General features: G+C 37.9%; 1 protein-coding gene and 1 long non-coding RNA gene across 2 annotated transcripts; both read left to right on the forward strand.

Moving 5' to 3' along the window:
- Window positions 1-5,196: 5,196 nt before the first annotated feature.
- Window positions 5,197-18,932, forward strand: dusp7 (dual specificity phosphatase 7). The gene is made up of 3 exons (XM_056734869.1): window positions 5,197-5,929; window positions 7,422-7,850; window positions 16,370-18,932. The coding sequence occupies exons 1-3, from the start codon at window positions 5,542-5,544 to the stop codon at window positions 16,675-16,677; spliced, it is 1,125 nt and encodes a 374-aa protein (XP_056590847.1). The 5' UTR covers window positions 5,197-5,541; the 3' UTR covers window positions 16,678-18,932.
- Window positions 18,933-32,334: 13,402 nt separating this feature from the next.
- LOC130409957 (uncharacterized) lies at window positions 32,335-39,279 on the forward strand. Its single transcript, XR_008904958.1, has 3 exons — window positions 32,335-32,454; window positions 36,307-38,014; window positions 38,140-39,279. It is a non-coding gene; the product is annotated as an uncharacterized LOC130409957 (long non-coding RNA).
- Window positions 39,280-69,299: the final 30,020 nt, after the last annotated feature.

Here is a 69,299-nt window from a genome sequence, read left to right on the forward strand (position 1 = left end):
TGCAGGCCACACACCCCGGGCAAACTGAACTAGACAGCCGACGTGCTTTCTCGCCAGTTTATGCCTCGTGGAGAGTGGCGACTCCACCCCCGTGCAGTCCAGCTCATTTGGAGGCTGTTCGGGTAGGCCCAGGTAAAACCTGTTCACCTCCCGTAACACCACCATTTGCCCGCTTGATAGTCCCTGCCCTCGGCACGGATATCCTTGCGCACAGCTGGCCGCGGGATGGGCGGAAGCACACCTTCCCCCCCCAGGAGCCTTCTTGTACAGACTCTGTGCAAGGTCAGGGAGCAGGAGCACCAAGTGTTCTTGGTTACACCACACCGGTCTAACCGCACTTGGCCTCAGAGCCGATGCTCTGGACAGCGACTCCCCCTGAACCATTCCCCTGACAGAGGACCTGCTCTCTCAGGGGAAGGACACGTTCTGGCATCCCAGATCAGACCTCTGGAACACCCATGTCTGGTCTCTAGACGGGACGAGAAGATCCTAAGATGGCTACTCCCCCTATACGGCTGAGACCATCACCCAGGCTAGGGCCCCATCTACTAGGCGGTTACACGCCTCTAGACGGTGCCTCTTCTCGTCCTGGTGTCTTTCTCAACGAGAAAGACCCACTGAGGTGCTTGATCAGGATTGTGTTCCCCTCCTCACGAGACTGGAGACTAACATCTCCCTTCCACACTGAAAGTGTATGTAGTCGCTATTGCCACTCATCACGACTCAGTCGGTGGAAAGTTTCTAGGGCAACACGACCTGGTCACCAGGTTCCTAAGCAGCGAGAGGGCGGAATCCGCCTCATCTCCGCTCCATACCCTCTTGGGACCCTAAGTGGTCCTGGGGAGCCTCAGGGCCCCCCAAAGAGCCCCTCGGAGGTTCCGATCTTCCTCATAGAGTAAGACGGCCCTCCTGACGGCGCTCACTTCCTTCAAGAGGGTAGGGGACCACCGAGCATCCTCCGTGTCCCTGGATTGCCTTAAACTCGGCCCTGGAAACTCTCACGTTATCTTGAGACCCAGGCCCGGATGCGTGCCCAAGAAGTTCCCACTACTCCCTCCGGGGCCAAGTGTTGAACTTGCAGGCGCTCCCCATAGGGGAGGAAGACCCAACCCGATTAGTGTTGTGTCCAGTACGTACTGGACCGCACGCAGAGCTCTGAAGCTCTGACCAGCTCCGTGTCTGTTGGAGGACAGCAGAAGGGGAAGGCTGTCTCCAAACAGAGGCTGGCGCACTGGGTCGTGGACGCCGTTACGACGGCATTCCGATCTCAGAATCTCCCATGCCCATTGGCAGTGAGGGCTCACTCCACACGGAGTTTAGCCACCTCCTGGACACTGGCAGAAGCGCCTCTCTAGCAGACATCTGTAGAGCTGCGGGTTGGGCTATGCCCAAACACCTTCGCAAGGGTTAACAACCTTTGCGTAAACCCGGTGTCAGCCCACGTCCTGCGTGGCGACATGTAGGACTTGCATCCGGGGGGGCGTATGCCTGCGAAAGCACCTTTCCACCCTCTAACAGGTTGGGTCAGTGTGCTATTTACCTTTTCTTCTTACCCGAACACATCGCTAAGAAACTGGTACCTCACCAGCCTCCCTTCTTACCCAGACACTGGTTAAGAATAGGCATTCCATCCATCACCAAACAAGCACCCCCTGGGGGCTGGCTGGGCAGAGCAGCCTTCCCCCTTAGGCCGGGATACCATGTGAGCTATCACAGATAGCTCTAACCGGACTAGTGCTACCGGACGTCTGTAACACCCCCTCCGTGGGCTGTTCCGTCTGATGTATCCTCATGAGAATGGTTCCCACTCCTGGTAACCCATGAGCTTCCCCAGGTGGGCCTCCACCTCGCGGTTAACTACTCAGTCCGCACGTTCCATGCGTTCTCCTCCAAGGACGAGACCATACCTATATCCACCATATTCCTCCCCACGGGTAGGAGGTGGCCTCTGTAGCGCTTCTCTGATTAAGAGTCGCGCTTACCCGGTGTAAACTGATCTGGACGGCCTCTCGCCTATAGAGAGCTAAGGCCCCGTCCGTGAAAGTTACCGGTCAGGGCTGTACCCATCTTTCTCCAAGAAAGCTCTGGAACCCCCCGACCACCACACTGGAAGGTTACAGTCTCACGAAAGCTTCGAGATGACACGCCCAGGCTTGTTACCGTCGCTTCGCTAGAGATTGTGACGCGATACAGCGTTGTGGCGTTTTCCATAGGCAACCCCATCTGTCGTTCTCGACACAACGTCGAGAGACCGACAGAAAGGGAACGTCTTGGTTACGTATGTAACCTCAGTTCCCTGATGGAGGGAACGAGACGTTGTGTCCCTTATGCCACGAACACGTATCGTATTCTGCTGCAGTTTGAGAGGTCTCAGGCTCTTCAGAACAAAGGTAAGTGAATGCTGCACGCCGGCCTCCTTTTATACCGGATTTCCGGGGGCGGAGCCCGGCATGCAAATTGCATTCGCCAAATTTCATTGGCCTTTTCTATAGTAGTCAGAGTTGATTGGTTCTCAAGGGCGAACCCCATCTGTCGTTCTCGACACAACGTCTCGTTCCCTCCATCAGGGAACTGAGGTTACATACGTAACCAAGACGTTTTGTTAAAGGGGTGATATGACACGGCTAAAATGAATATTATCGTTTTAGATGTAATGCAATGTGTATACACGATTTAAGGTTAAAAACGCACACTTTCATTTTTGCCTAATGTGTCTAATACATGCATGGGCAGCTTATAACACACCAAAGACACAGAAAAACATGTGTTCGCGCCACATGACCACTTTAATTTATACATTAACTTCAGAAAAATATATTTGTACTGCAAAGTCATTGGAGATTTGGTTTGTTAGCTCAGGTAAAACCCCAGCTGATAGATGCTGTAACTCCACCCTTATGAGGACAGAAATGATGTTGCTAGATTATTTCTCCATGTACTGTGGGCATCTTTGAAGCTAATGCATGAACGGATGCAAATCAAACACTTTTTTTAAGGGTATCCACTATATTCAAACACTAATAACTTGATATTCAATGGCTTATATATCCCATAATTATGGAAAACAAAAGCTTGTAACCCTGTTGGCCTGATCGAAACCTCCACCAATGATTTAAAAACATGTCATACCCACTTCAAGACTGTAAGCAAACTGTCGCTGAAGTACCTGTCATGCTACTTGTCATTTATCGCACAGGATGACAAAGATAAAACTAACCATCATTTTTCATTCAGATGGTCGATCTCTTTGTTGTCCAAAATCGCCAGGTTTTCCCGGGCAAAGTTCATCATGGAATCACTTTCCCCGATTTCTATTGAAAATTCATGGAATGAATCATACATGGAACTGATAGGGCAAAACTGGCCTTGGTTTCCTGGCTAAGGAGGGGTGGGATCGTGCAGTATTAATGAATTACCCAGTCTGAATGTGAGCGGAGGAAATGCCAATCACGATGTGGGAGTTGACACTATGAGGGTGGATTAACACTTGAGTGGGCCGCATGGAAACTGTAGACTCGGCCAATGTCATTCACGGCTGCCGGATCACTAAACACCACTTCATCCAGAGCATCAGTTATAGTGATCACCTTTACTGATGACATTAACATTCATCCGGGACTCTCGAGGGAAGATCACTTGTCTGAATTGTTCATACGGTGACTCTGAACAGAAGCCGCAGTAGAAATTGTGGGAAATCTGCTGTAAAATATGGAATATTTCAATTGTGATGGGCTATTATTTGTGCTCGTTCGAAGGTTTGGCACTTTTACATGTATTGACAAGCAGGAATGTATGTTTAGCCCACTCAACAAGTATTTGTGATGTTTACTTTGGAACCGTTGGCAGGGACTCGATTCCAGCAGGAAATTAAAGTTAAGTGTGGTTTCCTCCACATCATCTTTTGCTATTACGTGTTTGGGCACACTGACAGATAGAAATACAAAACCTAGAGCAGATGCATTATAATTGAAATAAACCAGAGAATATGAACCTTCTTTGTGAAACAAAACATTTGAGAAACATTCTTGGATAATATATTAATGATTAGAATCATCTTTCAGTCTTGAAATTATATATATAATTCAGTTTTATGCCTTAACGCACTTTTTTATGCAACAAGGTGTCATATTTTTTTGTTATTGTGTCGTATTATGTTATTTTTGTAATTAAAAATAAGTTTCAAGCGTATTTGCAAATTTCAAAATGGGGGTAGATTATAAACCGCCTGAAGAAACTCTGTTTTCAGTAAGAGGATTGTCTTGTTTTTGTGGAGAGGCCTTTTGGATGAGAGGATGGAGACACAAGAGGCTGACAGTTTGGAGTAACTACAACTCATCTGGAAATATAAAAGGCCATTGTGTCTTGCCTAGGCATCTCACTCTTCCCATCATGCATCTGTGCTGAAATGAAAAGTTGCTTCTTTTACCCATCAGTCTTATGGCGTATTCTTCAGCTTAAGCATTTAGACTAAGTTACAGGTAATAAGACTTTCTGTTAACAGAAACATGAGGAACCACATCGGTTTTGAGCTTCAAATTTGGATCATTTAGACTTTGGCTGTAGTCCTGGCGGGCTCCACTATTTTGGGCTGACCCCCTCTCATGTGTTATGAATTAAGAATAAATCATACATTTTAGATCACACTTCTGGTTTTTGTGCATAAACAATTGTGTATAATGTTGGGAAGTAATAGTTCATCTCATTCACATTTTAACTAAAGGCGTTCCATTCACAATCAACATTCATAGAAATAATGCTGTGATGCACATCTGTAATCCTTAAAGGGCCAGTGAACACTGCGATTTCCTAGAACACCTGAATTCTCTGTCATTCATGCACACATTTTCTGAGAAAACATCATGCTTTACTGGAAAGAAAACAAACCACAATCTCTACCCATTGAAATATTCTAGAGTTTGTCATAATTAAAAAGATGTATATTTGTTTTAAAATAACTGTAAGAATCTTAATTCTACTTGCTTTAGGTTATTTTTATGTTAATTTTATCATGTTATTAAAAAAATTCTGGTTAATAACACTCCTGCGAATATTACAAATAGGTAAAAGTCACAAAATTACGCACTTTATGAATGCATAGTTCATTATTTTCAGAGGGAAAAATAAGACGCACTGCGTCTTTAAATGCAACACGTCCGACTCCTCCCACCCGGTGACGTGTTTATTTTATTACAGCCTGTCAAACTGCCATGCGAAAATGACAAACAGACGTACGGCGATCATGAGCTGCGCTGTTCACCCGACATCCCCAAAACATCCAACCCGTTCCGCTATCATCATTATCATCTGACTGTACCGCACCGGACCGCGGTCTCTTATGGACGCCGAGCCCGTGTTCTCCCGTTTCCGCAGACCGCAAGAGGACAGCCGCGATGTGTCGGTGAGCGCGCACGCAATCTCAGCGCCATAACACTGAAACAGGAGACCCACGAGTGTGGATATGCCCGCGGGGAAACTTTTCATCGCCTGATCTCTCGTTCCCTCTCATTTTACCGCACGCGGAAGCCTCGCCCTATCTCCCCCATGAAAAATACTCTCTGGAGCGGCGCGATGATGTCGAGCAAAAGCGCGGAATGGCTGCAGGATGAACTGGAGACTGGCGGCAGCTCGCTGCTGCTGCTGGACTGCAGGTCGCACGAACTCTTCGAGTCCTCGCACATCGAGTCCGCCATCAACCTGGTCATCCCGGGGCTCATGCTCCGGAGGCTGAAGAAGGGCCACCTGCCCATCCGATCCATCATCCCCAATAACGAGGATAAGGAAAAGTTCGTGAAGCGCTGCAAGACGGATACGGTGGTGCTGTACGACGAGGCGACGACGGACTGGCAGGAGAGCGGAGCTTCGGGCTCCGTGCTGGGGCTCCTCATGCAGAAGCTGCGGGATGACGGCTGTAAAGCCTTTTATTTGGAAGGTAAAAAACGTGGTTGCCTCATCAACAGAAGCAGACGTTTGTTTTGGACGCTTTTAAGTCATTCTCGTAATTTGCCATTCAAAACTTTTAAGGTTTCAAGTGGTCAGAGTTTGTGTAAAACAAACGGATTTATTGTATCCCGATACATCTATACATCTGACAGTTGGAAATGAACGACGTTCTTTATGGTTAAGTTACAATGCGAAAGTTGTCACGTTTCCACGCGCTGAGTTGAAAGGTCGACTTTATTTAATATGACGAAAGAGTTGCTGCTTGACGAATAACGTTACAGTCAGTCAATCACGCGCTTGTGTAGAACAGCCATAAACTTCACATGTTCGTCCTACGTGGAAATATTTCGGATTGTTGTATCCGTCACGTTTATTGGGACAAATTTAGTACGTTAACCCCCGAAATCATGACATTTAATAAAACGTTTCCTTCCTTCTGGCGACGTGTGAGACGCCAAAGTTTTAAAAAGAGTCTTCGGATTCAAAGATGTTTTCAATTAATTTCCTAAAATGGCTCCGCCATGTTGTCTCTCAGAGGGAAAGGAGCAAATCATGAATGAACTACCGCAGGGGCTGAATGACGACGCAGTTGGTCGCTTTTCGATACATTTACGGATTTTATTCGACGTTAGTCGTAAATGCACTCATATGTGTGGCGTTTTGTCGTTTGGCTGTGAAATGCTGTGTGAATGTGTAATTATCTGCGTCGCCACCATTCACAAAATAAAGCGAGTTGCCCTCGTGAGCTCTCATGAAGCGCAGTGCCATTCAACAGTCAAGCGCCACTCCACTAAAACCTAAAACACGCTTTTCCGGTGAAACTTTGTTTGAAGAGCTCGGTGGTTAAAGCTTAAAAACAATACGTGTAATACTGCTTTAAATTGTTGTTAAAAAGAGAAAGTTTTCTGTTTAATATAATTGCACAAAAATAAATATAAATGTCCCCCTGATTTACAGAAGACACCCACTAAGATGTCATTCAGTGTAGGAATCTTTTCTGACATATTTAGACAAAAATCTACTTTTGCACGTTTCTTATGTACTTTAACCCCAAATGCTAATTCCTTGTAAAACAAATTTAACTTTGCCTCTATCCTGTAGGTTTTCCACATATGTCAATAATATGATTTTTCTCCTTTAAAGCACAATAAAGTATAAAATGTTCCCTTATTGTTTATACATTTTAATATGTTTAAATCAGAAGCATGTTGTTTGAATATGAATTTTGACTTTATCCTCCAGAAATGTATTTGGGTGCCTAAAGTAGACAGTTTATTTACATTGAATGTGTTTTCTATGGACATTAAATCACTTTTGTACATTTCTTTTGAATGGAACATCTGAACATCTTTGATACATACACACATCCTGTTTGAATGTGTGTGTGTTTTAAAAATGTTATTCTTGGATTAATATTTAATGTCACCCCTATTGCTCTCTAATCTAATAATAATATTCCTGTGTCATCTGGCCTGTTTCAGGAGGATTTAACAAGTTTCAAAGCGAATACCCAGAGCACTGCGAGACTAACTTGGACTGCTCGTGTCCAAGCAGCTCTCCTCCCTCATCCGTCTTGGGACTCGGAGGACTCCGGATCAGTTCAGATTGTTCTGATGGAGAATCCGATCGGGAACCAGGTAGTGCCACAGAGTCGGAGGGCAGCCCCTTACCCAACAACCAACCAGCCTTCCCCGTCCAAATATTACCCTACCTTTACCTGGGCTGTGCCAAAGACTCAGCCAACTTGGACGTTCTTGGCAAGTACAACATCAAGTACATCCTGAACGTAACTCCCAACCTGCCTAACATGTTTGAACACGACGGAGAATTCAAGTACAAGCAAATTCCCATCTCTGATCACTGGAGCCAAAACCTGTCTCAGTTTTTCCCTGAAGCCATTTCTTTCATAGGTAAGAAGCCAACCTCTTGTACTTTTACTTTTTATCGTTTTTAAATGTGTTGAAACAATGCATGTCATTTTGGAATGTGTTTGCATTCGCAACATGAATTCATGAATCTGTTATGTTCACAAAAAGTCTAAAAGGTTTTCAAAAGTGAATTGCATTTTGTTTTACCTGAGATTTAAATAAAAAACATGGTACACTATGACTGACAGATAATAATCTCTGGATATTGGTCAATCTCAGACCAAAAGTGGTTTGCAGCAGCGATGTACAACAAGAGCACAAAATGACAGGAATAGTGAATCACAGGAAGCAGATAGAAATGATTGAGTGAGTCGTACACAAGAATCAATTTAACCCAAAGATCACAGAGCTGCATTGTCAATGGTGAACTGAACCATGAATCAATGCAAACTAGCCCACTTTTATTCGCATGAAATAGGGACTAGTCACAATTTTTTGAATATCCGATTAATCGATCTAAATATCAAACATCGAATAGTGTGTGCTATTGTTGTCTAAAAATAAAGACAACAAAAACAATTCCCTGTGTCAATGCGGTGGTGATGCGTTCATGTAACCAGAAGGTGGCGCTGCTACTTACTAAACTGTCAACAGAAGTCTCACGCTCGCTAACATTACGTAGGCTACGCACACTGTAGACTTGCGTGGCATATACGGTAACTTGCGAAGATGTTTAATATGAGTTCTGTGTGGGGTCCTTTTATAAAATGAAGTGCAAACTCTGGTATGCGAAGTTTGCTTATCATAAGTCTGAGCGTTTATTTGAGGGCGAAGGATCCACAGGTCAACGGCTAGTTTCATGATCAGATCAACTGAGTTGAATGCTTGACGGACAGGGCAAACAACAGCACTCATCACTAGGGTGATCGCTAAAGATATGCCTCCAATCAGCTGATACTGTAAGTGCAATCATTAGGACTGTTCGCAATACGTTCTTTCAATTGGTTATGTTTATTCTACATAATATCGAATATTATTTTTGCTTTAAATGCCCATCCCTACCATAAACACATGTAAACAAAACTGTTCCCCCTTATGGTTGATTTTGTCATGTTTAGTGCATGTTTCATATATTGTGGATTCTTTTATTTGACACAATTGGTTCTTCAAAAGAATAAGGTTGTTGGGAACGGTTTTGCTTTCTCTCTGTAGTTATTGTGGGCTTTTTAGTTAGCACATTTGCTGTCTGTGGCCGATCCTGGTTGACACGTTCTCTAGTCACTTCCGAAAAACATCCTGTACGAGGTCATGTTTGCATGTTAAAGGGCGTTCATGTGTTCAACTATGTAGATTCTGTTCAGTTATTAAGTATGTAGGTTTTACTAAAACTTGTTATCCTGTTTTGCTACTGAGTCCTGTAAACAGCTAATAGTGACTAAAATCGTTTTAAAGGGAATTAACTGCTTTTTTATAGCCATTAATTTGTTCATTTTAAACACCAATTTTATAGTATTTTTTTAAACGAAGAGAATATGCAATATTAAAGTGAATCGCGATACATTATCGTGCAGCCCTTCTTTCAGCCATAAATGTAGGTACTTGACAGGTAACTTAACTTAGCGGCAAAACACAATAGTACATGGCAGAAATGTGCAACTCTCAAATTTGATTGGACTTTCTTCCATGTAATGAACAGTTCACCCAAAGATGTGTAATAAAATCTGTATACATTTCTTTGTCACAGATAAAGATATTTAGAAGAATGCTTGTAACCAAACAGTTCTTTGCCACCATTGACTACCATAGTAGGAAAAATTATTTTATACATTTCTTCGATTCTGATCAACACAAAAGAAGATATTTTGAAGAATGTAGGACAGCAAACAGTTCTGGGGCACTTGACTACCATTGTAAGTCAACTACCAATGGTGGCCAAGTAACTTTTTGGATACAAGCAGTCTTCCAAATAAGTTTGTCGGTGTTTATCAGAGCAAAGAAATGTATACAGATTTGGAACAACTCGAGGGTGAGTAAATTCATTTTTGGATAAACTGTCCCTTTAATGAGTTCAGCGCATTTTAAGCCATGTGTTTACTAACATATCGCATCAAATCGTATAGTCAACTTATATGTAGGGCTGCCCTCGACTAGAGATTACTTTAGTCGACTAGTTGTTCATTTAAGCCGTTAGTTGACTATTCGCACGTTTATGATATTAATTGAAATATTTAAATATACATTACATGGGGAATGGGGACATCAGATGATAGTTAAGATTCATGTATGAAAAAGATTTGTTATGTAACATTGTATTAAATAACAGAGCTATACAAAACCATTATAATGAGCCTTTGAAATATAAATTAAGTTCTCAAGTGCATGTATAATGCAATCTGCTGTGACAACGCCACAAGTTATGATTCAACATCTCAATTTCTCTAGTGAACTATTGAAAATTTGAAAAAAAAGATGGAGTTAATATCAATTTTAGTCAAACGAACCAAAACAGCAAACTAAAATAGTAGTCTACAGACTCATAACGAAACCTTTTTTCTCTGGATCAGACCGCAACAATTGCATATGATGTGAAAAGTTGTAAATAGTAATTTCTTTGGAAACAAAATTCAATTATAGCAAAATTTAAGGTCAGAATGCAAAAATGTGAGTAAATAAATTAAATATAAAGCAGGAACTAAACACTACAACAATATAGACCATAAACTTAACTCAACTCGCCTTAGTGTTTTTGTTTTCCGCGTCTCTGGCAGCATGCACTTCTTTATAAAGCCGGTTTCAGAGAGAACACTGATATCAGTTTTCCCAACAAAAAGGCCAAACTTATGTTCCTGCGACATTCCAAAACACAATGTTCTGTATACACCATATAATAAAGCATATTATGTACAGAAAAGCAGAAGCCTCGAACATGAATGCAAAGCGCTCCCACTGTGTCCTGTGATCCTATATTGATGCACTTTCCTTTCACATTCAGGCTCTTTGGCATTTCTTCACAAAATATGCTTTATTAAGGTGTATACTGAATCTTAATGAATAAAGCCACATTTAGCTCCGCACCCCCAGAAAACTGAGCTCTGTGTCCCTCACACAATGAAGCCGATGCGACTGCCGTTAGAAGCGCACAGATGGCCGAGTGATGCAGCGCATGTGCTCAACAGATCTGGCAAACGTAGGATTGCATTTTTAGCCACCATGTTACTCTTACACCCTGGGGTAAATAAACATTAAACATGCTCATCTTTATCAAAGTTAACAGAAGTGTTAGAGCGAACAGCTATGTAAAGCGAAGAACCCGCCGCGTATACACTTTTAAAATGATATGCAGACAATCAACGAATACATTTTTGTTCCAATAAGTGTCTTCTAGTCGAATAACAAAGAGTCGACTGGAAAAGGGCTGCCCTACTTATCTGATCTTGATATCACGTGAGACGCGTCATCATCAAGTCACAGAATGTTCAGTTCAGTGTTTATCACATAGTGGTCCTGTTGAGCAAAATTGGGATGGCTTAAAGGTCAGATCAGCGGTTAAAGGATGATAATAAGAACTGCGATAGCATCCACACCACCAGAGGATAACATTCATTTTATCACAAGCTGTTTTATCCTTCATCAGCTGAGAACAAATCACTTTGAAAGTGATCCTAACTTTCAATAGTTATAATCCTTGATGTGAACATGCTTGGAGTCATGTGTGGGTAGCGTTTGATAACTGAAGTGTAGAAGCAGTTTGTTGGAACTTCTGAAAACTCATTGGTAAACTTACAAGTAACTTGAAAAATAATAATAATAACAGTGCTATGAAAAACTTCGGTGTGTGCTAGTAATAATAAGAATAGGTGCTTTCGACAGAGCTGCATGTTTGTGTGAATTGAGTTTGTCTTGGTTGTGCTTGTTCGTGTGTGACATCGATTTATGGCCCAGCGCATTGAGTCCATATTACTAGATACGGACACGGCATCCTGTTATTTAAATATGTCATCTGGCTGTTATGCACAGATTAACATACTACAAGGATTTGTCTGCGTCTGCACTGTGTGAGATTCAGGGCTGCAGCAATCGATTATTTTAGTAATCGAGTATTCTACTGATTTCTTCAATGATTAATCGGGTATACAGATAATAAATATACAAGAGAAAATAAGACAGGTCTCTTAAAATAACCAATGAAGTTGTTTCCTATTTAGAAAAAAAAAAAAATGAAATTGCTGAAATTAAATAAATTAATATCTGTGAAAGTTAACCCATTTAATACATTACATTTCTATATTATATTCAAAATGCAATATAATAGACATTTATAAATAAGAAAGATTAATAAAAATAGAATTATAATAATTTAAAAGGTAAACAACTAACTTCAGCTTATGCATGATGCATTTAGTTTATCTAAATTAGTTTTAGTTTCTTTTTTTACTATTAAATAGCAATATATTTGTCCACATAAAATACTGAGTTAACCAGACTTTTATTTTGTCAAAAGACTCTTATTTTTTAGTGTGTCTGTTTCTTCTCTCAAACAATAAAATATTTGTGACATAAACTCTCAGAGCAGCTCTGGAGATGAAGTTCATGTCCTCATAATGCGCAGACGCAGACAGATTCATGAGCATCACGCGTGTTCATTCACTCAAACACGCAGATTAGTCAGATATCATGTGTAAATAGCAGGAGTTTACATCCACTAGTCCACATCTAGTTTTATGGACTCAATGCAGCCGATAAAAACAAGTTTCACTCGCAATATAGACTAAAACTAAGAAAAATTGCAGCTCACCATTTCAATAAGCTATCACTTATTTTTCAGTATGATTAAATTGCTTTGATTATTATTTTTTTGTATTTGAATTTGAATTACGCAAGGAATCGTTTCAGCTCTAGTGAGGATATAAACACATGAACTTCTTCTCAAGAGTTGCTCTGAGAGTTTATTTTATGAGCATTTTACTGTTTGAGGACAGCTGTTGTCAGAGATACTCTTATTATAGAGAGATGGGAGGGTCAGTAATAATTCCAATTGGAGAATCTGTAACGGCTAACAAAACCCGTTGACATCCATTAAAAAAAAACTAGCATCTGGTCTCCTTTCCTGCGTTCGGTTGAAGCCAGGGCGTTAGCATTAGCCGTTAGGCTTTATTGGCTAAAGGTTGCAGGCTTGCCTTCTAGTGGCTTTGCTATTGTAAAACACACTAAAACTTGAGCATCTTCCCGATAACCCGTCAAAATAAAAGCCCTGTTAACTTCAACACTCAGATGGAAAAATACTGTAGCATTTGCTAAATGAAATTGTAGTTCCCTTGTAGTAAATTGATACACTGTAGTATACTATAGTAAGGTTCAAAAACAAAAAACAATATAGTACCTAGGAATATCACTGCCATCTATAGTAAATAACACTATAGCTACAGTAATTTATGTGGACAAATATAGCTCTTTGTATGGTGAAAAATGAACTTAGAAAAAAACTAAACTATTAATATATATAGCCCAAAGTTATCCATCTGTATGTAATATTGATGCCATTTGTTACCTGCCTATTCATGTGATGAACTGCACATACATTTTTTTAATGATGACTACTGCCATTTTATACTTGTGCTATGACTGTTTGGCCTGTGTTACAAAACTTAAAACCTCTGTAGCACCAGTGCTGCCGTGTGCAAAATGTGTTAACATACAGCCAATAATAATTACTGCTTACCTTTGTTCTATAGAGTGTTAACAAGTGTAGGGGACCACAGCAGACACTAGGTAAAATGCTAATAAACAAACTTGACCAATCAGGATCCGAAACAATTCACTTCAAATGAAATATCATTTTTTATCTTCAGACAAGTACTATTTATACGTGACAGAGCTTAATGTCAAGCCGTACCCTTTGGGGTGTGGAAATGATATACCATATAAAGATTTACAGGTTTGAGACCGCAGTTATTTATAATTGAATAAGATTTCCCATCTGAGGTTCGAAAGTTGTGGTGTCACCGTAAACTGTTACTGCATGTTGTCTATGAATAAAACCTGTCGTTCTGGTTTGAGTTGTTTGTTTATCTGTATGTCATGGCGTAAATCTCATTCTGACAGTTGTGTTTCATTGAGTTTTGTGGGAAATCGGTCTTATGAGGTGATAGAGTTCAAGTAAAAGCTCTGTCATTATTTACCTGCCCACATCTTTTTAACAAAAGAATGAGAATTATGTACCACCACAGAATTAGTCAATGTGAATCAACGTCTTCTGAAGTCATGTGATGGCTCTCTGTAGAAAAATGAATGAAAATCTCTTTTTTTGATCTCGCATTAAGAGCGTCAAATCAAACATGAAAAAATCTTCTTATGGGTTTGAAACGCTCCATAATGAAGGAACTTTTCTGGGGTGCGGCTGTTCAGTCACACGGCTGTAAATAAGTTCTAAATAAAACTCTTTCTGTGGTCAGGTTGTCGATTATTAAAAGACACGTGACTTAAACAGTGGGAGGGCGAAGTGGCGCACACCAACCTCCATCAAAACATCCTGTTATGTGGCTGGACTTTATTGTTCTGGTCCGTGAACAGTTTCGCTTTTGCTAACACACAAAGACGTTTCATGTTATCTGTTCATGCAAATCACACTGTTAAATTAAGAGCCTGGAACATCAGGAGGTCTCTGTGGAAGAAAGACACTTTCTGTTTATATGACAGACTTTACAGAGGTCATCGACATGTAATGAAACTATGATCTTATTTTTAAAGTTTTATGCGGTCTGAAAAACCCTCCTTACACTTCGTATATGGTAGATAAGAGGCTCACTGTTGGAGTCGATGATTCTGGGGGAAGTGACCTCATTGTTCCATGGTTCAGCTCGGCTGAAAGCGTTGTTCGTCGTCCATCACGGGAGGAGAAGAGGAAATATACTATACTTTGCCTTGCCTGGCACTAATGGCTCTGTAGTACGTCATGCCCCACAAAACCAGATGCACTTTCTCTGTAAATAATGTATAACGCTGATCTTTCATATTGCCGGATTGGGCATAAATAAGCAAGTTTAAAAAGGGCGTTTCTCGCTTGTTAGAGGTTGTCCTGCGCGATGTGGTTTTTCAGTTTACGGTTACACTGCTCTTTGAATGAAGCGGTATCTTTAAACATACTGCAGTGGTTCAATCTGAAGAGTCTTGTTTAATCTCATTGAACGAATAGAAAGGAATGAATGCAGAGCATTAAACGTTACTTTATTAAAGAAAGCTTTAATTCACAGCAGTATTTTTTAAGCCGTTTTGTGGATGCAAGAAAGCTTTTTCAAATCCGTTTTTTATCAGAGGAGCAATGTGCAAAAACCACTGGGCGCTTTGTAGGAATCCTTACGTAACTACGGGTTAAGGGCCATGTCTAGTCGATACAGATCACACTCCTTTTTGGAGAGTGCATTCTTGAGTTCCAAATCCAGGAGAATCGAAACAAAACTTTGAAATATGAAGAGTTTGGTTTCAGACTGAGACAACTAGAATTTTTCTAAAATCATGTTTTTTTTTATTGTGCACTCAATTCATTTCAATCAAACTTCAGTTTTTTTATTAAATCCATAATAACTAAAAAATACAGCTAACTTACACAATTAAAACATAACAACATAATAAAAAACATGATTTTTCAAAAATGATTTCATAAGTTATCTCATTTTGGAACCAAACTCTTCATATGTTCGCATTTTCCTTAAAACACAGTGCTCAAAAATGCAAGACACATCATCTCCCAACAACAAACTAACAACTGTTTGTTTTCTGAAGCATATCATGTTAAAGTTGCATCTCTTCATCGATTCCTTTTAAACCATCGCTAATAAAATAAGTAATGCGAACTGGCTAGTTTGCTTACCTTACCTATCTTTAGTATGAAGAAATATTTCTTCTGGTCATTCAGAACTTTTTTTAGGAGTTGAACATTTGAAAGGAATAGTTCAGTCAAATATAAAAGTTAATATATAAACTCTTATAATTTACCAGAATTATGTGACTTTTACATGAATTAAAATGCTCTCATTATCTTAGGGATCACAAGATATGCGAGAACCAATGTGATTCTACATTATTGACTTATTTGAATTTACTGTACTGATCGGTGTGTATCGAATACGTTTAAATAGCAATCATTTTTGTCACTAACGTATTATTTCAGTAAAGAAACAATTTCTTTGTTCATTTGGATTATGGATGGCGTTTAGCCATTTGACCCCCGTATAGAGCACTTCGAAAAAAACGTAAGCAACGCTGGTCGAGAAGAAAACCTGTTTCAGTTTTACACGACACAATCATTTGATCAAAATACAACCAACAGAACATTTGTAATGGTATCAAGATGTTGAACCAATGTCGTAAAGTTTTAATTATATTTGTGAGATAAAAAATGACCAGTGTTAACATCTTGCAAAGTGGTCTATAAGAAGATAACATTTTAATATTTAAATGCGAACGTATTCCTTTAGCACATATCTGTGCTTTCATATGTTTATTTTATTGGGAATCAGCTGGTGTCCCACAGTGTTCATATTTGTTTTTCTTTCCTTCCTCAGATGAAGCTCGTTCCAAAAAGTGTGGCATCTTGGTGCACTGCCTAGCAGGCATCAGTCGCTCGGTCACCGTCACGGTGGCGTACCTGATGCAGAAGCGCAACCTGTCGCTGAACGACGCCTACGACTTCGTCAAGCGCAAGAAGTCCAACATCTCGCCCAACTTCAACTTCATGGGGCAACTCTTGGACTTCGAGAGGACACTAGGGCTCAACAGCCCCTGCGACAACCGCACACCCAACGACCAGCTCTTCTTCACTACGCCAACCAATCACAACATGTTCCAGCTAGACACGCTGGAGTCCACATGAAGGCCAGCAGAGGAAGCCGGGTGGGATCGGCCACCCTTTGAATGTTTATCTCTCATCTCCAGGGGAGTTTTTCACCTGGAGGAGCAGGCCAGCAGCAATGGCGAAGTGTGGAATGGACACGGGATAGCTTTTCACGCAGGTGTCGCTCTCAAAGGCGAACCCGAACCCTTTGAAGCCCTGCAGCTATTTCAGTGGATTGTAATGCAGCTTTTCTTGCCTTTATGGAACTGACTGTTCTATTTTTGTCCCGGTTTGATAAAAGAGAGACTTTTGCACAGCGCTTGATACAAAGAGAGTAGAGCAGAACTGCCGTCTTGTGGCATGGATGCCTACGACCTCCCGCTTTTGAAGGGTGCCAATGTACTGACTGGTATTTTTGTTTCGTATTCGGATGAAAATCTGTCTCTGCAGAGTTTTTGTTTTCTCTAATTAAAGACAAAAACACACCATCAAAGAGGTGCACAATACATTCAATACACGCAGTCTGTCCGTTTCTATATATTTGTATATTTCCTCACAAAGATCGCAAACACAATTGTACACGCGTCGTGTAGTTCCTTTGAAACAAAAACAAACATTGTGACCCCTCCCCCCTCGGTAGGAACCTCTGGGTTTTTTTCCTACATTTGCAATGACCTAATGCGCTTTGCACAGTGGTGAAGCCTTTCACTTCTTGGCACTTAAAACCGGTACTCCAACACACATAAAGAGACATTCAGAGGTCCCCCGGAGCTGCCAGTTCTAGGCTGCGACGAGGCCGCGCAGCTGCGCGCCGGAAAGGAACAACGCACTTACTCAAAGCTCATTGTTCCAGATCGACGCTTTCGGCCCTCGCTAGGAGTCCCAATTTCCTTGTTTAAAAGTGTTCGCTAGGGTTCATTCACCTTCTGGCCTTGGTGTTTCTGATTACAGTATGAAAATATATTGTATTCATCTCTAAATAAGAGTATATCTATTCACTCTATGTATTTGGGCATGTGTTCCTCTCGAGATGTCGGTAGATGAGCATCGTTTGTTGAGAACAGTTTTTTTAACTACTATTGCTGCTCCCGTGTGGCGTCGCCGGCGGGGTGGTTAACAGTGTGTAGCGAGGGCGTTTCCGTGGAAACGTGCGATCGGACCCGAGCGGACAAGTGCTTGAGTTAACAGGGTTGCTTTAAGCTGGCCTTATATAACCTTTTTAATTCTTTCCTACTCTGACTGTTCAATACTATTTGTATCTCACTTTACAAGTCGTTGTATTCAAAAGCGTTTGTTCATTTTGAACGGAATCGTTATGTAGTAATAATAGACGACTAATGGTCTTTAACGGGTCATTCAAGGTTGTATTTGTTACTCTGCAATATACTCAACAACCCTTTGCAGTATTTTCTAGAAAACGGCCTCGGGTTTTTGATTCCACTTTTTTTACTAGAAATCCACAGGAATAACGCTTTGTTCGCTTCGAACTCGAAGTGGCTTTTCTCCCGGGGTGTCTAAAGTACAGGGCTCGGCATTGTGCGTACGTACATGCTGGGTGAATTCATTTGATTATGTAGCACTTCGCATTACGTCCGATTCGATGTTTCACACAACGCTCTATATGCCGACTCCTGTGGCCTTTTCGTGTGTCTGAATATATATTTTGCGCAGATATGCAACAGCCGTCTTCATAAATCATTGTGGATGGCTATTTATCGTGCTCGAAACGACTTCATCACCCAGTCTCAATAACAAGACACGATATTCTCAAGTCACCTTTCAACTCTTACACTCCGGGATTGAAAGGCACTTCGTTTTGGAGCTTTTTGGTTCGTTTAGATGTAAATCTTGAGTTCAAGCTGCTTCTTGTGGAGGAATGTTTGTATCTCTAACAGTGGGAGAGAGAAATCTGTAATGTTTTTCTCTGTTTGTATATTTGCCAGAACACAGGAACACGTTTTTCTGTGGATTTTTCTTGTAGCTACACAACAGTAAGGACAGAGTGAATAAGGAAATGTATATCTTACCTCACTGAGGAATTTTTCAGGGATTTTTATTTGACAATGCGACGGCATCGTGTTACAGCTTCAAATGTCAAAGAGCTGTTTTATATGTGCTGTATACATTTTTTTAAAGATACAATCTATATATGTGTATAATACTGGGCTTGGTAACCGGGCAGTTAAATTCTCTGGTTTATGAAGGATATAAAATTGTCCCTATGTATTGTATAGTATATGAAAACCAATACAAGACTTTGTACTGCAAATAAATATTGAATTATTTTTTGGTTATCTCGTCTACTTTGGGTTGTATTTTTGTCCTTGTTTCACACTTGTATCACTATTGAGTCCCGCAGAGATGACTTCTTTTTGTTTGCACACCCTGGAAGTGCGTTAGCATTTTAAGACTGTTGGTTCCATCTCCCCAAAGTCTATGGATTTGTTGAATGGATTTCTGGTAAATCGCCCAAAATAAGGTCTGTGGCTAACAGAACCGCTAAATATGTTCATGTTTCAATCTATGACATAAAACACACCAGTTATAAGCCGCTTGTGACTTTTTAACGTGACAACTTCCTTTGGCGGTAACGTTATACGTGCATATAAATCTCACAAATAATGCAACATGGGCACAAATGTCTAAAATTAATGTTGGGGATTCATTCACAGAGTAATTACTCACCAGGGAACACGTTTTTAATAAAGTTTGAGAAAGTTGTCGGAGCTTTGGTTGTGGTGACGTTGATATCAAGAGACCATAGTGTAGTCTGTTTATCGTGTTACCTTTTTACTTCTGACGATTGTATTTCTGCTTCAAAAATAGCAAATATTGTGTTAATCTGTAAAGATTATCGTGATAGACTAAACATGTAAACATCATAAACAACAATGCATTGGCTTTCGTTCGAAGGAACCAGCGCAACGCTTACTTCCGGGTTAGCCTACAAAAATATGTCCTCTCTGAGCCTCTCCTTACACCCCCCATCAATCTGTAAACTCTATTCCACCTTTCTGTGTGCTATAAAAAGATACCTCAGACATGCATATCTTCTAACCGGCTCAAATGGACTGCATTAGGATGTTTTCGCACTTAAAATCAGCATCAGATGAGTATGAATTGTTGGTTTTGTGTACATCTCAGGTCCGCTGCTCTTCACGCGGTGTTTTTTGCAACATGAGTCTAACATGAGGTGAGACTTCCTCCCCCACCCGCTCTGAGAAGGTTTCCTGTTCCTTGTGGTTAATTTCAGATACAGATGGTTTCTGAAGCATGTGATGGCACCACATCCGAATTGCTCAAACTATCACTGCTCGGCTTCCTCTCTCTAACCCATGTGCTCTGAGTTTTTTTGAGAATGAGTTAAGGTTTCGCTCATGTTCTGAAGGTCGATTTGCCACGCTGTCTAAGATCAGAGACCCTTTTGGTCTTCAAAGGTAGTCACAAATCTAGATGCTAGAATTTTTTTTTCTACAGGCCTATAAATATATTTTTCTAGATATTTTAATACCATTGTTCACATATCACAGATAATCTGATCTTTATAATTTTGGTTTATATGAATACTTTTCTATACTGTTATAATTACACAAGATAATATAGCAAATAATTCAGCTCCAGTTTCAAGTTTCGACTATAGTGCCACAATGGTTACAATATCTATCTCTCTCTCTCTCTAACCCACACTTGAATTTGAAATGCGATTTATTGGCAAAAAATTGAAAACGCAAAACAAACAAAATTAATGATGAGGGTAAACTGGGTCTCTAGGCTTCTCTGCGAAGTTGAATTCCTTCTAAATGTCCTTTTCAGGATGAGGATATTTTAGTGCAGGATCATCAGACTCAATACGAAGATCAAACGGAGATATCTAATCTCACAGGCAGCTTCTTGTTTGTGCCTAGAGGGTCAGGGGGCTGTAACAGTAAATCTGACTCAAACCTTTCAATCTGATGGGGGGTGTGAGTGAGTGATAATGTACATGCTGAAAATGGAGCTGTAGGAGTGAAGTTTCTTCAGGGTTTCATTTCATGAAAACTCAGAAGAGATATTTGCGTGCTTAATAACAAACTTGCATAATCCTCAAGGTCTTTGAAATCTAGTGGTTGAAGACTTACTTCAGTTTTGGTTTCTTGTTTTAAGGTTTCTGTTTTCATGCTTGGTTCTCAGTTTGTATCATCATGCAGTAGATTCATTTATGTAGCATATTCAGCTCAGTGCACCTCAGTGGTGCTATAAAGAACGCTTTTAAAGAACGGGTTTTAATTTTTTATTATTTTTTATATATTTTCAGTTTTACAGTTTAAAAGCAATAAGCAAGACATGTAAATCAAGTTATACTTTTATTTCCCACATCATTAAATATCATGCAACATTCAGTATATCTGTACATATTAATCGCTTTCACCATTTTGCATTGTTGCAAAGGAGCTTTACAGAAAAAAACATATTAGCCCTAAACAGAGACATAGAAAAAAGCAAAGAAATAAGTTTGTAGAAATGTGATAGCAAAAATGTATAGAAATAAAAGTATATATATATATATATATATATATATATATATATATACACACTCACCTAAAGGATTATTAGGAACACCTGTTCAATTTCTCATTAATGCAATTATTGTGGTGGTGTAATGGTGTGGGGGATGTTTTCTTGGCACACTTTAGACCCCTTAGTGCCAATTGGGCATCGTTTAAATGCCACGGCCTACCTGAGCATTGTTTCTGACCATGTCCATCTCTTTATGACCACCATGTACCCATCCTCTGATGGCTACTTCCACCAGGATAATTCACCATGTCACTAAACTCGAATTATTTCAAAAGGGTTTCTTGAACATGACAATGAGTTCACTGTACTAAAATGGCCCCCACAGTCACCAGATCTCAACCCAATAGAGAATCTTTGGGATGTGGTGGAACGGGAGCTTCGTGCATCCCACAAATCTCCATCAACTGCAAGATGCTATCCTATCAATATGGCCAACATTTCTAAAGAATGCTTTCAGCACCTTGTTGAATCAATGCCACGTAGAATTAAGGCAGTTCTGAAGGAGAAAGGGGGTCAAACACAGTATTAGTATGGTGTTCATAATAATCCTTTAGGTGAGTGTATATACTGTATATATAACCAGGTGAATAAAAACAATACATGATTACTATTCAGAGTGAACTGATCAGCAAAATTATACAGCAAGCAGCGCAGCCAAGAAGTCAGAAGTTATATTGTTTGTTGTGTTAAATGGCAGAAACTACATCCATTATTTTTATATGTGAAAATGATTTTGAGTTTCTGGACAAACAATAGTATAGGGTCTGGCATGGGGCTCCAATTTGCAGGCCATGATCATTGCATATTCCCACCACTTTTCAACTATGGCTGTGGTCAGGGCCGGCCTAGCCTCTGTTGTTGCCCTAGGCAAGATTTTAGATTGCACCCCACTATAAAAAATAAATAAATAAATAATTCATATTTATTTTAATATCACATGAATTGTGATTAACATAAATAGGAAGTAAATAAGTAACCAAAAATATTTATAATAAAACTGTTTCTAATTACGTACTCTTTATTTGAAAATAACACTCTCAATAATACTGGAGTTGAAAATTAGAGCTCATTAAATGAAAATCTGACTATTAATATTATTTAGATAAAGGTAAATGAGTTTTTTTTTACATTTTGTAAAGCGCAAATGCTTTAGAGACACAAATAAAAGATTGTATTATTTTGGATTTTCTTAAATAAATGGCATGAACCTAGTCACAGTGCCAGCAAACACTTTTTTGCAGTTCACTTATGGCTGGAATACACTGCAAGACTTTTGCGCAGATTTTCAGTCTGGAGTCGTTGCAGAAAGTCTGCGCCAGTCTGCAGATTTGATCATGGATTTGTTTTCTATGCAAACGTTCAGAAAGTCTGCAAGTGCATGATATCTAGTTTTAAAAGTCTTGTAGTGTATTCCAGCCTTTAGTTGACAGCAGTTAAAAACACATATTTTCAGTGTTACCAGTAGAATGGTTCTAAATATGCAAGCTGCTCCGAGTGGGATTCAAACTTTAAAAAGGCAAAGAGTTCTGATTGGGAAGCAGGAGCTTGTACCACAAGGCCACAATCTAAATGTGGGCATTACTTGAACTGGGCGAGTGAAGTTGCAAAGACTACACTGGCTGGTCTCCGTTACAAATGCATAAGTACTGCTTTAAGATCATCAATCATAGTTAATCATAATCGCGTCATGATTTAAGAAGCTGTTCACATTTTCTGGTCACTATGCCATTGGACGGCCCTGACTGTGGTCATCATCCTTGAGCATCAGGCTGAACAGAAACTGTGTCTGTGAGTCAGATGGGTTCAGGAGTCTGACGATGAGATATGAAGACAGAACAAACTGATGTTAGTGTAGAGGTCACTCTCATGTGTAAAATGTATGTCCTGACAGAAGTTTGGTTGAGCTGACTCCTGCGGTTTTGGCAGTTAATAAAGACAATGTTTGGCTAAAGATTCATTCATAAATTTTGATGACTTTGAGTGTGTGACTGAATTTGCCTCAACCATTAAGTCAAAGTCAGACCAGCAGTGGTTAAGAGCTGTTTAGCTTATGATTCACCTGAAACAGAGACATGTCCGTATAAGTACTTGAAGAACACACACAACTTCCATTTCCAAAATGATTTAATTGTAATTTGCTATCATTTTAATGTGGAAAGGATATAAACTTGAAAAGAACCATGAATATATCACCTTTAAAACATTAAGAAACAGTTGACTTCTGAGCTGAACCGATGCTTGGTTAGCACTGCGAGAAATACTTGTCTCTTCCAAGTTCACTCCCAGCACAAGGTCACAAACGAAACTGAAATATCAATAAATAAACCTTAATACTTGTTGTACCACATACTGTTGCAGAAACATCAAGATGATGTGCATGAAAATATTTGAGAAAAATGGTTTGTGGAAGTTTCTCAACCAGTAGACATAAATAATAATTAATGCTAGGATAACATTATTTATATAAAATTTGTTTTAAATGTTAAGTAGAGTATATACATTTTAACCTAAATAATTGGTAAAGCAGACTCGCATAAATGATATAACCTAACCATAGAATATATTTAATAATTCAAAAGAACATAAATTACATGATTAAAAACAGTCTGAAGCTTATAATGTGTCAGTCTGCAGGTACCTCAGAAGGACTGTTAAATGAGGACTTTGATGCAGGAGAAAGAACCAATCAGGAACCCAAAAAAAGCCGGGAATAAAGAACCCTTTCTCAAAGCAAATAACCATTTCTCTTCATGGATCTGAATTAAATCTTTACCATCATTAAACAACTTCTTAAGAATCATATTCTTTAGAGTTTACGGTAGGAAATTTACAAAATGTCTTCATGGAACATGATCTTTACTTAATATCCTAATGAGTTTTGGGATAAAAGAAAAATATATATTATTGACCCCTACAATGATGGCTGTAACTAAAAATGTTCTTCTGTGCTACTTAAGACTGGTTTTGAGATCCAGGGTCACATATAGGCCAGATGTGAGCTGTATAAATCACTTCTCCAAATCTTACAACATAACACTTGTATATTTGGTTATCACTTACTATATTGTCAACCATCACCACACTTGAGCAGATGTCTTGATTCTGGCATTGTTTCAAACACCTGACAGGATCTTTGCCTTTTTCAAACTGTCTGAGGTGATTTTTGAGGAAAATCTGTGGATTAGATACAGCAGGATCCTAATGGTCGCTAAAATTATAAAATAAAAAGAGAGACTACAGATTCTGAGGAACTCAAATTCTAAGAAGTACTTTGTATTTAACACTAAAGAATCCTTTTGTCCATTCGACGTTGATCAATGATAATAGGCCAGTCTCAGACTGTTGGGCAAGATGGGTCGCTTTCACAATAATCTCTTTCATTGGAAAGAGCTGCTTAATGAATAAATGTACATGTACACCTACATTGGTGTCCTCTTTATATGTACATTTATTCATTAAGCAGCTTTTATCCAAAGTGACACTCACGAGTGTGGAATATTAGGACATGAGTGATTCATCATAAGGAGACGTAACATCATGCAGTACAAGCATTGAGACAGCTCTTTCAGAGGTAGTTAATGAGCAGATCTTTTCTTCTGACTCACAGGCTCTTGATATTGTTCCTCTTCTGGCCGCTAGCTCATCGTTTGATACTGTATGCCTTACAAACCTCCCCCCTATTATTCAGAAATACATTTCCTCCATTCCCTTGTTTGGTGTTTAAGGGATTCTGTTTCATCCATTATATTATTAAATCAGCATGTTTCCTAGTGGAAAAGTAGGAGAATGTTATGGCCCCAGTTTCTGTTGCATGCTGATTATATAGAAATCTACATTTCACACTGTGTCATTGCGATTCAAACAGTAAATAATATTTAACCGTGTTATCATAACAAGTCTTATCTCTTAAAAATAGACTCGCTCGTCTTTCCTAGACTTCCAATTATTTTCTTGTCAGACTTATTTTATACTAGCAGTAATCAACGGTTGATACATTAGTAGGTGTGAGAGGAACTGGCTTGTTTATCTTACTACAAAGACACCTCTGTACAGTTGATTCACACCATGCGTATTAACTATTAGCATGCCGGCAAAACGCTAAAGTCGCAACATTTTTTTATCTTAAGAAATTTCTTAACAGTCCTGTGTATTTTTTATCTATTGACAGAAGTGCAATATAATATATATGTTGTCAGAGGTGTATAAAGACCTTACATAATGAAGCGTTATGTTTTTCATTACCTTAGAATGATTTATTTCTATCTACATTCACCACGGGTTCACTTACATGGAATTCACCATGTTGTTTCTATATTAGCCCTAATCGGACAAACTGCTCCACGAAACGCGTTTCATAAATATGTCATCTCCTTCAGCAATTTGTGACGACATCTTAGTCCTGTGTCAGCCACCAACAGTAGTGCTTCAAAGGGGAGGGGTGGCGTGAGCCGTTGGTTGCAATTTGCAAACTCACCACTAGATGCTGCTAAATTTCGTACACTGGACCTTTTAACTGCCAATGTCAAATAATAAATATTCAAAAACGTTACGGTTGACTTTAATGCCATTCGATGGTTAGAACCATTGGTTCATCTTGGTTCATCACATCACCAGATATGTCTGACGTCACACTGTGTTCATGTGCCATTTCTTTAGTTGTCCCTTTCAAAGTGTAGAGAAGAACAAATATCGAAATTAAAAATAGGATTTTTTGCTTGCAATCTTTTATGCAGGACTTGAACTGTAGTGCATGAGTCAAGAACTAGTGTTATTATGCCTGTAAGTCCTGTATCACTTTCAATGAATGGAAAATTGGGCACAATTGTTATATATTTATATATATTCAGTATATATATATATTTTCTTAAGGTCATATGGCTTTGAATGTGTGAGTAATGGCTGAATAACAAGGAAGTAATAATGTACATACAGCTGGTTGTTAATGCAGAATAAACTGCTACTTGTTATTTATTGGAAATTAAATCTTTATTTGAAGTATTTTATTAGCTCATTTGTAACAAATACTAACCATCAAGTCATGGGCAGAAATAGTAAAAAAAACAATGTAACCATTTGGTTAAACCATTTTTAAAATATTTGAGTAATTGGGCATAACAGAACCTGGATTGTAAAGACTGGCCAATCATAATGTAGCATTAAGTATTCTAGAGTGCCGTGTAACACGTGTGACAATGAACACGTTAACTTTAAGCCACGGAGCAAAACTAAAGTTAAAATAAATTTGAGTTCCAATAACCACAATCGAAACTAACTTGTTTGACACAGAACCACAATTCTCATGTATTATTGACGTTAAGCGCCCCACTTTAAACTACGACCTTGTAAAGGTCAATAAAATGCAGCTTAACCAAGAACTAATTCTTTGTTCGCAATAAGCTTTCTCAATATCTTAGCAGCAAAACGAAGTAAATCCCACGCAAACACAGAAAGTTGGATTTAGGCCCGAGCTGTTTGGCAATCTATTCAGTATTCTGGAGCCTATATACTCAATGAGTCATGGAACATTTCATGAGACTGTGTAGCATAGGATCTTGCTCCGACACTGGAGATTATATTCAGAGCGACGTTGGTGCTTTGGTTTTCTGTTTCTGTCACTGAAATGTTTGCTGTTGGATTTACATAACAATGTTACAAAACACCACATGGGGAGTATCAGGAATCTCATCATTTGCTTTCTAAGCCTGTAGCGCTGTCTAATTATGTCCCTAATGAAGAATGTTCTAAATGATCCATGACTGAAACTGTATTTTCCTTTGGATGGTACAGTGCAGTCGAAGAACTTGCAGGTTTCTTCCAGCATCCTTCTAAAATGTAGCAGTTAGTGTCAGTGTGTTAAATTGACTGAGCAATGCGTCCACAAGCTCTCTGCTGCTCTACCTCAATGCGCCGCTCACATTTGAGTTGGCAGCAGCAACCCCGGCAGGTGTTAATTGGTCAGATTTAGAGCTATGTCCTGGAGCCCTGAAGTACCACAAGTGTCCATACTGTCACTAGACCGTATCCCTGCATGGCACGAGTAAACAGATCTAAGGAAATGATCCCCGACCTCTGCCCTTGAAGAAACCATTTTAATGTGTTCATGAGTCACAAAAAGAGAGGTTGGACTGCATATTTTAGTTGCTTTTGTCCATGCAAATGAAATTGAAGGGGCTTCAATTTCCAAAAACAACAATTAAATACCATTACATACAGTGCCTAAGCTAAACAATAAAACAAAAATTACATTTAACCCACATATTGTCAGAAGAAATGAAGAAACAGCCAATGATAGTAAAATTAACAAGATACACCACTGCCATTACAATGCTCAATATGGGCGCTCTAGTGAAGAAATACCCGTCTTACAGTTTAAACAGGCCATTGTTAATGGATAAAAAGTGTTGACTTTTCAGTGCGGGGACACGCACAGCATGAGGCAAAGCAGCGGAAGCAACCTCAAATTTTTGCGCAATTCAAACTGAGGAAATAAAGATTACATATGGAACAGTCAATGTCAGTTTTAATTGTTGGTCATAAATATGTTGTGATTCTTGACAGCTATGTTAGAAACATCTGTCCTCCCCCATTTAAGTACATAGGTCTGAAAAGATTGAAATCAGTGCTGGGAAAGTTACTCTCTTAAAGTATTTAATTACTTGTTACTAATTACTTATAATATGCTATATCAACCTTGATGAGTTAAGTGATTCAAAAATAGACATTAAACGACTCTTAATTCATTCAAATGTATATAAAACTACATTAAATAGTATTATTAACCGACCAGAGTATAACGAAAGTAAGAATTATACATCAAGGAATGGATTTTAAAGTCAGACTTTGAATTTCAATGTAAGTAACTTTAATTAAATATTTTTTTGTAAAAATTAGAGTAATCCCTTACTTTACTTTTTCAAGGGAAAATAATTCAAATAACAGTAACTAATTACTTAGTATCTTCTACCCATCACTGATTGAAATGGCTTCTCACAGGTGTTTAGAATTTAGAATTCAGTAGATATACATAATCAATATTACATATAGAAATTCATAGTCTGTTTAATTTTTGACCTGTGTTTCTCTCTCCTTTATCTTAAATGTGTGCTTTTACTGAGAGTGCGTGTGTGTCCGTGTGTCTATGCCGATGTGTTTATATGTATCCATATTGTGTGTGTGGAGCGTTTGTATGTGGGTATGTCAGTCTTCTGTTGTTTTCACCTTTTTCTTGTTTTTACAGGTATTTGACTTTAGTTGTTTTGCTTATAGTCAACATGTCTCATGTACAGCTGCTTTGTAACAATGGAAATTGTAAAAAGCGCTATATAAATAAAGTTAAGTTGAGTATTACAAACAAACTTTGATTCAGCCCACTAGTTTTATGAACTTTTTGCTTTTGTAATTTTCGGATTCTAACAGTTTCATCAACTTTATTTGCTTGAAATGACAAAATAAATGATTACAAAGTTTTTCCTATGGGTGAACTTTTGCTACAGAAAAATCTGCTTAGTACACCGACAACCCAAAGCAAAACGTGTCAGAGCTGTGAAGTGCTACAGTCTCTGTGATATCTGACTCATGTTTACACGTTGGATCTGGTGACAGCCACAACTTATACAATGTGACATCAGCTTGAAAATATTTTAGCACAAGACGCGTCTGGCAAAAAAAAACGTGTAAGAATTTTTGTTTGAAGTTTTCAAAAAGATGACAAGAAAACTGAGATACAAGACTATGTGGTTTTCAGAGTGTTAGACTTTGGTTTGAGGCCAAGAGGGGAAATTACTGAAAGTATAAGGACCGTAACACATTAGAAACTGCCTCAATTGAATAGAGTATACTGAAATGTATATTGTAATCTGGGATGGTTAGCTCAGTAGAATTTCTCTCGTACATGTCTATTCTACTAAAGTAATATGTTCATTAATAGCAATATAATGCCATTTAATAGGATATGGTTTTGGTATTATATGAGTGTAATTATATTGGCGAGATGCTATTTTTGGGGGAACGATTCCTTTAACCTCATGCTATTTGAATAGATGCTGAAAGCAGTCTAATGGAGTTTAGCAGTGATAAATGCCCTTCAGCTATAGCAGAAATTCTCTTCCTCTTACAACACATCACACTTTAAAACTCTCTCTGTTATGCAACACACGTAGGCGTTCTTCAAGAAGAAGCTTCTTAACCAAGAGCTTCATTCATCTTTTTTCCAACCTGTTCATCCGGTTGTTTCTGGGTTGAAGAAGTCACATTATTCATGTAAACATAATAATCCTATGTCCTTTTCACACAAAAGACATCATAATTCAAGTGTACAAGCCTTTTTTAATGCTTATAAACAACTCATAGTTAAATGTTTATATGTGCTTTTTAGGCCAAGTCAATGATCACTTCACATTCTTCTTGAATAATAGTTTTTTTACAGCTTATGTATTAATTACAAAAAATGAGATAAAGGGATATAAAATCAATCATATTCAAAGCTTTTCGCTTTTTGTTGAAGAAAATATATACCTGGTTGCCTTAAAAATTTGAGTTAATTCAACTTAAAAATATTAGTCAACTCAATGAATTTGATTCAAACTCGATGTGTAAACTCATATTTTTAATTTGTTACAGTATATCATTAAAGGTAAGTCCATCTGAAGAATCAGTTTACATGAACAACTAGTCGGAAATACAGTATGTTTCCTGTATACATGATCATACTGCTGATGTTGCTTACTTCATTAGAGATTTGACTTATTCCAGAAATTTGTATGATTTTTATTAAAAATCATTTATTTAACCATTCTGTTCGTCAGCTGTGTCCTATTTGTTTATGTTCTATGCCAAGATTCATTTGGTAAACCAATCATCTGCTCTCCATTCATTTGTATAACATATACAAGCAAGATCAGACAAACAAATACTGTTGTTCTGAATATCCCATGGCTTCAGGCAACAGCTGAGTTGATTTTCAATACAAATCATGTCAGTTTTATAATATACAATGCACATTGTGTCAAACAAAAGCTTTTTATAAACATACAGTGCTAGTACATGTGTTTTAAAGTGATAGTTCGCCCAAAACTGACGATTTTGAACAATATGAGAGCGTAAATGATGACATAAATTTCAGTTTTGAGTGAACTGTCCCTTTAATTTCATGAGGTTGTCACTTAGCAGTTTAAAGACAATCATCTGGTTCATTTGCATTACCTAACTTTCGAATATACATAATTTAATACTGTGATGCTGTTTTATTACCTCTATTTTATAAAATGCACATAAATAATATGATAAAATATAGTTAACGATTATATTAACTCTGGATTCTCATTTTTATTTATTGTTCATTACCTAAACAAGGTCCTGCCACAGGCATAAACATAACCACAACAACTACAAAGCGTTGTGAAGGGAAGAACCTTTGCTATGAGGCTATGAGGTTGGGTCCTATACAGTGAGGAAAGTAGGCTCTCCCCATCCCGGGTTACATAAAACTGCCATGTCTGGGTAAGACAACGCCTGTCAGAAACAATACAAGGTGAGGCATGTTTTCAGGTTCTCAGCACACCTCCATCACCGATGACGAAACCTTTTGTGTCTTAATGACGGTCTCTGCCTCTGTAGGGCCACGTCATAACACGAGGTATGAACCTGTACACCAAATGTCGATGATCCATTGTTCATTGTCCATTGTTTCATGGTGGTCTATTATTGTGGTAAAATCTATTTCAGAAGCCGTTCCTAAACGGCACGTAACAACAAATCAAACACTGATTGGTTGATTTGAATGAGCCAGACGGGAACGCACAAGTTGGAGGATCTTGTTCAAATTCAAATTCCCAAAAGAAAGTGCAGTACAGTCCACGGCTGTGTCTTAACTCACTTATTTTGACTCACAAGAAGCATTCACTATATTGAGTGGTGAATGATCGAACAAGTGTGTGCACACATATTAAATCTCCAGCTGATCTCTTACCTCGGGTGGTTTTTATTTCATACTGATTAGATCCCGACACCATTACTGGTCAGTCGACCCACAAGCCTCCTGACTCCATTCGCAATCGATCAGTTTTTCTGCTTGAGTTCAGACACGCTGAGATGGATAGACATGACCGCTGAGATGGAAATCTACACCTTGACTACTTTCCATGCTACAAGAATGCATGCATTGGTTTAATTAATCTAAGACAGCTTGCTGGTTTAGCTGGTCTCAGTTCAGTCAAGATGCTGTTTAGCTGATTTTGCTGGTCTGTCAGAAGGTCTTCAGATAAAAATAGACTAATTTCACAAGGCCTTAACCAGTGGCAGCTGGCAACTTTTTAACAAAAATATGTTTTGGGAACGTTTTGCTAACATCCCCATTAACTTTTGAAACAGTTTTTTCTCCACTTAGTAAAAGTAATGTTTTATACCAATGTTTTTCTAACTAAGAATGTTTAATCACATTTATAACATGGTTTGTCAGAATGCTTGATTCTGATTGGCCAGTCTCAGGTTCGTTATTCCCAGATAACAGCCGCTCAAAACTAATAACACACGGTAACCCAGATGCAGCAAATAATTTTTTCTTTTTTTGGGGGATAAATTAAATATAAATATGTCTTTTAATAACATATGACATAACGCCTGCGCGTGACATTTAAACGTCGTTTCTCACCTTAAAACCGAAACTAAACGGCTTTTCCTTGCTGAAGGTCTGCAATCAATAGAAATGAGCTTCAAATTCACATTTCATGTCAATAAGCCCTTTCAGGGTGATGCCATGACCCTCTGCTTCGTGTCAGGTCCTGATCGCACTGTCGGGGCTTATTACTGCAATAACAACCGGCTTCCTGTACATTTTCCCTTACATAACGTCAATAAAATGTTCTTTTAACCTTTCTGCAACGTTACATTTTTGATAGTGTTGAGATCACTTTTAGAGAATGGGCTCTCATGACTGTATGATTAATGTGAATGTTTTCCAACAAAAAATTATCTTTCAGCTAAACAAAAGACAAACATCTACCATTGGAAAATGGTTGTTTTATTTTCTCTCTCTCTCTCTCTCTCTCTCTCTCTCTCTCTCTCTCTCTTGACCTCAGCATGTGGAAAAAAACAGAGTCGGGCAGCTGGGCAGATAAGGCTGCTGTGTATCCGGTGGCCAGTTAAAGTTTAACAGGTAATTGCAAAAGCCCTCGCTCTGCTCTTAACAACAGAGGTGTGTATGTGTGGAGACATCTATTAAATCACAATACATCTATGATACACCGCAGATGGACAATGAGGGTAAGCAAAAGCACATAAACATTGCGATTGTATCTATATTCCTATATGTTGAGATACAATGGCAGTGCTCATGCCATTGGTGAAGACAAATGAAGAAATGATGTCACATATGGATTAATATTTTACATAAGTATGGTACACTCATACAGTACTCACAAAACCACGTACGCATGCAGTTACAGAGTTTGGTGTCGGCAGATTTTACAAGCTCTGGTTGTGTGTAGAGCTGATAAAGCAGTGTAAATATCTAGCTAGAAACTCTGTTGACACAGTTTTAATGCTATTGTCTTTATCTTTGTAGCAATAACCTATTCACAATGGCCTGACTTATGCCGAGCAAAGATTGAGGACTTGTTAAATGCTCTGTTGCCAAGTAGTCATATAAAGCGAATTATAAGCAATAATTCACCTCGACGTTTCAATGCTTCTGAGGAAAATACATTTAAAATTGAACGCACAGCTTATTTTTACTTGTTAATCAGCTGTGTTAATAAATGTTAACATGTTAACCCAGTAGTCTTGCAGGGATAGTTCACTCAAAAATGAAAATTCTGTCATCACTGTTCAGTCACCAACTTTTTTCAGAATATCTTCTATTATGTTCTGCGGAAGAAGACACATACATGACATGACAAGAGATTTTAAAATTTTGGTGAACTATCACTTTAACAGGTTTGGGGAAGACAAGACATAATTATGTTCTGTTACTCACTCTGGTGCTGTTCAAACATGTATGACTTTCTTTCTTCTACACAACACAAAAGAAGATGTTTTAAAGAATCTGCCATTTAACTGGTTTGCACTCTATCTGCAATTACCTATATTCTTTTTTTATATATGTAAAAGTTGTCTTACATCTTACATATATATATTAATCTGTATTTATTTGTAAATTTTTTACATATATTTTTATTCTGTGCAGTGTTATTTGTATACACCATGGGTCTGAGAGTAACGCAACTTCAATCCTCTATATATTTGTACTGTACATGTGGCAGAATCGACTTTGACCAAACAATATCAGACCCATTTGACCTCATTTATAAACATATATTATATAAAATATGTTATATATCTTTAACACTAGAACTAAATTTTTGTCATTTTTTCACATCACGTTTTACAAAAATTGTGTTATTTACAATCCCCTTACTTTAGCTTTGAACATAAAACAAAAACATAGTTGATAGCTAAAAGTAATCATTTCATGTCTCTCTATACATTACTTTCTGATGACAGTCACATAATATGTATTTTAGTAATATAAAAACAATATTCATCTGCATGGGTAAATTTTACCCGCTGGCGGTTTAAGGTATACAGTGAACTCTGGCGGTTCTGGTCTTAAGGGCTAGCAAGAAAAAAATGATCACGAATAGTGGACCAGAATTTAACAGAAACAAAAAGCGACCATCTAGGTTACCCTAACAACTAAATTACACCATTACATTAAGGGCCCTAAACAGAAAATGATCAATGTACCTTCAATAAAAAATCTAAAAATGTAGTTTTGCTCTAAGATTCTGGAGAACGTTCAGGAAAGCACAGTTGTTACAAATACAAACAATTTCGTCCCTTCGAGAGAAGCAGTCTCTGACCCCATCCCGAATCAATTTGTTTCCCTGCTTGGCAGTAATCCTCAGTTATGAGGCTATTTTCATAATGCGTGCGTGGCAGAACTTCTGGCTTTTCACTCTGAGCTGAAGAGTGAGATTCAGATTAAACCCAGGGGTCAGGACGGGGAACCACACTCTAATACTCACAGGAAGATAGAACACGACGGACAAAAGCTTTACAGCAATATACAACAAATGATGTTGTGCGGCTCAATGCGGCACGTACACAACAATTACATCATAGACTCAAAATAAAAAAAACTGTTTGTTTGACACATATTCAATATAGTATAAAGACACTCACTCCCTAACAACAGCCACAAACACAGAGAAACAGATCAAACGGTATAACGTAAAGGTCATCGAATTGCTTCCTTTTTGCTGAGCAATACAATGAGTACTATAAATTTGTCAAGATGAATTGTTTGTGTTGCAGTGGAAAGAAGCCAGTTAAAATTAATGTGAAATTAAGGGTACATAGTGTCCTATATTGGATTTAAATTAGCATTGGACTCTAAGATAGGCTCTGAACATGTCGATACTGAAATGGTTTGCAAAAGGTCAATTTTAGTAGCTGTTCAATCTATTTAGGGTGAGGTCATGTTTGCCTTCTAATTAAACATTTACCTTTAGATCAAGGAAGGGTTTTATTGGGTAAGCAAAGAATGAGTCGGTATTATATTCATAACATTGGAGATATCTTCTCTTTTGAGGTGCCTTGTTACCTTTTAAGGTGCACATTTAAAAGAAAGACACCAAACAACAGATACAATAACCTTTATCAAAAACAACAATTATCTGTACATCGTCTTGATTTGTTCTGAATAATCAACACACAGCGAGGAGAGAATCATATAACCCACACATAGCAGTGACAACGGTCTCCAATTAGCTCATATTATCCCCATTTAACCTCTCAAATGGCAGAGAGAAAGGAGGAGTGATCTCATGTGTGAATCTCGGGGGCTGGATTAGTGGCCATTATAGTGATTCCATTTCGCTGGCAGTCACTACGATCTTCTTCCCTCTGCCATCAGAGCGCTCAAGTTCCCCATCGGGAGAAAAGACGATTATCCTGCAGGTAGATAGATGGCATTCTACACCATCAAATATCGCAGGGTGATGACTGGTTGAAGTCTGTAAAGTGTAAATATGCTTTGGGTTGATTCATATTGAGATGTAGCACTGCAGTTTATTTAGTGACATCAAGCGATGCCTTTCAGCATCAGCCAAAGAAAGGTCTAAGTCGAGCTGTGTTCGTGAAACAATAGAAGGCAATTTTTGTTAGTTAGTATATGTTTAATATGTGCATTAAATTATAATTGAGGATCAAAAATAACACCTAGATTCCGCACCTGTGAAGTGAGGATAGCCATATGGATCAAACTAATATAATAAGCCTTACAAGTAGCTGCTACCATGCCAAAAAGCACCGGCTCTGTATAGGAGCCATTCAGTTTCAGAATTTTTCTGAATCCAATTTGGGATATTATCTAAACAATCATTCAGGGCAGAAAAAGTGCTAGGAGATCAGAGCAGATACATTCTAAAAAAAATCAGCCCCAACACTGAGCCTTGAGGAACACCTTGACAAAGAGGCACAGTTCCCACTTTGTGATCTCAGCAAACTTTGTGAGTCTAGCAAACTGGGCTCGGTCAGTCAAATAACATCGAAACCAGCTGAGGACTCTCCCAAAGAGACCCACACATATTTGAAGCCTAACCAATAACACAAGGGCAAACCAAATCGCTGCATACACCAGTATCGGCAAAGGTAAGAAGATCACTGAGAACACTTTCTCGGGCTGTTTCTGTGCTATGCCCTATGCAGTACTACTATGAAGTAGTTCTCAATCATTAACACACCTCTGTCTCTGCAACACTTATTTACCAGATTATTTCTAGAGTGCAAAAGTGAAATTGTTTTTACTCGTTAGCAAAATGTGATGACACATAGAAAACATTGTAGACCTCATCAGCTTGATTCATGAAAATCAATTAGCCATTTTAATGCTCATCCAGAAAGTCTTGCTAACCCTCTTCATACATAGGTTTATTCAGTGAAAATTGGTTCGGTTTCCACAGAATGTCATGGAGTGTTGCATTATAACAACTTTCAGCACAGCATGACACAGCTAATATCCAAAAACGTGACGCTTGAAATGTGGAATGCTGAAATCCTCACAGAATATATTAAACATTTCTCATCACTTCACTCAATGCTTATCTAATTTAGTTTACAGCTTAACGCAGTGGAGGAGGGGGCTCTCCAGTCAGACTGTGACCTTCCAAGCACCCCTACCACATACTGTCAACCGATGCATGACTTCAATTCCCACCCACAGAGTTCACCGTCATCCAGTGTTTTTGAAATCAATCCACCAATGGCTAACATTTACGAAGGTGTTTTAACATGAATCAGATTACAAAAAAATCCACGTTACTAAGAGTGAATTTCCTCAAAATACACCAAACCTGCGTGCCATGCAGTTTTTTGATCCCTTCACATCACTCCCATCCAGACATTAGTAATCTTCAGGAGGAAGGAAGCTGGTGTCATGTTTTTGCTGAGATCAGTTGAAAGCAGACACGATCGTGTTGTATGTGTCACAAAAAGAGGAACAGTGATGAGAAGACCAGCGGCCTCCATCTGCCTGCATCCTTCCTCTCATGTCAGGGACTCCTCAACATGTTTATTGTCTTTTACAGCTGTTGTTTTCACACTCGGAATGGAAAAACTTTGGCTTGATGCTTCCATAATTATCGCACGTAAAACACCCACTAACTCGTTGATTTTTTTTTTATGTGAAAAAGTACAGTTCAAGCGCCTGAATAAAAATCCTTTAAAAAAAAAAATATTAGTTTAGACAATAGTGTAAATTACATTTTTTTTCCTCAGTAAAATTATTAATGATTTTTTCCGTTATTGTAAGTTTTCTATACCGTAAACTGTAAAAATAACAGTAAAATTACATTTTTCATGCTGTTGTATAAAAAAACACATTCTTAATTGAATGCATTGAATCGAGAAAGATTCTTATAAAAGTCTGTAATATTTTGGTGGATGAACTGAAATATGTCAAATGTCAACAGTGAGTGTCAACATTTATGACGGACTTCTAGACAGCGATTTTCTTTTTCCCTGACTATAAACACAGTGATAATTCTCCAATCTTGGTGATGATTCTTTCAGTATTCATTTCATTTAGTGAATCATTCAATTGTGTAATAGGTTTGTGTAATAACTAGGTTCATTGCATTTTTGCACAACGGCACACGCAAGTTAACCAATGTGTGTTCCATATTCCTTAATGCTAAGATTGTGAAACTGCAAAAAAATCTGCAGATGTATACACTATGTCTATAGTTGCTATGGGTTTTAAGAGAAGTATGAGGACACATCTGCTCAACACACTGCCGGATTAAAACGCTTTATGTTTGTAGTACAATCAATGTTGGCTGAATTGGATCAAATCATTGACAAAAGTATGGAAAGCTATAATAAAGTCAATTAGCACCAACAAGTGGTTTTTATAGGTTTTAAAAAGTTTTACAGTATGTACAATTGTCTGGTAGTGTATATGAAATAAAAAGAGAATTTCATGTTTATTGCTAGGGACCATTTTTCGTTGTGTTTCGATTCACATAAGGTCTGTGGATGTGCTAGAAAACACTGAGTAGGTGTTGTGGTCTACCAACAGCAGATGGTCGCCTCTGTGCAGAAGAAAAGATTGAGTTTCACATTAATATTTCAGCGATAGAGTGTGAATCTGAATTGATGCATTTCTCTGTTTGTGTGTGTGTGTTTGTGAGATAGAAGAGAAAGATATGCCACAGACGCCAGCAATAAACACATGACGTTTGCGCTCTGTAACCCTGATCTGTTTGGCACAGTCAGCACATGCTGGGCAACATCCGATGGTGAATTCGCAAGAAGAAAACATGTAGACTGATTTACGCTTTTCTTAAATATCCTTAAAATTAGAAATATTTTTTTATAAATGTAGTAGCTTTTTACAGACAGTGGAGTTGATTCATTCTTACTGTGTGATTTTCTCTGCTCCTCCAGAATGAACATGAATGATGTTGCTCTAGTGTTATGAAGGGATTATGTGGTCAGTGTTTACAGTCATATCTCAAGTCTCAAGCCGGCCAAATTCTTACTGATGGATGCTGCTCGGCCCATAATGCCGGATTACTATTAATTCTTTTCCTGCAGCTGTGGAGGAAGCTGAGCGATGGAGGGGGCGCCAATGAAAACTGCAGGTTTCTAATGCCGGGGCCTCACCACAAGATAATCGGGCCAATTTCTTCCCTTCCGACAATCCTGGGTAAAGTCCAGATGATCTTAAGGCTAAAATACACTACAAGACTTTTGCTCAGATTTTCAGTCTGGACGTGTTGCAGTAAGCTCTCTGCCAGTCTGCAGTTAGTGTTTTTCTATCTGAAACTTTCAAAAAGTCTGTAAGTGTATGATGTCTAGTGTTAGTCAGGTGAGTCAAGCTCGCATCAGCTGATCCTCATCTACCTATAGAAATATGACGCCATCACAACAACTGCTTTAAAAATTCATACAGCTAACAGCATCTTATTGCGTTGCTCAGGAGCTAATTACCCTCCTCAATCCCCAGTTCCACTTCACATTTTTTATCAAGACTCGAATTCTGTTATTCCTTTCCATAATTTAGTCTCAATTAGTTTACATAATGTGTTACACTTAAATATTATTGCTGCGCTCCCTGCTCATATTCATGCTGGCTGCGGGATTGGCAGCTAGTTTTTGCCAAGAACAGAAGCATACCACCAATCTAAACTGTATGCTTATTGTAAATCATTTTTATCGGTGGTGAACCAAACAGAAATACAGTATGTACAATCCATGGCCAATATTCCAGCTTTCTGAAGCCATTGGATAGCTTTCTGTAAGGAATTGTATAAGTGTTAATCATTTGCTGTTTTTGAATAGGCCAGTATATGATTTCGTATGGGTTGTTTGTTGTGTTGTGTCCTATAACTTAATTCAAATCAATCAATGAAATGTACATTTATACAATTACAGTATGCATATACATACAGTATATAAAATACCATCTTTATATAAAGCAGCTTCTTGACGCACAATCCTGAGATACTGAACAATACTGAAAAGTTTAACATTCTGAAAGAGTTTACATCTACTCTGGATTCTTACTGGTTTCCTCTTCCTCATTATTTCGTCCAACATTCATTTCATCATTTTGAAAAATTAAATGTATATTTACTAAAGAAATAAATGGATGTCGGAACATGTCCTCATACATTACCTAATTTCAAACAATCAGACATTAGCCTTTAGATCAAAATAATTTTTGAAACCATGAAAAACAAGTGACCCTAAACATCTGACGGGTGGAGTGTATATTTGTGTTTATATATTAGCATTTGTTGTGTTAATTCAGCAGGGGCAAAAAGCCCTGTGGGTGTGCTGCCATTTAAGACGCTGCCTTGCATGTAACTTATTCATGTGCATTCACCAACCAACAAGTACACAAGCTTCTAACAGCCACATTATATAATCTCCAACTCAACATCCACTCTCAAGAGAAATAAAATCTGGAAATGAATGAGGACCTTGATCGTGTGTGAAATATAATGAGGCAGAAGGGCTTTATCTTGATGTATTCAAAGCTATGTCTCTATAGAGAAATGAATGGTTGTTTATCCGCTGTCTTTACCCTCATCTATGTAGTAATGCGATTAAAGAGTAAATTTAGCTTCTTTTCGTTCTCATCATGACAGATTCATGCACAGTGACTGCTGAAATCAGGATTATAACAGACTTAATGGTTTTCTTGGTTTGTTTATCGTTGCATTACATTAAGATATGATTTTTTACATCAAAGCTTAATGTGCAGTGTTATGAATGAAAAGAGTCGTCGGTATCATCCTGTTTCAAGCTTTCAGTGTGTTCTTCTGATGTTCTGCGTCCTACATAACTCATTTTCTCAAATTTCGGCCTCCCTTGATCTTTTTGGTGCAGATCTGTCATTTGATGTCCCATATATACAGTATATATCCATCTTAAACAACCTTTTGTAGTCCTTTTGTGGTAAATGGCCATCTTACTCTCCGTCTGTTTCTGTCCTTTGCTCATTTTTGATTTATGAATGTGAGCGGTTCATTCACCCTTACAGTGCAGAGCGTATGAATAATGCATGAATAATTGATCAATCTGATGAAAGAGGCCAGCGTATCTCTCACACGCACTGACGGAGATGTTCTGAACTGTAATTAAACTAAAGGCTGGGAACTGTGTGTTCCTGTCTATTTGTTTAATAAGCACATGCTCTCTCAGACGCTCATGTTTAGATACTGAACATTGAGATGTTTGTCGCGGATACAGCAGCATTACAATTAGTTTGATTGGGATTATAGGTGATACAGTACGTTGATTGATCTCTGGGGGTAAACGTAGTTAAATACAGTTAATATACAGTACATATACCTGGTTACTCTGTGGGTGACACTTGTGACCTGATTCAACTTGAACCTCCTTTAAAAAGTAAGTTATTTCACAATAAAAATCACGATATCTGTTCAAATAAGGAACATAACATTAAAAAAATGAGTGTATGGAGACAGAGTGCGTTTATACCCATCTTGGTTTTTAAGGCTTAATGTTTTTAGGGTGTTTTACATTCTGTGCATAATCCAAGACACAAGCCACACAAAGTACACCTAAAATACTTCAAGTGCAACAAGCCAAAAGACAATGAACTGATGAAACAGGGAAACTAAACCAGACACAGGTAAAATTCATAAGTAACCATAGCAACAGACAAGGGCCTAATTACAGAAAACAAAATACAAATGATAATTAACTCAAATAAACAAGGAACACACATCAGAATAGAGAAATAGACTCAGGCCTAGTCCACCTGTGACATGTACTTTATCCTTCTTCATTTAAAAAAAACGCATCGTCACGAAAACGCAGAAACACGATATAATGCGCTGTTGAAAGCACGTCAAACCAACAGGTGGCGATCTAACCTGCCCATAAGGCCATGTTGGCCAACAAGATGCCTGGAACCTGACCTCAAACAAGGAGATAGTGGACAGGGCCTCAGGGAATTATGAAAAACTGAATATAAATACTGAATGTCAACCACTGAGGTATTTTATCATCATGTATGTATAGTATTTACACAATATAAATAATCACAAATATTAACGCCATGACTTTTGTCAATACCGGTATATTGTGACACCCTTAGTCTGAAATGTTCTCAGGCTTCATTATTGGGATGTCGTGTGATCTACAGCAGTTTTGAATGCATCCGAAATGCGTAAGTGTAATTGATTAATCTTGTCTTATTGAGTTTAAACGCAGTTTCGTTGCTTTGTTTACTACCGCCGTGTCACGTATTGAAGTCTTGCTCGCTCCCCTCTTTCTCTCTCCTATCTGAAAATGATTTTTCCAAGGTCATGTCTTCTAACCACCCAACTACCTGGCCGCTAGATCCTATCCCCACTCATCTCCTACAGGCCATCTCTCCATCAGTTGTCCAGCTCTGACCCACATTATCAACTTGTCTCTCACCACTGGTACATTACAGGTCTTACCTCTCAGGCAGGTCCTTTTGAGTATCCTGGAGAGGCGAGGTCTCAGAGTCCCAACATTTTGATACAGGGGTGCCTCAGGGCTGAGTGCTCGGAGCCTTTTCTGTATACATGACATCCCTTGTCTCTGTCATTGGGAAACATGGCTTTTCCTATCACTGCTATTCGGATAATAAACAAGTCCACCTGTCATTTTAGCCTGACGATCCGACTGTTTCTGAGCGCATTTCAGCACACCTAGGTGACATTTCCCTCTGGATGAGGAACCATCACCTGCTGCTGAACCTTGCAAAAACAGTATTGCTTGTAATCCCGGTTGACACGAAGATTCATCACAACTTCTCCATTCAACCGGGCTCATCAACCATCACATCTTCCAGAAAGGCAAGAAACCTGGGAGTGGTGATCGATAATCAGCTTAACTTCACAGATCAGGTTGCAGGCACCACCCGGTCCTGCAGATTCATCCTCAACAATATGAGGAAAATTAGACCTTTTCTATCCGAGCATGCTACACAAGTCCTAGTCCAGGCTCTTGTTCTGTCCAGAATCCCTCTCACATACCTTCTCTGTAACGGTTCCACATTTGTGGAATGATCTACCCGCTGCTACAAGATCAGCAGATTTTGTAGCCACTTTTAAGAATCGGCTGAAAGCACATCTCTTCTGTCAGCATCTGAACGATCAGTTCTGACTTCTATCCCTTTTTTTTACTCTTTCAAAAAAATACAAAATTATTCTTAGCTCTGTATACTGTAATCCGCTGTATGAGACAAGTTTTATTGCACTCATGCTTTTTGTTGTCCTTATGCCGATTAATTGCTTCTTACCTAATTTGTAAGTCATTTTGGATAAAGGCGTCTGCTAAATGACTAAATGTAAATGTACATTACCGCAGCTTGTTGTGAAGTGTTCACTTGGCAAAAAAAGACTTTTCACAACTTTGTGAGATCACATGAATGCACTTGCCCACATTAACACTTGACCGCCCGTATTTGCTTATCAACAAAGCCTATTAATGCCATATTAATGATGTTGTACACGTCAACCTAATTCAAAAACAGTTGACCTGCCACAGTAAGGTAATAAAATGTTTTCCTAATTATTATTGCATCTTTTGACCTGACCTGCTGCACATTAGTAATATCATTTACTAATGTCATGATTAAAGAATTTAGATATTTGTGATGATATAGTTTATTGAAATAAGCCTTAAAGTTACAGTTGCAAAATATTATCCGGTTTAAAGGAACATTGACCCAAAACTTAAATTCAATTTAAAGATTTTCTTTCTTCTCCTGAATGTAAACAACATACTGTAATATCAAAAGGCCATCATGTTATCTTTCATTATACTAAAAAAGAGCTTCTAATACAGTAAGTTCCAGTCCTTTATTAAATATGGCGGTATATAGATAACACAAATCTCATTGATTCTCATGTGTTATCGCTACTGATGTGACATTATTGATTTGACTATGTAGCACCATATTTGAATCTAGCGTGAGTAAAGAATGACAGATTTATCTGAGTAACCAATACACAACATACGATCCATGATTGATAACCACTTGAAACCTCATAACATTAGAAACTTGAGTCTGTCCTCCAAAAGTCTTTTAGACAGGCCGCAGTCTCTGCTGGATGTCCTCGAACGGGCTGGACCTGAACACAACAACAGAGGTCCGTTTCAGTAACCTGACACGCTGCCGTCCGAGCGAGCAGGAAATAGCTGCTTGACATGTTGAATTTTATTGCAACTGCTATATTTGGCCTCGGGAGTGCAACCAGACACAGTGCTGTGCACTGAAGGACGGGATACTTATCCAAGAATTATTTTACCTCGTGAATGACCACAGGATTCATTAATGACATAAAGAAATGTTGTGATGACAAAAGCTGGCCCTAAAGAAGAGAGGAGAAGCTTTTGAGGTGAACATTGAGATGTTTTTTAGATATATTTGAGACATATTTGACATATCAGCTATAATGATCTGCCATCATTATGATTTAATCAATTATAAATGAAACTGTCCTGAAATGGCAAGTTTATGTTACAGTTTTGCTATTGACGTTACATTTGTTAGGTGTTATTTACTCTTTTTTAGATGTATTACTCATCATTTCTGACTGAAAGTTATTCTAGGGAAACATACAGTACAACTGGTGTCCTGAAAAATATGACAATATATTACATGAATATTTTTCTTAGAATAAAGTATTTGGGCTAAGGTTAAAATTGGTTTTGGGAAGCTGCTCTAGAGAACTGAAACTATCATTTCTTTATTTCTTTATTTTTTCTGGCTCCTCAATGATTTCTTTCCTCTGTTTGTAATATATGTCACATCTGTGAATGGGCAGACAGAATCTGACCTTCTCAGGAGAGCTGCCGTCTGCTGTTTCTATTAATATCACATAAAACAAACACTTGTTCTGTGAATAAAGTGGCAACAACACAAATCCATTGTGAAACCTCTTTTATGTACGTTATTTTTACTTTTCTATTTTGTGGTTTGACAGATTTGATTATTATCAAAAAATTGGACTTCGAACCCTAATATGTTGCAGACCAGTACAGCGGCAGTGTCGCCCACACTGGCAAACACATATGTTCTCTCATAGACACCTGAACACGTTCATCTACTCCGTCTCTTCCACAATTAATCTCACAGAACACACACAGGCGCCTGATAATAGCAGTTTCACATCCCTCGTCTTGTCAAGCCGTTATGAGAAGAAAAGCGCAAGCGTGGGTGACTCTTATTATGAACATTACAGCGAGAGGAAGTGGAATTAAAGGGTGAGCAGCTCTCGTCTGAGACTGTTGAAATGTGTGATGTGGGGGTGATTCTGTGAGATGTGCTGGGACTGGCGATAAAATCATCAAAGGAGAAAATATAGACAAATTATGTAGATGACAATGATTAATGTGTGTGTCATGTTCAGGACTGGCTGACGGCGTAAAAAGTCAAGTTCTAATGAATATGCCTTAGTTTGGGAGTATATTAACCTGAAAGATACAGGTTAATATAAACAATGGCAAAACAAACTGATGGATGTTTAAAAAACAACAATGGCACAATTACGAGTGATATTTTGTTAGGCCTGATTTGAAAAGCTCAGGAGGCAGCAGCTTTCGTTGTAGTCACATTCCTAAATCATTAGGAAAAGTTGTTATTACTAGATTATTCAACAATTATAGTTTTATAGATGTAACAATGTTTTAATAATCCACTGAATTAAATACTTTTCACATATTTTCAAAATTTGGATTAATCTCTTAATTTTTCCATGGCTGTATGTTAGTAATTTACTTCTGTTAATTCACATGTATAAAAAAGGTGCTATTTAATTTAAATATCAAAATCTACTTTATGGGTTAAAATAAACAAGAAGGGTAGCACAGTCCTGAACACCACACAAAGGTTAATCCAATCTGTTTTAGCTTTATTAGTGTTACCTTTTAATTGGAATGAATAAACCCCTCAAAATAATAAAATAAATACTTTTGGCTCTCTGTCTTCATCCTGGGTTTAAGATGTATGGCTCCTAAACAATACACAACTTCCACAAGCATTTCTTAATTTCTTTCAAAAAGTGGTGGGAACATGTACTACCCGCGAATTACGCAATATAAAACGGTAAAACTTTTAATAGTTGAGTCTCTGAAAGAAGACACTTATGAGATGAAGGGAAACTTCTTGTTCACAATTTGAAAACGTCATCTGTATAATTGAATCTGTATCTTTGGTTTATCTTTGACTGCTGGTGTCTTCTTGAGGTGTGAACAAACAAATGTGTGTGTGTGCATTTTGTAAGCATGTAAGTGTTGAAATTAATGATCAGTTTGAGAACGGGTGTGTTAAAAGCATCAGGCTGTGACAGCAGCAGCCAGCAGAATGAGGGACACAGCTGCTCAGTGAGATGAGTCACGGCCATCAGCCAGAAACTAAAACTGAGAGACATTCATTATCTGAACACAACTGCGCTGACACGTGCAGAGAGAGCATAAATAAAATGTCTCAATCTTACCTGAAACACAAGTGTTCGCTGTGTCAGTTTGTCTTGACCACATAAAGCAGAGAAAAACCAAGAACATTTATATAAATGTCACATGACAGCTCTGTTCCAAATTGTATCCTAATGCCTTTAAAGAAAGAATCCATCAGGGCACCTGATCCGTTCTGTGGACACCATTACATAGACAGATGTTTCTACAGCGTATAAAAAGTATCCCTTAAAGTGATACTTCACCAAAATATGAAAACTCATTTATTCACCCTCAAGTTGTTCCAAATCTGTACACATTTCTTTGTTTTGATGAACACAGAGAAAGATATTTGGAAAAAGGCTTTTACCCAAACACTTCTTGGACTCCATTGACTACCAGAGAACAAAAATGGCTTCATACATTTCTTTGCTCTGTTGAACACTAAAGAAGATATTTTGAAGAATGTAGTAAAGCAAACAGTTCTGGGGCACTTTTACAAACATTTTTCCTACTATGGTATGGTAGTAATATTTCCAAAATGTATGTGTGCTATGTGTAGGCATATAGATCATTATGAGCTCATTGTTAGCTTAATAACATTTGCTAACAGCATGTTTTAGCTGTAAGTTGTGACCCAAAATATAAACAGGTTTATCTGTTATACAAAACATGGCAAAAAAAACATATTGTGTTTTTTCATTATTGAACAGGTAATATTTTTAATAACACACAACCTTGATACTGAACTTAGTCAGTTAAATCTTGATTCCTGAAGTAAAGCCACACGCATTGAGTTAGAGCACTCTGAGACAGACTTGTAAGACTGACAGACCAACCTGAGCCGAGTGAAAGCAGAGGTGAGAATGTGGCGTTCCTTGAACGTGTTTAATTATGGAGTGTTGGTCATGACACCATGGACGGCTAGCTAACCTCTGCTGAGCTGAAACAAGAATCCAGACTTCCTTCTCAGCCTGTCACTGTTTCATCCGTCTGTCACATGCTAAGTCTTTCCACTGAGCCATTCATTCATGTTGGGAAAGGGTACGCTGTGAAGGTCAAGTGCTATGAATAGCCCTGTTATATCAACACAGAATCTGTGTGGTTTTGTCACTGTTTTATATAGGGGGCCATGACCTTACCGTACGGTTAACTCCAAACTGATTTGTACGCGTGAAAATTGAGAACATCTAAGGATTAACAAACAAATAAATAGTTTTGTTTATTTTTGCCAATCGGAATTGGGATGGGTGCAAATGTGTCACCAGTTAATAACATGTGTTGTAAGAACATTTTGCTAACATTGCATGACATATGTTATTTCAGATTTTTTAACAAGTAAGGGATAATGTACAGGCAGCCAGTTGTAAACGCAGAAATAAGCCCAGACAGTGTGATCAGTGTCATCTTGTGTCGCACTGAAGGGGCTTATTTAGCGATAACAGTCAGCTGTTTGTACATCATCCCGCTTATTACACGGCCATAGAAGAAGAAAAAAATGTACGTGAAATGTGAATTTGAAATTTGTTATTAGCTCATTTTTAACAAATGCAAACCTTATGCGAGGAAAAGCTGTTTACTTTCAGTTTAAAGGTAAGAAACAAGGCATTTTGGTTTAATCATCTGTAAATATGATGTTATATATGTTATACAAAGATATATTTACATTTAATTGATTTGCTGCATCAGAGCTACCGTGTGTTATTAGTTTTGAGCAGTTGTTATCTGGGAATAACAAACCTACAAATGTCCTTATTGGCCAATATAAAAATAACTTTTTAATACTAACATTTTTAGAATGTTTAGCAAAATGCTCTTTTTACCTTCAGGAATGTTTTGTGAGAACTTTTCGAGAATGTTGCCAAAGTTTTGAGAAGATGGGTTTGTCCTTACGGATGTTTAATTAGTGTACATTTGTATACACAAGGTTTGTATCTTTTTGTATTTTGTTCTTTTCTGTCTTTTCCATCGTCTCCTTACTGTATGTTCTCACAGTGATCTCACTTGGGTTTCTGTGTGTGATGAGGGAAGCGTGTCGGCGAGACCTCACGTGTACATGAAGGTGGCACTTCTGCAGGCGAGGAACTTGCTCTGCTCGGCTGACAGCAATTAACAAGCTCTCTCTCAAAGTCAGTCAAGAGTGAAGTCTTGAGTTTATTTGTGTTCCGTCTACAGTCTTAACATCAGCTATGTAAACACTGCAAACACGTGTTATGGATTCCATATGTGCAAGGCCTAAGCATGACCGGGAAAACAGTGTACATCATATAGTGGTCACCTTCTGCATAGTCAATTTAATTTTCCGTCCATTCGCCAAGGACAGCAGACAACAATTTGTGGCTCCTGGGAGTTAGCTCGTGCATGGACATCTTTTGCATCACCTATCCCCATTTCATGTGCACAAACTTGTAAAACAATCATTGACACAAATGGATTTGGATTATCCCTTTGGTTTCCCTTTGGAGCATCAGATACATGTTTACTTAAAATAGTTTGTACATCTAAAGACCACACACCAAAACCATTGTGAAACAAGTCAAAGTTATGTACTGGATGAGATTAATTTCCTAAAATATTTTCTGTTTAAATGACCTGTGGTTGGTTATTCACCATTCATGGCGAGAATAGGGTACAAAGTATATTATATTTAGATTTAAGGCAAAATCTTGTCCATTCTGTGACTTAAGAGCGTAAGATATCCAAAATTTTACGTTTAAGATTTCTTCACCTCAAACGCACTACAGTTCACAAACCCAGTTTCATTCGTCTGGTATGCTTGGCCAACTGTAAGTCATAAAAACTGCAACAGTGAAACCATGTTGATCCATTAATAACCTGGATTTATTGCCAGCAGCGGAATGAATTTGGACACGCAGCTGACATTCTGGATTTGAGGCCGTGGGAGCCCGATCTCTGGAACGTCGTGCCATGGAGGTGATGTCATCCAGCGGAAGTGCTCTCCAAGGACCCGAAGAGTCGGCCCTGGGTCACATGTCTCGGATTCCTTCATCTCGTCAGAAGGACAGCTTGGCCTTGGTTTTCCTCACAGAAACACACCGGCCAATTAGAGACGCTGTATCAGATTCCAGATCGGTGTCTTAGATGGTTGTGAAAGCAGAAGGCGGAACATGGGTCATCGGCTTGGCTATTAAAGGAAGCTGTTGCAACACTTCCTGAATTGCCTTGACAATTCTCAATGGAGAAAAATGACACATGATGAAGGAATTTGGTATAACGTGCAGTCAAATGTTGCACAGTTCAGTTTAATTGTCAAGTTTAGGAATAGTGCAGACTAGGGGTTGCACAAACTTGTTGACTACTCGACATTAATGCTCTGATGGGACATTTAAAGCTTGATGTCAACTAGTCGCGGGTCACATGATTTTTTGACAACGTACCTTTTATAAGACGGGTGACTGTTCCAATAGACCTGGGCGCGGGACGGTTGTCAATCCCACCTGGTTCAGCTGGATTCTGTCATACTCCTGTCAATAATATCTTGTTATGGTGTCCTGCTTCCGCACGCATCACTCACAATGTGTCCAGTTTTCGACCGCAACTTTCATAATTTGTTCTGATGCCGCTAAAGCTCTCAGGTAAAAGTGGGCTAGCTTCTACAAGCAGATCTTTTAATATTTTAGCCTATTTTTTACTTGTTCCCCACTTAATAAAACATGAAAGAAACAGAATCAATTCAAATGTTTCTCATATTGGCCGCTGTGTCACTGAGGTGCTGCATTTGTAAGTCCGCTATGATAAAGCATCTGCTCCATTTGGCTAGTAAACATATAAAGTCATGGGCTGTCACAAAAAAAACTCAACACATTTTTCTGTTGTTTCATCTATTAGTTAGGACTGCGCCAATACCATTTTTGGAGCTTCGAAACTTCGGTAGTAATCAACACCGAATATTCGAAGCTTTGAAAGGAGGGGGCTGAACATATTCTTCTCTCTAATAAAGGCAGGAATCTCTGTGTGTCTTTTTTCATTATTAGTATGTCGAGAACCATCATCCAATTGCCTAGCGGCAGAACCAAGAGAGTGCAGTGTCGCATCTTGTTGTCATATTGACATAGAATAAACTTTTAAAAACTACAGAACAGCGCCAGCAGGAAACGGCACTCCTCACGCAGACTGTGTTTATATACTCAGAGAAGGGACACTGCACTAGTGATACAAAACACACAGGTCTGTTAAGAAGATAATACTTTTAATAAGGTTAGGTATTAGAGTAACACTCCCAAATCAGCACAGTAATTAGGCAACTGACACATAAAGGGTAGACTTTTTAAATAAAAAAACGGAAAATAAATGAACAAATTAATAAATAAAGGACACAATAACATACTTTTAAAACCAGCATCACAGATTTCATGTAACGAACAGTTAAAATAAGTACGTGTTTTTTTTTGCAAGGTAAGTGTTTTTATTCGCCTGTATTTTCCGAGCAAACAAAGTTTTTATCATGTGTAAAATTACTGATTAACATGGCGGATAAAAGCAGCTTGTTTATTCAAACCAACAATTTAGTATAGGTGACGGTGTAGGTATTACTTACAGAACTCTGAAAGAAAACTGTTTTTTTTTTACTTGTTCTGCTATTGTGAATGACAGTTTTAAATCGCAAATTTTGCACACTGCCTTTGTCTTGTCCTCACTCAATTTAAAGTGCTCCTCGCAGCTGAGGTCTTCGGCATTTTGTTCCAGAAGAACGGAATGACGTTTATGACGTTCACTTATGGGCGATTCATATTAAAGAGCGAATGAGGTTGGTTTCGCGGGGGATGCCACGTGTTCGAGAAGAAAATATATGTATTTGAATGTCAAAATAAAAAATCGAATGCCAACCCACCGAACGAATATTCAAATATTCTAGTACAGCCCTACTATTAGTGCACATGACACTTTCAGTTGACTTGTCAATGTCAGGGAAGTTTGGTCTGTACACACATGACGCTAGATGCATGAAAAATTGTAGGCCAATATCGGTCGATAACTGGTCAAGTTATCGGTATCGGCGGATAATATAATTTAGGCTGATATATTATGGCCGATATATTATGAAGCATTTCCTCTGCTCACAGTTTACTCAACAATGTCTTTCTGTAGTGATCATTTCCTTACAGTTTTTAGCAACATTGTTGAAGTACTTTGTAGATACTTATGAATGTGTAAATTATAGGAACAAAAGCACATTGTTTGAAGCCGATTGCTTCTGAATGGATCTTGAGACCTGTTAGACTTGTGGCTATTGAGAACACTATTCTAGGCTATAGGTTGCTCTGTGAGAACATCTTTCATTTGTTTATTAAATAAACATTATACCAGAACAGTTTAAATGTTAAAGAATCTTGAAATAGTCTAAAGTAGGCTTAGTACATGATTTTCAGGGGAAAAATTATGTTCAGTGTCAGTAAATGTTACATTAATATTTAGGGATGGTCAATATATCAGGTTATCAGCTTCCAATGTTAAAGAATTATCGTTATCGGCCAAAATGTTCATATCGGGGAATCCCTACACGTGACGCTTCAGAACTGAATTAACGTTAGGCTGCAGGAGAGATCCACCTGCTGCTCTTTTACTCCATAGCCCCACTTCCACCCACCTCGCCCTTTAAAATAGTTTTATACTAGTAAGATGAACAGCAATTTATTTGTATTTAGATACTATATATTTAGAAGCTATTTTGCTGGAGTTCCCCCATTCTCCCGCAGTCCCGCACAAACGAGTGTTTTACTGCCAAACGCCCATCAAAAACATTCAAACCAGTGACATTCCCTAGCTCTTATTTGATTTATTAATGACGTCATCGAATAGTTGCCCCTTTTATCACATAAAATTTGACTTCAAAAAATCTGAGGTCGTTCAACCCATACTTTCTATCTTCTGCAGAACACAAGATAAGATGCTTTGAAGAATGTTGGTAACCAAACAGCATTGACTTCCATTGTATGAACACAAATTCACTGAGACATATCTCATGCACATTTTGAGGGCGAAGAAATGATGACTGAATTTTTGTTTTTTAGGTGAACTGTCCCTTTAAAGTTGTCATCCCAGTATTGTACACATCTTGACTACATGTTAACTGCAGACACTTCTCTACCCATGTTGGACAGATTAAGTAGTTTTAGCACTTTCTGAGTGATACAGCAGCTCTGTTCATAAAATAAATCCAGTCACATTGGTGTGCAGTTACAGCTCAGGAAGCGCGTGTAAGAGCAGGCCATCTACACACTATTAAACTTAATAAGGACCATGGAGTCAGGTTGCGCTGGGCTCATCCAGTCCATTAATACGCTAAATTGGGTGCCAGTCTTGCACCTAAACTCATTAATAGTCTAAAAGTCATTAACACTTGGTTTATGCATGAGTTGCTTGAATAATAAGAAAGGGCTTTGGGGTCTGATCTTCTGGGCTGTTATAGTGATGGTTAACATCTGATCACCTGAAGAAGAGACTGTTGAAATGGCAATGGTTAGCTACCCTCTCAACCCTGTGATTAACTTCAACTAATGGACTGAGATCATTCAGTGAAGCTACAGATGAGGGAATCATATTTAAAGTTACTTGTGGATCAATGCGAAGACTATACATAGGCAAAGAGCCTGAGACAATAGTTGTGTCCCAAATTTACAGTATGCACTTAAACTATGCACTATGGATTCAACCAAATGATGTCAACTGCACGGCATAATGTGTGTCAATAAAATCAATTGATTCATTGTACATTTAATGTAGTTCTATCTGTTTTGTCCAGCACGACTTCAGTCATCATCATCAATTGAAGCGCTATCACTCCTCTGGAGAACTTTGCTCGAGCTGAGCAACCTCTCTTAAACTGCGTTCAGATTACAAACGACAAAGGGACATGATCCTGTTCATTTCTATGGAGAGCTGGAGACTTCCGGCAAAACACGAAGAGTCGCAAACATTGACGATCGGATGGGCATGTCTAGCAACGCGACAAAGTTGAGGAAATCTTCAACTTCATGCAAATGAAGAGGGATTTTCAGAATCGACAGCCAATAGGAAGATGGTAGAGCTAACGTGATCAGTGGACATCCAATAAGAAGATAGTAGATCTAACGTGATCAGTTATGTCGTCACTCAGGCAACCACTAGGGGGAACGCCCACTGGTGACTTGCAGCGACAAAGTCCAATATTATCCGACTGCAATACTGGTGGCCGCAATTCCAAGGACCTGCACTTCTGGGACCGCACTTATAAGATCAAATTTTTTGAGGGCCAAAAAAGTGCTCAAGATAGTATTTCTAGCCAATTCTAACTACTTAGTTTTTTAAAGGTTATTACACCTAAATACTAGTTTATTTCTTACAAGTAAACCTTATTGCGAACAGCTTAATGTTGAGTAATTATTGTGACCAACTAGCATAATATATCAACACATCAAGTCAAATTAAAATAAATAATAAATCATGGTTTAGCCTTTTCAGTCACTACCACATTTCAAGTACAGACTGAAGACACAGGATGACTCAGGGTGGATTTAAGATTATGTAAATTTGATCAAATAACAAATCTACAGTTGAACACACTTTTTTTTACATGAACCACATTCATGCACCACTTCATTAAATTCACCAACTTCATTGACATTGTTTTCATTGACTCCTAAGAGAGAGAAAAGCGAGAAAGAGAGTGAAGTGAATGGAATAATGAACATTCAGTTGAACATGTTCAACTCTTAATTTTAAAATGTCATATTTAAAATATCAAAATTATTAATCTTTTGTCATGCTACTGCCTGCACTGAACTCTTTCCTTCACTTCATATAGACTACACAGTAACTAACATGACAAAATCTAGCACGTGGTATTTTAACAGTCAATTATTATGATGTCAAATTTAACCATCAATATTATAAAAATAATGTGAAAATGAATAGACGTTTGAAAACAATGAGTATAACAATATAAGAAATATTGTTTAATTTGGGTTATTTTTGTTCACTTGTACGGAAAATAGCATCCTGCACGAGTGTGCCCTTGCACAGATGTGGTAGTTTTGACTTTTTTTGTATTAATGATGCTGGTTGTGTGCCCCCCCCCACTGGGAGCCACTTGGCCTCCTGTTAATCGTGGTTTAGCGCCGATTCTGGCATCATCCGGGTATTTATGATGGAATCACACCACATGCAAACAATCGCGTTCCGCGCTTTTTATCACTCGCGGGAAAGTTCGTTATTTTCACGTGACTCACATATGCGATATGTGAGTCACGTATAAATGCGTCTTTGCACTGATTTACTTGCTCTAAACGCATAGCTCCCGTTTGGTGTAAATCAAGTGTTAAAATGGACTTGCTTTTTAAGAACTTTAAATGTGAACGCTCTACTCACACTATTCATACAACGAAATACTAAAGGTTAAGAAAAGGTTATAATATGATATTATTTTTTTTGACAACTAAATAAACGAACATGATTAGATACCCAATTCTCCAGTTTCAATAGTTTATGGTTTCATATTTCTTTTATAAGGATAATAATATGGTGAGCTCTTTTGTCCTTGAATTTGTGTTTTTGTTGTGTGGGCCCGCAGTCGCTTCTGCTGTAACGTTACTCTGCCATCCATCAATAATTGAAAAGCTCTCTGGTTTCTAACACTTACTGTCAGAATGCCAGCCATCAAGTCCAATTACAGCAGCAAAACAGTGATGTAATCCCGCCTGCCATCGATTAAGCGGCGCATGAAGTCCATCTCACCGCTTTATAGGGCTGACGTGAATGAAATTTGCCTTTAAAACAACATTGCACATAACCAGGGCGTAATAAACATCACCCTAATGAGACAATGCAGGAAAAATCAATAGGCTCCGGTTACTCTCGAACCCTGAGTAGTGATTTTTGGAGAAATGGAGGAGGGCTCAAGAGAAATGTGGTTTCTTGTGACTTGTGGATGAAAGAACTGGAGGAAGGGTGTTGGAACCTTGACAAAAACAAAATCTCTGTGGATATTGTTTTTTTTCTGATAAATGATAGAAGGTGCCGTATCAAATGGAACTGTTAGTGAACGTCACTTTTACTACAAATACTGCATTTATAATTTCTATGTTTAGTCAGTTGTATGTTCTACTTAAAGAGTACATAACTTTGGATTTTTAAGGTCTTACATTGGTTTATGGAGTGTCCAACAACAAGTTTATGTACATAAAAGGTGTAAAAACACTATTATTTTGTGATAATAGACAGTTATTCTTACCTCACTTCTTGTCTGACTCTCAAATGATTTGGTCCGTGATTCATCTGTCTAATCCCCTCCTTTCCGTTAGCCTAGTCTGATGTGATTGGTCAGATGGTCTAGTCTGATGTGATTGGTCAGATGGTCTAGTCTGATGTGATGGGTCAGATGGTCTAGTCTGATGTGATTGGTCAGATGGTCTAGTCTGATGTGATTGGTCAGATGGTCTAGTGTGATGTGATTGGTCAGATGGTCTAGTCTGATGTGATTGGTCAGATGGTCTAGTCTGATGTGATGGGTCAGATGGTCTAGTCTGATGTGATTGGTCAGATGGTCTAGTCTGATGTGATTGGTCAGATGGTCTAGTCTGATGTGATTGGTCAGATGGTCTAGTCTGATGTGATGGGTCAGATGGTCTAGTCTGATGTGATGGGTCAGATGGTCTAGTCTGATGTGATTGGTCAGATGGTCTAGTCTGATGTGATTGGTCAGATGGTCTAGTGTGATGTGATTGGTCAGATGGTCTAGTCTGATGTGATTGGTCAGATGGTCTAGTCTGATGTGATTGGTCAGATGGTCTAGTCTGATGTGATTGGTCAGATGGTCTAGTCTGATGTGATTGGTCAGATGGTCTAGTCTGATGTGATTGGTCAGATGGTCTAGACTGCTGTGATTGGTCAGATGGTCTAGTCTGATGTGATTGGTCAGATGGTCTAGTCTGATGTGATTGATCAGATGGTCTAGTCTGATGTGATTGGTCAGATGGTCTAGTCTGATGTGATTGGTCAGATGGTCTAGTCTGATGTGATGGGTCAGATGGTCTAGTGTGATGTGATTGGTCAGATGGTCTAGTCTGATGTGATTGGTCAGATGGTCTAGTGTGATGTGATTGGTCAGATGGTCTAGTCTGATGTGATTGGTCAGATGGTCTAGTATGATGTGATTGGTCAGATGGTCTAGTATGATGTGATTGGTCAGATGGTCTAGTCTGATGTGATTGGTCAGATGGTCTAGTCTGATGTGATGGGTCAGATGGTCTAGTGTGATGTGATTGGTCAGATGGTCTAGTCTGATGTGATTGGTCAGATGGTCTAGTGTGATGTGATTGGTCAGATGGTCTAGTCTGATGTGATTGGTCAGATGGTCTAGTATGATGTGATTGGTCAGATGGTCTAGTCTGATGTGATTGGTCAGATGGTCTAGTCTGCTGTGATTGGTCTACCGCGAATGAGGCTCACGAGCTACAGTGTTTGGGGGAGAAGAGTGAAGTTTTCGTGGGCAGTCCTAGCAAATGATTCAGAGTCGACTCCCTTTTTTCAAGCCAATAACTTTGTTGTTCATTCACCTTTCGATTTACGACATGGCAGACTGCTTACTTTCAAACATGGCAACATTACACACTGCATGAAATGTCATTTTTATGATCTTAGGTTATGTACTCTTTAAAGACAATAATTGCAGTCATACATTGCAAATGATCAAATGATCAAGTTACTGTTCTGTGAATAATGGTTAAATAAGCAACATTCAAGAAGCCATTTATTGTGATGTCAGAAGTCAACCACAAAGAGGAAATTATACATAATTTTTCATAGTATTTTGAATATTTGTAGGTTTAAGGAAAATATTTCACAATGTTAACTTAAAGAGAGTTCACCAAAGATTGAAAGTTCTTTCATCATTTATTCACCCTCCATGTGAATGTGACTCTTCTGTCAGTGGAGATATTCTGAGAAATGGTTTAATGGTGTATACAATAGAAGAATGATGTTTGGTTATCAACGTTCCTCAAATATCTTTATTTTTGTTCTGATAAAAGGTTTGGAATCACACAAGGGTGAATAAATGATGACAGGATTTTCTTTTTGTTTGAACTTGGTTGAACTTGAAAACTTTTGTTGAAAATTGGAAGAGTTTTACAAACCAAATAAAAATAAGCAGAAATATTACGTAACAAACAACTCAACACATTTCTTAGACTGGATTTCTAAACTATCTTTTGTTTTTCATCATCTATTGCACAAACCCCAAGTTAAATGAAATCTTATTTTAAACAGAGGTGCTAGATGAGCAAGCATTGCATGTCCTGAAGCAATGTGAGCTAAACCACAGATGAGTCACTGTGTAATGTCTATCTCACAGCACCAGTTTCAAAGGAAGACATTTCTCAGCAGTCACATGTTTGCTAGTACACAAAAATGACTTTATGCACATCTCCAGATTATTTTTGGAGCCAAAGGGCGAGCTTTAATGATATACAAAATCGATTTGAATATTTTGTGTCCCATATTTTTGTATCCTTATGTCAACCTTATAAAAACTGTTTCTGGTAAAGACACGAGGAATAAGCATTCAGTTTTCATTGTAACTATTGGTGTAGCTTTCACATAATTGCATCTAAAAGCATTTTCTTTGTATCTACATCCTTGCTTTGTCATGTGATGTGTTGTTTATAAGAATCCGCAACTGGATTCAATTTGATGTGGCACAAACATCCCTTCACACATCTTAGTGATTAGATTTAAAGATCTTAAAGTGATAGTTCACCCAAAAATAAAAGTTCTGTCATCTTTTATTCACCCTCTCGTCAACTCCAACCTGTTTGACTTTCTTTCAGAACGCAACAGAAGATCTTTTGAAGATAGTTGATAACCGAACAGTGCTGGCACCCTCTCACTTCTATTGCATGGACACAAAACCAGTGAATGGGTGACAGTTAACAACATTCTTTAAAATATCTTCTTCTGTGTTCCACATGATGAGGATGAGTAAATAATGACAGAATTTTCATTTTTGGGTGAAGTATCACTTTGGAGTTTTTTAAGTTGATCTGTTTTTGGACATGAACAGACCTGCAAAACCACCACCACCACATCCAGTGTTTCCACATTGGCTGAACTCCACTGCAGGTGTGTGTGTGTGTATGCGTGTGTTTGTGTGAGTGAGTGTGGGTGTGTGGGTGCGTTTTCATGTGTGTAACGAGTCACATCCTGATTTTTGTCCATTCATTTCCTAATTCTGGTAGCACTCATACTGATGTCATGCTGTTGACTTGTCAGTCCTTTATTTCTAAATCATTTTCTGTGTATATATTAGATGATATTTTTGATGACATATTATTTGACATTTTCCACATATCAGATAGCTGATAACAATGTCATTTTAAGGAATCATTCAGGCGCCCACACAGATGAAACCGTGCTTTTATTAGCATCAGTAGTCTCTTCTCAACGGTCATTTACTCATTATGGCTACTAATGCAGATCAAGGGTGTGTTCACATATGTGAACATCTGCTGTTAAAATGCAATTCTGAACGCTACGCGAACCAGGACTAAATACCTTTATTTCTTTTTTGGTCCAGACCAAAATAACCGAAAGAACGTAACAACAAATATGAACGCACTAAGAGGCCATTAAGTCTGGTCCACTTTACACCATATTCTGGCCAAGCATCAAGCACTATAGAGAAGAAACCTGACTGATTTTAAGGGGCAGGTAGTCAGGGACCTTGGCTATTTTACTGTGAAATAACATAATAAAGTTGTCTTTTTCAGCTTATTGCAGTATTTGAAAAGATTTTTCGTTTCGTTGCGATGAAAATTCCCATGAGGTCTATGAGGAGGTCTGGAAGCTTTCGGGTGTACTCAAAATTATCTTAATTTGTGTTTTGAAGATGCTGGGAGGTCCTGAAACGTGTAAAACATCATGTGGGTGAGAAAAAAAGTGCCTCACTTTTTGTTGTTAATACGGAGTTTGAATAGCATAGTAAAAAGAACCATTTTCATTTTCCTTTATGTTTCTTGCAGCTTCAGATCCTCATATCTAGCGCTGCCCACCACAACATTATAGAGCCCCTTCTTTGAAATGCCATGATAATGTGTGTAAGTGCTGTAAACCGGATCTCTTTTCCAATTACTGCAGTGCCAATGAAACCCAGCAAGACACACAGAGCAACTCGAGTGGCTTTGATTAGATTTCAGCTGCTTTGTGTGGCAGAAAAGATGAGAGACATTCTAGAAGAGATAAAGATAGTGAGATAAAGAAAAAACAGTGGCTTTAGATGGTTAAAAATAATTCCAATGAAAAATGGCACATGACTCATTAGTTCACTTTAATCAAAGTCTTCTTTCACAGGGACTTCTAAATATAGCAGCTGTTATTGGGTGGCACTATATTACACACTTCCTACACTAACATGAGTTTTTATTTTCTGCTCTAATGTCGTCAGAATATAAAAAAGAAAAGATTTATATATACTGATAAACAGTAAGTGAGCCACTTTTAGCACTGGGTTGTTTCCTAAGTGGTTTTTAATATGTTGCTATGTGGATGCTAGGTTATTTTGAATGATTGCTAAAGTGTTGAAAAGTGGTTGCCCTGAAAACGTTTTGCTATCATTCCCATTAAGTTATGAAAACTTTGAATTTTGAATGTCTTTAAACGTTCCACTAACAATGTGAGAATTTAGGTAATTTACATTCAAATATTACTTCATTCTTTATTAATATTTTGTCTAATAATTATACATGCTGGGATGGATAAAATATGGACAGAACCAACCACTGCATTAAATTAACCAATGCTGGGTTCACTGTAAAAAAGAAATCACCACCTATGTTTTTACTTTTTTTAAGGTTAAATCAGGTTAGCTTTATGAGTCAGTTAAACTTTATTATATTGAACTGACATAAAAAATGGAATTGTAAAATACAACTAGATTTTTAAAGTCAGTTCAATGTACTTAACGTTTAATTGACGCAAAAATCAATGAAGCTGTTTAAGGTAAGTCTTTAAGTTTATTTTACAGCGTTGGTTGAATAACAACTACCCAGCAGCATAGGTTAATTTATTACCCAATACTTGGTTTTATTCATATATTACCTGACCGTGGGTTGACAGTAACCCAGCGTAATTTAGAGAGTTTTTTTCTGACAGATGCCTGCAGGTTTTTTTATGTGGCACACTACAGCAGTGAAGTAATACATTTGAGCATGTGACATGATCGTAACACAGTGTGCTTTTACAAAACATGAACTGAAACGGTACGCTTGACTTCACATTTAATGTGTTGGATTGCACGTTCAGTTTCATTTCCTGGTTTAAAAGTTCACACTAAATAATTTACATCATAGCAGTCCTGAACTTTTCTTAAAGCAGGTACAGTATTATAGATTTTCATGGGTTACAAGGTATTTTGGCTCCTAGTAAAAAACGTATTGAGATATTTCTATTGTTGACACATTACGTTAATTTATGTGGAATAAGTCGCCATTCATGATGTAAATAGAAAACCAGAACAGCGAGATGTTTAGTGTCTAAGATTTTTACATTTTATTTTTTGTGTTTGATTTATTAGCCAATAAGGATATCCTCATGTTTTGACACTGTTTATTTTCTGTGTTTTAATGGTTTCTGTGTGTTCTATCTATTCCTTTTCAGCCCTGTAACATTTCCTACTAAAAAAATCATGATCATCAAACATTGTACAATAGCAGTTGTACAATCTTTTTTCTACACCGACAATATTACGTAGAAAATCATAGTGATTCATTTCTTATAAAAACACTACTGCTCAAGGCACAAGAACACTTATTGTAAATGATGTAGTGTGTTGTAATGATATTTGTGAGGAAGGATGTTATTAGAGATTTCTGCTGTGACCTTCAGCACTGTATTTTTACACACTATGAATATAAAAGTCCTTTAATTTTTAGGCAAAATCGTGGCACTTCCTGCAATGACCATCATAAATTCATATTAATTGAATATTAAAAGATTCATATTATTTGTACTATTTACATGCCAAGCAACGTCAGGGTTACTGTCTTTGAATTGGACTTTAGAGTGTCAAACTGTAGTTTTCAGTCTTAATTGATGATCAAAGGATTAAAGAATCAATTCTTTACTGGAAAAAGACCTCCACACAAACACACAGTGAATGAAAAACACTTTCTCTCCAACACCAAATTAGCTTGTCATTCTGTCATATAATGGAGTGGAGGGACTGTGGGTCACGCTGAAAGAAAACAGGTGCTTTTCTCTATTTCCCCTGTAAGCCTTCTGCCTGTAAACGTCTACAGTAGACCACCCGCAGTCACCAGTCTCATTAATCTATCCTTTCCCACTCTACACTCAATGAGCACCATTCACATTCCCTCTGCTGATGTGCTGAACCGTGAGCATGTTCAGAATTGAAAGGAATTCTGTATATGTCATACCATTCTCATGTATTTAAAGGGAAAGATCTCCTAAAAATTACAATTCATAATTTGCTTACCCTAATGTCTTCTATCTGCATTTGGTCTTTCTGGCCACTCATACAATGAAATCAAATGAGGACTAAGGTTGGCAAGCTTCAAAAGGATATAAAAGCAACGAATATAATTTAAAAGCACTTCATATACCGCATGCATGCTGTATTTCAAGTATTCTGAGTCTGTATATTATATCTCCCAATACCGCAATCTTTGTTTATTGCCCCTAGTATACTTTTTTTTACAGCCGAACGCACAGCCTTACACAGTACTCTCTTCAAATCATACATGTATAAACGGGTTTAAACGCATGCGATTTACCACAAATTGCAATACCTCTCCGGGCCTACAGGGTTCAGGTTTTCTCCCACTTCCTTGAATCGAAACTCCCAGGCAGTGTTGGTTGTAATTAGTTACTAAGTACTGTAATTAGTTACTGTATTTTAACAAAATTTACCTTGAAAAAGTAAAGTAAGGGATTACTCTAATTCTTCTGTAATGTTATTACGGTTACTTTTGATGTAATTAAACTAAATACTTTGGGTAATATATGTGTGTGCAATAGTGGAATTGACATCAAAATGTGAACTCTTACTTTAAAATCTGTGCTTTAATGTATAATTCTCACATTTGTAATACTTTGGTCAGTTAATAAGAGGACTTTATGTAGTTTAATATTCTTTATTTGAATGAATTAAGAGTCGTTTCATGTCTATCCTTGAATCACTTAAAAAATCAAGGTTGATGTAGGACATAGAAAGTAATGAGTAACTAAATACTTTTTGGACAGCGTCATTTGTACAGTGTTCTAATTACACTACTATTAATTGTAATTGTAATGTAATTAGTAACTAGTAACTAGTAATTCATTACTTTTTCAGAGTAACTTACCCAGCTCTGCTCCCAGGACATGGTTGCTACCTAATTACTGCAAGAAATGTGATGCACATGCTCTACCTGAGTGCACTTTATTGACCAAAAGAAAAGGAAAACACAAAGTAATCTTTCTTCATGAATATTGCAATAGATATCCCTCTTGTTAATATTTTGATCGCAATATTTTTGTAAGATAAATCAGAAATGGCAGCCCCCGTCCCCACTTTCATTACATGACAAAAGCATTCATGAAGTTTGTGTGTTCTTCTTGTTTGTGTACCACAGGAGAAAGTCATACCGTATGGTCTGAAGCAACATGAGGATTAGCCAGTAATGACAGAACTGTCACTTTAATCTCTGCAAATCTTTTTACTCCATTCATTGAATCTGAATCCCCCGGTGGGCATAAACCAGTTAGATCTGGTTTCTGTTAAGCCTTCTTATCTGCGGCTGGATGAGCTTTGTGTCACAAACCCAGCGGCGTGATTGCTCTTCAATGATAGTAGGCCGTTCTCCAGGAGCATAAGTCTGCTCATGTGACTCCATTCATAGCAGGAAAATAAATGGGGCGGAAACGCATGCGTTGATCACAGCTCTGTCCTGCGCGCTACCATTACACCCTCCTGTCTCCAGTGTTGTTGGGTTTGGTCTCGTGTCCTCACTAATACGTTTGAACCTCTCTGAATGTTCTGTTTGTGGTGACGTAATGAAGGCCCGCTGTTTGTCTTTCTGAATGGTTTCCGGTTGTGTGACGGGTTCAATTGGTTCACTGCAGTGCAATATGACTAACACTACCGCAGTGAGATTCATTCGTCAGTCTTTTACTCCCTCTACCCTTTACCCAACACTACTCGCTATAGTCATCCTGCTGCTTATATTTCATCATAATCCATCACAAATATTTACAGGTGACAAACTCATATTTAAAAAAATGATGGTTAAGGTTGAGGGGTCGGGTTAGGGGGGTGGGGCTTCAGGAATGCTTTTTTTATACAGTATATTATTGTACGATTAACATTATACAATTTAGTGACTTCATACAATCGCTACAAAACTGCAGCAAGAAAAAATAGTCAAAATATGTTGCTTTTTGTCACTTGGGCAGTACCCTTTCAAAAATGTCCTATTATGGACCACTAGGTACAGATATGTATACATTTGGTACCAAGTTGTTCCATTGTCATACTAATATGTACCTTTTGGGTACTAATATGCTCTTTTTAGGTGCAAACGTGTACTTTTTGAAAAGGTACTGCCCCAGTGACAAAAGGGTACATGTTTTGACCAGCGTCTATTTTTTCTACTTTTACTTAATCAGCTTACCTCTGAGAAAACAGGTCAAACATCATCATAAATTAAAAAATAGGCCTATTATTTTTTCGATTGATTTTGTACAAACTGTTTTACTCATGTTATGCATGTGTAAGTTGGCTGAAAGGAAATGAATAAAGTCATTTTCAAAGAAAAAAATTGTGGTATTTTTTTCCCTAATGGAAGTAAAAGTTTCATTGTTTCAGACATCTTTTATTTAACAGCTGAATAAAATTCTTCAAAATTGCTACACATTGTAAAATAAATTCTGTAATAAATGGTTATTTTGTGGCAGGTACATAAAGTAAAATACTTTTTTGTAAAGGGCTAAATTTGTATTTTTTTTAACCAATTTAAAATATTTGAAGTAATATAAAAAAGTATTACGTAAAATCCTGTAAAATGACATTTTTTTACTGTATGTGTATGTGTTCCACAAAAAATAAAAATAACATGTGGCTTTAAAATTGAGAGAAATGACAGAAAAGAAATCAGAGTTCTCCTTTAAAGGTGAGGATGGGGGCTGCGTTTATATCTCCCACGTTTTCTGTAGACATGAACACGTGTCTCTGCAGGGGTCTGTGCTGTTCAGCACATCTTTGCATTAGCTTGTTTAATCTGTGAAAGTGCACTGAATCAACAGCTACACTTACATGTTGAATACTAAAAGGCAAACTGCTGCCCTTATTGTTAAGTATATAAAGACTTTTATTTAGGGAAGTATCATTATGATTCTTTTGGCCGAAGACGATACCGACTTTAACAAACAACTATCGTCTGGTACCAATATTGGCCAATTGCATAAAGCAATATTATCTAGTTTTGTCCGCTACAGTACACTAAACCACATCACTCATTCACACGCAGAACAAGCAAGATTGCATATTTAAACAGCAGGTGAATAATTATTAGAGCTATTCATATCACATTTTGAATTTTATAAACTGTTCATTGCTACTTTCCGTCCGTGTTTTCCGCATCGTGGAAATTATAGGGCCCTAAAAAACGATATACGGATGTTGTTAAATGAATCCAATATCAGCCGATTAATATGTGATGTTCAGTCGCTGTAGGTCTGTTTCACCAACAATGAATTTTATCACTGAATAGGCCTACTATGTTTTGATGAGTTCCATCGTCTGAAAGCGTTTTTTATGTTTGTTATTTAAAGGTATAGTTCTCCCAATGATAAAACCTCTGTTATCATTTATTCACCCTTGAGTCAATTCAAACCTGCGGGATTAAAATAAAAGTGGTTTTTTTTTAGACTGCTCTGGCAGTGAATTCATGTGTTTTGGAGGTGATGTGGCTTTGGAGAGAACACTAGCTTGTAATTGCTAGCCATGTCAAAAGCCAGTGTTGTTATCAGGGCTGTTGAATAGAATCGATTTTGCAATACATCGCAATGCTGATTCTGCATCGATGCATCATTTAAAATGCCGTTTAAAAATTTCCTGTGTTCCAATGACAACTGTTGTAATTGTAAATAAAGTATTCGTAAAATGTCCTAATATCTTATTTGAAAAAGTTGCTAGTTAAAAACTCCATTCAGATATATTTTCATATATTTCTGTGAATGTTTTCATATATCGCTTTTGAAAAGATGTCACATAAAAGATGCCACATTGCGTCTTGTAAGGGATCTACTCGCATTATCATAGAAACGTGTTCCTCTGGACCATTGTTTTAATGTACAGCTTTGACAAGAAAGACAAGAAAGTAAAAGTGTGAGGGAGACAGAGGATGAGCATATCGCGATGCACAGTGATATCAAATTGGAACATATCATTGGCAAGATAATTGTGATAAAATTGAATTGTGAGGCCAGTGATGATTCACACCCCTTGTTGCTATACAATTTGCATTATTGGGTTCCTTCTTTAGATTGCTTTTGAATGGAGATCAGGGGCATCACCTGCATGAGCTAGCAGGGACAAGCTAACCCATCAGATGTTGAATGTACTGGATTTGGGCCAAAGGTGAGATGAAGGGTCTTATTCAATGGCTAATACTCCCAGATATTTCCAACACTTACAGTATCTTTACAAGCTGAAGTCTTCAATTTGATAATACAGCATCAGCTTCTAAGTAATATAGTGGAATTATAAATCATAAAAATCTCCTAGTTTTCAAGTTTAGTTTGTAAATGGTGTATTTATATCCATAGGTGCTTCTCCAGTGGATACCACCTCCTGTTCTCTTCCCTGCGTGGCAAAACATTTCCTCCACACATGGCATCACTTTTAGATTCAAGCTATGTTTGGCAGCTGACAGCGTGTGCCTGGGGGCCGAGGGCTGCACGCTTTGTTAATGTTTGCTCCTTATTTATATGATGTGCAGGAGAAATAAACCATGCACAGAACGCACTGACATGTTTGTCAGTAAATAATATGTACAAAGCGAACACACTTCAGAAAAAGTTTTGGTTTGTTTGTTTCTTTACAGGGAACCAATTATAAATGCTTTCAAATTATATAAAATTACAAACAAATATATTCAAATACCACAAAATATGGAGAAACAAAAATATTCAGAGAGCAAAAATCTGTATTTATTGGTCTTTTTAAAGAAGGCTTTCCGAGAAAGGTTCTCCATTTCTATATCCTGTAACCATACTCACTTCCTCCTGATATCACGTAGATGATTTCTTTATGATAACACAAAGTGACCTCAAACTTTTTGGACACACCGATTTTCTGCTGTATTTACAAGAAAGCCACCTGAAACTGATAACAGGTTTTCTGTATCATCTGGTATGATCAGTGGACTTAATAATAATGGCTGAAATACACTACAAGACTTTTAAAATCTGAACAGAAATTTCGGAAAGTTTCAGAAAGAAACACACTTACAATCAATCACACTTTCTGCTACAAGTCCAGACTGAAAATCTGTGCAGAATCTACACAAAAGTCTTTAAGTGTATTTTAGCCTTAAGATGTTGCATCATATTTTATAAGGTTTAGCATTTCAGGGTATATTCCAAATCAAAACAGTTGTAAACCAAACAGAAACAGATGAAACCGGGAAGAAACATTGTGGCTCTGTATTTGTGTGTTTCTGACTCAGATTTAGCATTAACATCTGCACCATCAGCAATATGACAAAACCGAATTTGCACATATGTGAGAAAAATATCTGTTAAGGCAGAAGTTTGTTGATGACAGACAGGACAGGATAGCTCAGGAAACTCAATGGGGTTCTTTATATTTCTGTTTCAAATGTTTCCTTTAAGAGAAATAAAAGGACAAATAATGTTGTCATTAAATTGTAAATATTGATTGTTGAGCGAATAGGTTGTGCTGTAAAATGTACATCAAGTATTTAAAGAATGAACATGTTACGATAAAAAGAAATGATTCAAGATTTTCTTGTGAAATAATAAGTGACTTCCTCTGGTCACTTCCACATTGGAAAATCCAAACTGCAGATTCGTAATAACTAGGCTATCGGTAAATGTTGTTGTGTCCTATAAATTCCAGGTAACATCTTTCTAAAGTAACTGACCGTTTTTAACCACAATGGAGATCAAATCTGTCCTGTTCCAAGGTCGTCATATGAGATGCCAGGAATGTTTTACTCACAGTTCAACAATATAATAACAGCTTTAATAACTTTACCAAATGGTTTTTTTCTTCTATTCTTGCATATTTTAAATCACAACAAAACTTTTCTTGACCATTTTCAAGCGTATTCTTCCACCAGAGAGACAACGCATTAAATGATTTCCCCTTCAGGGAAAACCAGGAAACCAGGACTCCATTTTTAGAGTTGTCAGAGCCCACACACCCAGCGTGGGCGACACTCGCTGTGTGAAGGGAAGTGCAGGTCTAAACCCTATAATCTACCGTTTCTTTCATCGCTCTACCTCTGAGTCATACCAACAACACGTCCTTCCAGTGAAACCCCTCGCCTTCCCTCACCCATCCACTCCTCTGCTCACTCTTCAGCGGGATCCAACACAAGTGAGTAGGTGTTGTGATCACATCGTGCTGCTGAAGGCCCGATAAAGACGGGCAGATATTTTCGGTTGCCAGATAAATCCTCAGCTGACTGTTTGACAACTTTATAAAGGACGTGGAGCGAATACAATGATTGCCATTGTGCGCTTGTTAAAACAATCAAATTACAGGCCAGTTTAGCAGTTGGACGGATATGGGCCAACTCTGAGCCAAAGTACTCCAAGAAAACACAATTTTCTGAATGTTGTGGTTGGTTTTGGGTGATTGCCCATGCTTTCAGTTTTAAAATGACACTGGTAATCCCAGAAGAATACGTTGTTCCTTTTTCTTGGGTTTTCTAACTGTATTTTTATATTGAGGTGCAGATGTTTTTGATTAATGACACCTTTGGAGTTTTCGCTATGAAAAATAAACTACTGGTCATACTGTGGTTAGTCTCCTTGACTGACCAGGTTGGTCTGTTTTGTTTGTTTGTTTTATGTTTTTGCTTTGCATTGTTGCAAAACAGCTTTACGTACTGTATAGATAGTAGTAACATACATGGTGGTAAAATAGTGGTAAAACATACTTGAAATTGGAAGACATCGTATTTTTGCTGAACTGAAAAGATCTCAGTTTGTATTTGAGCTGTATATAGGCTAGTTGTAACAAGCGTTGTCTTTAAAATATGACTGAATTGATGGCAAATATAGCTAATTTAAACCTTTTCATGAAACCATAATCCTATCATTTCATCCTAAAGCTCGAACTTGGTCTGTGTGGAAAACCAGCTAGTAGATTAAAGTTCGGAGGAAAGCTATCATCATCAGCATATAATGTTACAGTCCTTCGCCTACTAACAAAGATATGTTACATGGAACTCCCCTGCACCTTTCAATACTTCTTCACTGTCACAAGGTTTTCTTAATGATCTGCACAGTGGCTTTGTAAAATCAGATGTCACTTTAAATAGAAATCCAGACAGATCTGATTGATCCATCACATACCACAGCCAGTCGTCGAGCATTAGAGCTGTATTGACATTCTCAGCATTAGTCAAGATTTCTATGAAGTTTTTTATGACAGTGTGAGGCCTGGGCTTCATTTGGGATACCTTTCGAATTAAGTGTTTAAAGGTATAATGCACCCAAAAATGAGAATGCCTTCATTATTTATTCACACTCATTTCATCTCAAACCTCTATGATTTTCGTTCTTTACAAAATAAGATATTTTGAAGAACGTTGGTAAACAAACAACGCTGACCCATTGACTTTTTGAGAACACAAAAATATCTTCAGAAAATGAAGTCTACTTCTGTGAAACATAAGGGCCGACTTTTTAAGTGAACTGTACCTTTAATGAGAGTCTGAAGACATGGTCATTATGATATCTCTTTATATGTACAAAGAATGACAAGTAGAATACAGTACGTTTTTTTTCTGAAAATAGGAGAGCTTCTTAAGTGTTGAAATACAGAACAGTCGTGCACTCAATTCATCTATTTTTTTATTACATAACATAAGGGTTGATTACATCTTGAAAAAAACATTTATTTTAATGTATTGTATATTTGTATGTATTATACAGTATATTACAGTTGTTATAGTCTATAAAACTTTTTTCTGCTATTAAGAACATTTTGTGAAAGCAAAATGGTTTTGTAGATATTTAAGTTCTTTATAGGCAAAACTGGTTCTTCTATGGTATTGTTTAACACATTTACACGAGTGTAGTGTATTTCATTCAGAGATGATCTAACAACCTATTTCACAAAAGTTTGTCTAGTTTTCCTTTAATAAAACGGACATGAATGTGTGCATGTGAACTGCCAAAATCATGGACTTGCTTAGCTTATTAAAACATCTGTTAGCTTACTATGGTGAAATGTAACTGAGTGGCCAGTTGGTTCCTGAGCTTTGCAGTCCTCTTTGTCAAAGTGTTTGAGTCTGGTACATCAGTCGGTTGAGTCATACAGAATCCAAACGTCACAGATTGACCTTTTCACAAAATTCAAAGAACACAAAGAAGTTTTTCACATTTAATTT

The sequence above is a fragment of the Triplophysa dalaica genome, chromosome 21 (genome assembly GCF_015846415.1).
Source record: "Triplophysa dalaica isolate WHDGS20190420 chromosome 21, ASM1584641v1, whole genome shotgun sequence".
Classification (NCBI taxonomy): domain Eukaryota; kingdom Metazoa; phylum Chordata; class Actinopteri; order Cypriniformes; family Nemacheilidae; genus Triplophysa; species Triplophysa dalaica.

Coding starts and splice junctions, on each gene's coding strand:
- dusp7 (XM_056734869.1), top strand. CDS start 5,542: ATGAAAAATACTCTCTGGAGCGGCGCGATGATGTCGAGCAAAAGCGCG. Junction 5,930..7,421: donor TAAAGCCTTTTATTTGGAAG/GTAAAAAACGTG, acceptor GGCCTGTTTCAG/GAGGATTTAACAAGTTTCAA. Junction 7,851..16,369: donor TGAAGCCATTTCTTTCATAG/GTAAGAAGCCAA, acceptor TTCCTTCCTCAG/ATGAAGCTCGTTCCAAAAAG.